Consider the following 72,089-nt stretch of genomic DNA (forward strand, 5'->3'; position numbering starts at 1 on the left):
TTTTGCTCTGGACTGGGAGTCAGGGGACTTGAGTTGTTCATTCACACTGAGTTCATATTGTTGTGTTGAGCTGGGTACCTACACGACGGTGTGAGATGAGTTGTACTGTACTGGTGCACAGTACTCTGCAGTCACATAGACAATGGCAAGAGCTGAGGCCTTTAAAGTTTGCGCATCTGCACACCATGAAGAGCCGCAGCTTTGCTGAGGAGGTTGCTTCGCGTTTCGATATTTGTTGCTGTATTGCCCAGCACAGTGATTAGCACTGCTGCCTCACAGCACCAGAGACTCAAGTTCAATTCTAGCCTTGCCTGTGCGGAGTCTGCACGTCCTCCCCATGTCTGTGTGGGTTTCCTCCAGATGCTCCGGTTTCCTCCCACAGTCCAAAGATGTTCAGGTTAGGTGGATTGGCCATGAAAAATTGTCTCTTTGTGTCCAAAGATGTGTAGTTTAGGTGGGGTTACAGGGATAGGGCGGGGGAGTGGGTCTAGGTAGGGTGCTCTTCCAGAAGGTCAGTGCAGACTTGATGGGCTGATTGGTCTCGTCCTGTACAGTAGAGATTCCATGGATGTTTTTGTATGTCAGTGTTCAGACAAGGATAACACCAAGGTAAACAGGATGTTGTTTGTGATTCAGCCTCTTGCTATTGAAGGAGATGTTGAGTTTCTTTTTGGTGCTGGCGTTGTGGAGGCAGAATATCCTTGAGACTGATTTGTTGCTGCTGATCTGTAGGCACCATATCTCACAGCAGTTGGCCAGCTTTGCAGCATTGTTGTTTAGCGTTGCCTCCAGTTGTCCTAGCCTTATCATCAGCAGGGTTGGAGGAAGATCGTTGACATAGAGATTGAAAAGGGTTGGGGGCTGGAACAGATCCCTGGGGAAGCCCGTTGGACTGTTTCCTCCAAAAGCCTGTGCACCCACGGGCACCCTGAACTGTCTATCTCGGAGAAATAGTTCAATGGCATCAATCACCCAAGGAGGGCGGACTCTGGAAATTTTGACAAGGAAATCAGTGTCCCACACAGTGAGATCAAGAAAGACAGCACCTGTTTTGAGGTGATTTTCCTAGCCATTTTCATTGAAGGTGGTGAGGGCAAGGCCCTCGTTATCTGTGCTTCACCCTCGCCGAAAGCCAGCTTGTTCAGCTTTCAAGATATTCTCCACCTCTGACTTCCCAATGTAAGAGATGTTCGAAGACCTTGTAGCACACAGAGAGCAGAGATATTGGTCGGTAGCTTGAAAGTATGTTTGGGTCTTTGCCTGGTTTTCAGAGGCTGATGACTTTGGACACGTGCCAGAGTTTCTGCAGTCTTTCTTCACAGATGATTCTCATGAGGAATTGAGGCACCTTGACTTGGTAAATGCTCTTGACATGCCAATAGACTGTCTTTCTTGTGAGTTTTCTTGTCTGATCTATGTCCATTTGTTCGTGATGAAGTTGCTGAAGAATTTCAAGTTGCAAAGGTTCCAGAATGATGACCTGCCTGCCTTTAATGTTGAGTCCCCAGGAGATGCCAGCTCATCCTGGGAATGGTCTCATATCTTCATGGACATGCAGAATTGAATTGGGTCATTCTTTAATGATGGTTTCTCACAGCTTCAGTCATCTAGAATCTTCCGCTCTTTCTCCGCTTGGCTGCCAGCCTTTGCGTTATGCCAAAAGTACCAGATCAATTTGGAGAACATCTTCAGGTTCAATGTTAATGAAGTCAACTTGTAGATTCAAGGAGATAACTACTGTTTTTGCTGAGTTAGGCAAGTGTAAGTGTATCAGTGTGAACAGTATGTTGACTGGCTTGTACCTAATCTCACAGTCGTAACCGTGAATCTTTATCAAGAGACATTCCAGTCTGGCGGTGCACTGGTCAATGGTTTTTGCCAAATCATCTCCAGGGGCTTGTGGTCAGTCTCTACCATAAATCTTAATGCAGATAGGTATGAAAAGACATAATTCCACACACTAAAGTTAAGGTACGCAATTTAATGCCCATGTTGCACTTGAGCAAGAGTGCAATGAGACCGTTAGATCAATGGTGATGCTGAAATTGAGAACCGCGCCGGGCACTGATGGGTTTGCGATTTAACCGGCCCGCTCCCGTTGGCGAAATCAGGATCCCGCCGGAGCGTGGCGAGAAACCAATAATCACCATTTAAGGCCAATTTCTATACAATTAATGGGAGCGACCCCCTATCTAACAGCCTCCCGTGATCTAACGGCCTCCCCACAAAGTGGTAACGTGGGCGCCGATTAGTACACCTTTTTAAAAACTGACGGAATGACTGCTGCAGGGATCCGAGAGGTGAGGCGCCATCTTTGCTCCTGGGCAATGAGCCCAGAAGCACTGGGGTTGCTGCCCCGATGCTCGGGAAGGGTGGGAAAGTCCCCATGGGGGGCAGCCTCAGTTGGGGTGGGCCGGCATCGGTGTGGGGGGGTGGGATCTCTGCTGTGCTGGGGGGAGTGTCTCAGCACCCATGGGTCCAACACGTCACCCCCTGGGTCGTGTGTACCCGTTATGGGGGCAACCACATGCCCTGCCTGCCCGACCCACCGATCACCCATAACCCCCACTGGCCGCGGAGGACTGGCCGAAGAATCCAGCCCGCAGTTCGTAAAGGGAATTGCACACAACTACAATTATCCACATATATAACAGACTGCGTTACATGCACTTTGCCAGGATACGTCTGTATCACAGGTGATATTGCTGTTGTGAGAAGAACAGAATAGGAACATGACCATAATCCGCACTTCCAATGCAGGCTACACGCAATGATGGATTGTCTGAATGAAGGAACTAACACAAAGCTACTTTTCGTGGCCAGGAATTGATGCCCAGATTGAAGAAAAAGCAGAACTGTGCCAGTCATGTTCCGGGTAAGGAATGCCCGCCATTGTCCCCATTGCATCCATGGGAGTGGCCGAAAATGCCATGGCAATGTCTGCACATTGTCTTTCCTGGTCCACTCGAGGAGCATATATTCATGTTCATTGTAGACACACATTCAAAGTGGCCTGAGGTGACCTTAATGAAGTTAACCACTGCGGACCGACAAACCATTGAGAAACTCAACATGATATTTCAGAGATTCAGAAAACCAGAGCAGATCGTGAGTGATAATGGGCCACAGTTCAGAGCCCAAGTGTTCAAAGACGACTTAAAAATGTATGGAGTTCAGCATATAAATTCAGCACCTTACCACCCATCCACGAATGGTTTAGCCGAAAGGTTTGTCCGGACATTGAAGCATGCACTGACCAAGGTTCACTTCATCGCTGTGTGAACATGTTTTTCACAACATATCAGAATATCTAAGGTAAAGTCACCATAGTCCCAGATGACCATAGGCTGCTTTGCCCTTCGAGGGGGAGAGCTGACTGTGGTGGATCACCACACCTCAGGTGAGGGGCAAGGCTGAGAATAGCCTCAGCAGGTACAAGAATTGAACTCGTGCTGTTGGCTTTGTTCTGCATCACAAACCAGCTGTCTAGCCAACTGAGCTAAACCGGCCCCCGGCAGCATATCAGAATACGACACATGCCTGTGGATACATGTCTTTTAGAATTTACAGAGGTAGTGTTAATTTTCCGCTGTGTCAATCTTGACCAACAATGACGTTACCAACTTTCTAAGGCAGATAATTAGAATCTTGGCAAACACTTTGGACGATGTGACAGCGTTTATGTTTTCCACAGGACTGACGATGTGTACCATGTGTTCACCATTCTTCATCTCGACCTGAGCATCATTGGCATTTTCTGGTTTCTCAGTCTCCTCACACCAGATGGTCATTCTTATTGTTTGAAGGGTGCCGTTGTGTACGGGCTGTTTGGATCAGGGCATGGCTCTTCGTCGCTGCATCTGCCTTTGTTTCACTGCCACTGCCAGTGGCCCTGTCTGCCACGTGCCTTGTAGAATTGCTGGAATGCTCGGCATTTCCTTGGTTCACATAGAAGACCAAACCTTCCATATGTCTTGCTAGGTTTGGGTATTCTAGTGAGAGCGTAAACAATTGGGGTTGTGTTTAGGACCTGTGAGCTTTGAGGACCTGCGAGGATCGCTTCATACCAACGTCCATCCTTTTAAAAAAAACATTTTTTTAATTAAAGTTTTCACAAAATATCAACACCAAAATGTAAAAGGACCCTAATAGAATTAAATACAAAACAAAACAAAACAACCCCGCGCCCCCCTCCCCCCGATACATAAATAATAAATTAACACCCGCCGAAACACATAGCAAACATAGCAAATATATACACCGCCTCAGATCCCCCAGTATAGACAAATGAAAATAAAATAGAGCCCCCCCCCCCCTCCTCCCCCGGGTTGCTGCTGCTGCTGACCATTGTCTACCGTTCTGCCAGGAAGTCTAAGAGCGGTTGCCACCGCCTGAAAAACTCTTGCGCCGATCCCCTCAAGGCAAATTTCACCCTTTCCAATTTAATGAACCCCGCCATATCGTTGATCCAGGATTCCACGCTTGGGGGCCTCGCATCCTTCCACTGAAGAAGAATCCTTCGCCGGGCTACCAGGGACGCAAAGGCCAGAATACCAGCCTCTTTCACCTCCTGCACTCCCGGCTCCCCTGCAACCCCAAATATTGCAAGCCCCCAGCCTGGTTTGACTCTGGATCCTACCACCCTCTACACCGTCCTCGCTACGCCCTTCCAAAATTCCTCCAGTGCTGGACATGCCCGGAACATATGGGTGTGGTTTGCTGGGCTCCCTGAGCACCTAACACACCTGTCCTCACCCCCCAAAAAACGACTCATCCTTGTCCCGGTCATGTGTGCCTGTGCAGCACCTTAAACTGTATGAGGCTGAGCCTCACGCCCAACGTCCATCCTTGATTAGCTCTTTGATGTTCTACATTGTGAACTTGACGAGTGGATCTTTCTGAAACGCTTCCCTGGGAGTGGATGTCATCACCAACTCAACAATTCTGTCCGTTAGCTCTGTGTTTAAAAACAATCACAGAATGTAATCCTTTTCTCCGTATCTGCTGATGAAGTGGTCAACGGATTAAGTAGGCCGTTGTCGAAATGACCTGAACTCTAGTCGATGAATACGTAAGTTCAACTTGATTCTGAGCCAGACCTCCAATGTGGTGCATATCTTCTGGGGATCCTTCGGCTCTTCTTCTGTTAGTCCTGATGTATTCAGCCTGTGTAGACTTTCATTCCCAAATGTTTCTGGCTTGCTTGTCTGGTTCAGACACACCTGAATCAAGAAACCACAGTTCGGTACGCTGTTTGAACATTTTGGCTGGGGTTTTCCGGCTCTGGTGTGGGGGTCCTACCGCGGCAGATGCAATGGCCCATTGGAACTTCCATTCATTTTGGTGGTGACTGGTGGTAAAATTCAGCCGTTCAATTCACATAGTAGGTCAGCTGCATCCCAATTCAAACTGGGGAATTTTGTGGACATTCTGACAATATCCCTTTGACCATCTTCCTTCTGTAGTACCTAGAATGAGTGTTGCTGTAGCTGTTTTTGTGTTTTTTTCTGAAGTTCACCCCACGAAGATGAGTTGTGGCGGGAACGCACTAAGGAGTAATTGCGTCTTTGCTTTTTATTCAATTTATTGTTCAGCAGCTCCTGAATCTACCTGCGGCAATCACAACCTTCTCTTGTCTGATTTTTAGGACTGCCTTTGTTGTTTGACCCACCCTCACTCATTATCGATCTGACCCACACCCAGATCACTTGCCTTTCCCGACTGAACTAACCTGGTGCTGGTCCTCTTGACGTGCTGTCCACTCTCTGACCTGACAGGCCCCAATCCCACCATGAGGAATCTGTCTGCTTCCCAGCCCTTTCACTTGAGCACCAGCTCAGCGCTCTGTCTCCAAATGCTTTTGTTTTGCAGTCAGGACGCTGCGTTTTCAACATTCTCCAACGCAGCAACTATGTTGTGATCTGCACAAAACATCGAAGGTCTCTTCATGTCAGGTAGCACAATCTAAGGCTGATCACCATGTTGTACCTGTACTAAATCTTGCTGCAACCTGTCTGACCACCACTAATCCTTGTGATGTGTTATTATCATGATATAATACCTTGGGCGTGTTTACTGTACAAGACACAAATCACCAATCACTCATAACAGATTGGGTAAATACATTGTGGGCAGGGATTGGGTAAATACACAGTAGGCAGGGTGGGCCTGCCTGCTGAGAGCCTGCTTCCAGGCAGTTGAACAGAATGGTGGCAAAGTGGCACAGTGGTTAGCGCTGCTGCCTCACAGCGCCAGGGTCCGATTCTGACCTTGAGTGACTGTTTATGTGGAGCATGGCCAATCCACCTAACCTGCATGTCTTTGGACTGTAAGTTCTCCCTGTGTCTGTGTGGGTTTCCTCCAGGTGCTCTGGTTTCCGCCCACAGTCCAAAGATGTGTAGTTTAGGTAAATTGGCCATGACAAATTGCCTCTTAGTGTCCAAAGGTTAGGTGGGTTTATGAAGATAGGGTGCGGAATTGGGCCTCGGTAGAGTGCTCTTTTTAGGGTCAGTGCAGATTTGATGGGCCTACTGGCCACTTTCTGCACTGTAGAGATTCTAGAATTCTATCTACTATCTTCCTTTCCATGTGTCCCCCACACCCACCTCCTCCTGACACATGGGGCAACTGGAAAATCCCAGTCAGTCACTTTTAATTGCCCTTAATAAGGTTCTTAATAGGCTGGAATGGCTGTGTGAGATGATGGCACGATGCTAATGATGCCAGACTAGTAATCCAAAAGTTCAGGCTACCTGAGCAGATGACAATACTTGAATTCAGTTAATAAATCTCAGCACTGGTGGCAATGAAGTTCATCATCGATTTTTGTAAAAAGCAATTTGGTGTGGCAGCATGGTGGCACAGTGGTTAGCACTGCTGCCTCAAAGCGCCAGGGGCCCGGGTTTGATTACGGCCTTGGGTGACCATCTAGGTGGAGTTTGCACTTTCTTTCCATGACTGCGTAGATTTTCTCTGGATGCTCCAAAGTCCAAAGATGTGCAGGTTAGGTGGCTTGGCCATGATCAATGCGTGGGGTTATCGGGCTAGGACGGGGGGATATGGACCTATTTCGAGGGTTGGTGCAAACTCAATGGGTCGAATAGCCTTCTTCTGCACTGTAGGGATTCTATGGCGTGCCTCGAGATGGGGGGTAGCTTGCCCTAAAATGACGTGGAGAACTGGGTTGGGGAATTCGGTGGCCGGCTAATTCTGGTATTTTCAGACACAATGGGCGGGATTTTCCGCCCCCCCGCCGGGCCAGAGAATCGCTGGGGGGGTGGCGTGAATCCCGCCCCCGCTGGCTGCCGAATTCTCTGGCGCTGGGGTTTTGGCGGGGGCAGTAATCATGCCGTGGCAGTCGGCGGCCACTAGCGATTCTCCGGCCTATGATGGGCTGAGTGGCTGCCCGTTTTTTTGCCGGTCCCGCCGTCATAAATTAGAGTAGGTCCTTACCGGCGGGGCCTGGCAGCGCGGGTGGCCTCCGGGGTTCTCGGGGAGGCGCGGGGGAATCTGGCCCCAGCGGGTGCCCCCACGGTGGCCTGGCCCGCGATCGAGGCCCACCGATCCGCAGGCGGGCCTGTGCCGTGGGGGCACTCTATTCTTCCGCACCGGCGGCTGTAGCGGTCCGCCATGGCCGATGCGGAGACAAAGCCCTCTGTGCATGCACTGGGATGACGCCAACATGCGCTGGTGCTCCCGCGCATGCGCCAACTCGCGCCGGCCCTTCGGCGCCGGTTGGCGTGGCGCCAAGCCCCTTCCCTGCCGGCCGACCGGCGCAGCGCAAACCACTCCATGGCCGGCCTAGCCCCTGAAGGTGTGGAATCCTCCTCACCTTTGGGGCGGCCCGACGCCGGAGTGGTTCACGCCACTCCTTCCCGCTGGAGTTGCCCTCCCTGCCGATTACGGCAGAATCCCGCCCAATCTGCTTCTGTTCCCGACTTTGGTGGAGTCTGTGGTGATATGCATCACTGTTCAATAAATGTGTTAAACCTATCTCCAAGTCTGAACCTTCCTTTGTCAGAGCATATATCAAGGAAGCAGCTTATGCTACACGAAGAAGCATAGCACAACATGGTTCCAGGAGTGCCTGTTGAATCTATATAGTTCAACTCAACAGGTCCGTGACTACCAGCAACAGCACCCAGGCAAGATGTTCGAGATTCCGGTTCCTCAGTGGCTCAGGTGCCACGGCAATCTCAGTGCCAACTGGCATGCATTCAGGCAGAGATTTGAGATCTACCTGGCAGCGTCCAACCTAGATGGCGGGGAGGATGCAGGGAAAATAAAGATTCTGCTCACCATTGCAGGTATGTCATCATGATTTGTACATGTCATCACTTATCTACCTATCTTGTTCAATTTTCTTTAACACTACAGAAAATATGTAACACGAAAAAAGGGGGATGTGGTGATATGCATCACTGTAAATACACAAGGGGTTAATGTAAATACACTAAGACTAAGTAAACACTAGAGGGAGCACCACAGACATTATGACATGCAGACATACAGCTAATGAACACATAGAATAGGACACGACCAATGGGCAGTCAAGACACCCAGAGGTGACACTACCACAAGGGGGCAACCCATATAAAAGGACAGGGCACACATGCTCTTTCCCTTTTCCACAAGCGACACTCAGAGAGACAGGGGCAGGTTGGAAGCATCACACCCACGGCATGGCTTAGAGCAGACTGGTTAGTTAGAGTGAGTTACTATAGCAAGATCAGCAGGAGAGTCGAACTCAAGTAGGAGAATTGTTAACTGTTCAACAAATGTGTTAAACCTATCTCCAAGTCTGAACCTTCCTTTGTCAGAGCATACATCAAGGAAGCAGCTTATGCTGCATGAAGAAGCATAACACAACAGAGTCTAAACAATTCTGCCCTCTGTATCTAATAACCTGCCCTGACTATAATACTGAGTAAATGTCACCATCTATAGTATAACACCTGCTGACATCCCTCTTGTGTATAAGTGAATCATCAGAATATTTCTACAATCTCAGGGCATCCCAATGAGTTTCACATTCAATGAGATACTTTTTGAAGTGTAATCATTGTTGTAATGGAAGGAATGTGGCAGCCAATTTTCACATAGCACCTCCCACAAATGGCAATGCTACAATGAGCAGGTAATGTCTTCAGTGTGATGCTGATTGATGGATAAATATTAGCCAGGGGACAGAGGATAACTCTCCTGATTTATTTCAAAACTGTGGCTAACAGGCCCTGTAAATCCCCTCTCCTTTAATGGGTCATTCACTCTCACACTATCTTTGACACAGCATCCCTTTTGGCGAGGTGGAAAAACTGTAAGAAAATCCCTTTCTCGCACACCCCTCCTGTCTAACATCTCCCCTGTTGTAAGACAAGCTGCTTGTGAAATCTCCCTCACAGCAGAGAGACAGGTCTCAGCAAACATCCTTTCTCCATCACCTTTCTACTATACCTTGCATCTACTATAAAAGGCTCATCATCTGATGGATGAACGGTATAATTTGTATTTAAATGCGTATGATTTCCAAAGGCAGGCTTTACAGAAAGGCTATACTGTATATTGTTGAGAGAAAGTACAATTTGTTATCAGGCCCCACGGCTACTGTTGAAGTAGCTTTTCCCACCTTGAAGCTTGGAATAGCACGAAAGATTTTTTTAAAACTTTATGAAAACAGTGGGAAACAGGATATTGGCTCCCACAGCATGGAAGAATTGTAAGGCAGTTAATTAACTGCTAATGCAGCGACATGCATAAATGAATGGGGAACGGGACTCAAAACCCTCAGAGAAGTGAAGGGGTTCGACATGAGGATGGGAACAGGAGGAGCCCCTTCTGGGTGGTCTGTATTGTAACTCCAGCTACCCGACTTGCTTCTAAAGCCCTTGCCCATTATTGAAAAACAAAATACCGTGGATGCTGGAAATCTGAAGTAAAAACAGAAAATGCTAAATAAACTCAGCAGGGCTGGCAGCATCTGTGGAGGGAGAAAGTGAGTTAGCGTTTCGAATTTAAATTATTCTTCTACAGAACTAAAGCAAGTTAGAAATGTAAAGCATTATAGAGTTGGAAAGGGGGCGATGGAGGTGGGGCAGTACAGAAGTCTAGGGACAGGATGGGGAAAAAGAAATGTGGACACGTTTGTCATGGACATAAGACAAAGGGAAGTGTTAATGATCCCATAAAGGACGAAGAGTGCTAACTGTGGCAAAAGGTGAGGTAGCAGAATCTGATAATGGAAGCAACTGAACAACAAGGGACAGGTGGCCATGTGGAGGAGGAGTGATGTTTGTGGTGATATGCATCACTGTAAATACACAAGGGGTTAATGTGAACACACTACACCTAGCTAGACACCAGAAGGAGCACCAGAGACATGAAACGCAGACATTCAACCAATAGGTCAGTAAGATAGGACACGACCAATGGGCAGTCACGACACACCCAGATGTGACACTACCACAGGGGGGCATTACACCAACACATATATAAGGACACAGCACACATGATCTTTCTCTTTCCAGTGGAGACACATAGTGAGTACAGACAGGATTGATTGAAACGCATCACACTCACCGCGTGGATTGTAGCAGACTGGTTAGTCAGTCTGAGTAGCTATAGCAGGATTAACAGGAGAATCGAATCCAAGTAGGAGAATTGTTAATAGTTTAATAAACGTGTTAAAGCTATCTCCAAGTCTGAACCTTCCTTTGTCAGAGTGTACAACAAGGAAGCAGCTTATGCTACGACAAGAGCATAACAAAACAATGTTGATTTGAAGCAAGCCAGGGAGCTGAAAGACAACAAGCTACCAACTACAAGAAGCAAGGGGTTTTAAGATGGAGGGGGACATTTACTGTCTATAGTTGTTGAACTCAATGTTGAGTCCAGAAGGATTGGTTTCTCTGCATCTACCCTGTCAACCCATTTAATCATCTTAAATTCCTCCATTAGATCACCCTGAATCTTCTATACTCGAGGGAATATTGGCCTATGTGCTCTTGACAATAAGCTTAAGAATCAGAAGCCAAAGTGAAACTTTTTTTTCACAAATCGGGAAGACCTGAATGAAGATCCTCAAGCCATGGAGCAGGAAAGCCCCATAGCTGAAAGCAATGGAGAGATGAGGCAAGTATGGAAATTCGTAATCCAGGGACAACGATTGTTGGGTTCCTGAGTTCAGATCGCTGAATGCTGACATATATATTTTGTACAGCCAATGTCTGTTTGACTTCACTTTGCCTTGTGTAAAGTATCATCTATGTTTCTGACAGGCAGCACGGTAGCGCAGTGGGTAGTACTGCAACCTCACCGTGTCGAGGTCCCAGGTTCGATCCCGGCTCTGGGTCACTGTCCGTGTGGAGTTTGCACATTCTCCCGTGTTTGCGTGGTTTTCCCTCCCACAATCCAAAAGATGTGCAGGGTAGGTGGATTTACCACCCCAAATTGTCCCTTAATTGGAAAAATGAATTGGGTACTCGAAATTTTTTTTAAAAAATCTTTGATTTTGACAGATGAACTGATTACAGGTTATGACTTGTATAATTTCCAACTGCAGATTTCATAGAGAGGGACTAACTGTTCAAACTGAGAATGGTTCCGGAAATGCTGGGCAGGATTCTCCACCCCCCCCCCCCCGGGGTCGGAGAATCCCAGGGGGCGGTGTGAATCCTCCCCGCCGCTCCGACGCCGGCTGCCGTATTCTCCAGCGTCGGTTTTCGGGCGGGGGTGGGGATCACGCCACACCGATCGGGGGCCGTTGGCAACGGCCCCTTCCGGCAATTCTCCGGGCCCCGATGGGCCGAGCGGCCGTCGGTTTCTGGCCAGTCCCCCCGGCGTGGATTGGACATGGTCCCACACGGCGGGACCTGGCTGGTAGCCGGCTGGTGGGGTCCTCGGGCGGGCGCGGGGGGGTCCGGCCCTGGGGGTTCCCCCATGGTGGCCTGGCCCGCGATCGGGGCCCACTGATCTGCGGGCGGGCCTGTGCCATGGGGCACTCCTTCCTTCCGCGCCGGCCCCTGTAGGGCTCTGCCATGGCCGGCGCAGAGAAGACACTCCCCTGCGCATGCGCCCAAATACGACGGCCGGTCTGCGCATGCGCAGTCCCTTCAGCGCCGGCTGATGCGGCGCCAACCCCTCCGCCGCCAGCCTAGCTCCCAGAAGTGCGGAGAATTCCGCAATTTCCAGTTGGCCTGATGCCGGAGTGGCCAATTCGCCGATTCGCGGTGAATCCTGCCTGCTGTCTTTCAGGAATATTTCCAAGTCAGGATGGAGAGTGGCTTGGAGTGGAACTTGCAGGTGGTGGTGCTCCCATGTGTCTGTCACCGTATGTGGTAGAGGTTGCAGGTTTAGAAGGTCCTGTAGAAGGCGACTTGCTGCATTGATGCAGAGCATCCTGTAGTGCCGGTGGTGGAGGGAGTGAATATTTCAGGTGGTGGATGAAGTGCCAATCAAGCGGCTGTTTTGCCCTGGATGGTGTCGAGCTTCTTGAGTGTTGTTGCAGCTGCACTCATCCAGGCAAGTGGGGAGTATTCCATTCCACCCCCAGAAAGTAAGGAGACATGGGATAGTGGGAAATTTGGCCAGTTGGATAACGAACTGGCTAACCGATAGAAGTCAGAGAGTGGTGGTGGATGGCAAATATTCAGCCTGGATCCCAGTTACCAGTGGCGTACCGCAGGGATCAGTTCTGGGTCCTCTGCTGTTTGTGATTTTCATTAATGACTTGGATGAGGGAGTTGAAGGGTGGGTCAATAAATTTGCAGACGATACGAAGATTGGTGGAGTTGTGGATAGTAAGGAGGGCTGTTGTCGGCTGCAAAGAGACATAGATAGGATGCAGAGCTGGGCTGAGAAGTGGCAGATGGAGTTTAACCCTGAAAAGTGTGAGGTTGTCCATTTTGGAAGGACAAATATGAATGCGGAATACAGGGTTAACGGTAGAGTTCTTGGCAATGTGGAGGAGCAGAGAGATCTTGGGTCTATGTTCATACATCTTTGAAAGTTGCCACTCAAGTGGATAGAGTTGTGAAGAAGGCCTATGGTGTGCTCGCGTTCATTAACAGAGGGATTGAATTTAAGAGCCGTGAGGTGATGATGCAGCTGTACAAAACTTTGGTAAGGCCACATTTGGAGTACTGTGTACAGTTCTGGTCGCCTCATTTTAGGAAGGATGTGGAAGCTTTGGAATAGGTGCAAAGAAGATTTACCAGGATGTTGCCTGGAATGGAGAGTAGGTCTTACGAGGAAAGGTTGAGGGTGCTAGGCCTTTTCTCATTAGAACGGAGAAGGATGAGGGGCGACTTGATAGAGGTTTATAAGATGATCAGGGGAATAGATAGAGTAGACAGTCAGAGACTTTTTCCCCGGGTGGAACAAACCATTACAAGGGGACATAAATTTAAGGTGAAAGGTGGAAGATATAGGAGGGATAACAGAGGTAGGTTCTTTACCCAGAGAGTAGTGGGGGCATGGAATGCACTGCCTGTGGAAGTAGTTGAGTCGGAAACATTAGGGACCTTCAAGCAGCTATTGGATAGGTACATGGATTACGGTAAAATTATATGGTGTAGATTTATTTGTTCTTAAGGGCAGCACGGTAGCATTGTGGATAGCACAATTGCTTCACAGCTCCAAGGTCCCAGGTTCGATTCCGGCTTGGGTCACTGTCTGTGCGGAGTCTGCACGTCCTCCCCGTGTCTGTGTGGGTTTCCTCCGGGTGCTCCGGTTTCCTCCCACAGTCCAAAGATGTGCGGGTTAGGTGAATTGGCCAATGATAAATTGCCCTTAATGTCCAAATTGCCCTTGGTGTTGGGTGGAGGTGTTGAGTTTGGGTAGGGTGCTCTTTCCAAGAGCCGGTGCAGACTCAAAGGGCCGAATGGCTTCCTTCTGCACTGTAAATTCAATGATAATCTATGATTAATCTAGGACAAAGGTTTGGCACAACATCGTGGGCCGATGGGCCTGTTCTGTGCTGTATTTTCTATGTTCTATGTTCTATGTTGACTTGTTCTTTGTCGGTGGTGGACAGGCTTTGGGGAGTCAGAAGGTGAGTTACTTGCTGCAAACTTCCCCGCCACTTGCCATTACAGAGTTCAAATGATTCATCCAGTTCAGTTCTTTTTATAAAAATTTAGAGTACCCAATTAATTTTTTCCAATTAAGGGGCAATTTAGTGTGGCCAATCTACCTAGCCTGCACATCTTTGGGTTGTGGGGTCAAAACCCACGCAAACACGGGGAGAATGTGCAAACTCCACATGGACAGTGTCCCAGAGCCGGGATCGAACCTGGGACCTCGGCCCAGTTCCGTTTCTGGTCAATGGTAACCCCCAGGATGTTGACAGTGAGGGATTCGGCAATGATAATGCCATTGAACGTCAAGGGGAGATGGCTAGATTTTCTCCTGTTGGGGATCGTCATTACCTGGCACTTCTGTGGCACGCATATTACTAATTATCATTGGCTGTGAAACACTCTGGGCTGTCCTGAGATTGTTTAAATTGAAAAAAAGCAAGACTTTCTTTTCATTTTTCTTTTTGTATGGCACAGTTATTATAATGATAACATTTTCCTGGTTGGGGCTGTGTAGGTTTGGAGGGTTGGACCTGGGAGTGGTTGGACCCTGGCTTGCAAAAGTGAAAGATTAGTATTTACAGACATCTTCAAAACCGCAGGGCATCCCAAAGCATTTTACACCCCATAAAATACTTCCTGAAGTGTAATCACTGTCGGGATGGAGGAAGCACACAGCCATTCTGCACACAGCAAGATCCCATGTACAACAACATGAGAACAACTCGATAATCTGTTTGTTTGCTGTGGGATAAATATTGGCCAGGCCAATAGGTGGAAATGCCCAGCTCTTCTTCAAAATAGTGTCCTTGGATTGCCTCCTTCCCCTGTGAAGATGGACAGGGCCTTAGTATGACATCTCCCCTGAAATACTTGCTCAGTACATAGAACATAGCAAAATACAGCACAGAACAGGCCCTTCGGCCCACGATGTTGTGCCGAACTTTTGTCCTAGATTAAGAACTAATTAATCTACACCCCATCATTCTACTGTAATCCATGTACCTATCCAATAGCCGCTTGAAGGTCCCTAATGTTTCCAACTCAACTACTTCCACAGGCAGTGCATTCCATGCCCCCACTACTCTCTGGGTAAAGAACCTACCTCTGACATCCCCCCTATATCTTCCACCATTCACCTTAAATATATGTCCCCTTGTAATGGTTTGTTCCACCTGGGGAAAAAGTCTCTGTTTCCCTGACCATCTTATAAACCTCTATCAGTTGCCCCTCATCCTTCTCCATTCTAATGAGAAAAGGCCTAGCACTCTCAACCTTTCCTCGTAAGACCTACTCTCCATTCCAGGCAACATCCTGACAAATCTCCTTTGCACCTTTTCCAAAGCTTCCACATCCTTCCTAAAATGAGTCGACCAGAACTGCACACAGTACTCCAAATGTGGCCTTACCAAGGTTTTGTACAGCTGCATCACCACCTCACGACTCTTAAATTCAATCCCTCTGCTAATGAACGCTAGCACACCATAGGCCTCCTTCACAGCTCTATCCACTTGAGTGGCAACTTTCAAAGATCTATGAACATCGACCCAAGATCTTTCTTCTCCTCCACATTGCCAAGAACCTTACCGTTAACCCTGTATTCCGCATTCATATTTGTCCTTCCAAAATGGACAACCTCATACTTGTCAGGGTTAAACTCCATCTGCCACTTCTCAGCCCAGCTCTGCATCCTATCTATGTCTCTTTGCAACCGACAACAGCCCCCCTCACTATCCACAACTCCACCAATCTTCGTGTCGTCTGCAAATTTACTGACCCACCCTTCAACTCCCTCATCCAAGTCATTAATGAAAATCACAAACAGCAGAGGACCCAGAACTGATCCCTGTGGTATGCCACTGGTAACTGAGCTCCAGACTGAATATTTGCCATCCACCACCACTTTCTGACTTCTATCGGTTAGCCAGTTCGTTATCCAACTGGCCAAATTTCCCACTATCCCATGTCTCCTTACTTTCTGCATAAGCGTACCTTGGGGAACCTTATCAAATGCCTTACTAAAATCCATGTACACTACATCCACTGCTTTACCTTCATCCACGTGCTTGGTCACCTCCTCAAAGAATTCAATAAGACTTGTAAGGCAAGACCTACCCCTCACAAATCCGTGCTGACTATCCCTAATCAAGCAGTGTCTTTCCAGATGCTCTGAAATCCTATCTCTCAGTACCCTTTCCATTACTTTGCCTACCACTGAAGTAAGACTAACTGGCCTGTAATTCCCAGGGTTATCCCTATTCCCTTTTTAGAGCATGTGCTCAGATTTGGACTTCTCATTCAGATGTGCTCCCCAGTGAACCACCAGTGAATACACATCAGAGAGACTGAGCGAGAGAGACTGAAAGGGAGAGACTGAGAAAGAGAGAGAGACAGAGTGTGAGAGTGTGTGGGAGAGAGAGAGAGAGAGAGAGTGTGTGAGAGAGAGCATGAGAGAGAGTGTGAGGAAGAGAGAGTGAGAGAGGAGAGTGTGTGAGAAAGAATGCGTGAGAGAGAACGTGAGTGAGAGAGAAGGATGGAGGGAGAGAGAGTGAGAGATGGAGGGAGAGAGACAGTGAGTGAGGGATGGAGGGAGAGAGTGAGTGAGGGGGTGGAGGGATGGAAGAAAAGAGTGAGGGATGAAGGGGGAGAGAGAAAGAGAGACTGAAGGGCGGAGGGGGAGCAAGGGAGAGAAACAGAGAGAGACTTGAAGAGTCTTTTAGCTTTGGAGAAACTGAAGCTTCCACTATCACCCGGATAGATACTCACCCGATGATATTGAATAGAAACACTATACAATAGCATGGATCAGCTCTGTGTCATGACAACAATCTAGATAAAGTCCTCTTGAGCTTTCCTCTCCACTTGCTGAACACACCCCCACTTTAAGTGATAATTAGGGCATCTATGACAGTCCAGAATTCCAGTATGCTTTGTGTCATTGTATCTTGGCAGCCGGGGTGGGGGGGGGGGGGGGCTGGTATGTTAAACCAATGCAATCAGACTGCCTTGTTACCAAGAGCCTGGAGCCCCGGGGCGAGTGAGCTGGCTTCTCTTATTTCGGTCCGGCTGTCAACAAGCATCTTCATTCAGTCAGCTCCCATCCAGAGCAGCGAGATCTGGGCTTCTGCCAACTCAGCACCTGAAACCGGACACCTGGACAGGACAACGCGGCCATTGTGTCGGGGACCCTGTTATTAAGGAGCAGAACCTGTCTGATGTGGGCAATCAGCCAGCACGCTAACCTGCACTGCCGTGGCCGTGGCTGGTGGGGGCAAGTGAGGTGGGATCAGGTTCGGCTTAATCTGAGTTCATCTGACACGCTCTGTGCTTGGCAGCTGACAGGTTTACTGGGATTTTTTAGGATCTTTTCTGAGAGACTGTCAACGACTGTAGCATTGTGAAGTGACCAGTCTGATGAAAACTCAATGATTCTACTGTTCCCCCAGTGCATACACACAAACACACAGACTGATATGTCTTGATGAAGCCTTTTGAAAGCATCAGCTGTGGTTTGGTTGGCAGCAGTCCTGCCTCTGAGGCAGGGGTTCAGGAGTTCAAGTCTCTCACCAGCACTAATGAGCGAGTCTTTGGGCTGGATATCAGCTGTGACTCAGATGGTAGCGCACTTGCCCCTGAGTCACAAGGTTTTGGATTCAAGTCTTACCCCAGGGCTTGAGCAAAAACATCAAGGCTGACACTCCCTATGCAGTTCAGGGGGAGGGCTACACTGTCAGTGGTCCTGTCTTTCAGATGCAGTATAAAACCATGGCCCTATCTGCCTCTTGGGATGAAGATCAAAGATCTCATGTCACTATTTTGAAGAAGAGCCTTGGTTAAAATGTATCCCTCAACCAACATCCCTAAAGCCAGATTATCAGGATGCTATCTCATCATCTGCTCATTTCACTCTGAAATAATAACTTCCCAAATTCATCTGTTCATTGGGAGAGAGGGGAGATGGCAGTGGACTCTGTTGTTTTTGTCCTGGGTCTTAGATACGGTTGTCATGTATCTGGACTTACAGACAAACCTGTTGGTAAACTCTATCTTTTATTGAACTTCATACTAACTATGTACAATACAAACTCAGCACGAGGTTCTATATAGAACTATCTCTCTCCATGCTCTGTTGTCTTATGATCGTATCTCACTGATAATGTTGGCTATATATTTACATATTGAACATTAACCTTTTATCTTACAATATTACTGGACTAGTAATCCAGAGGGCCAGGCTGATGCTCCTGGGAGGTGAGTTCAAATCCCACCACGGCAGCTCGTGGAAGTTAAGTTTGATTAATAAATCTGGAATTAAGAGCTTGTCCCAGTAATGGTGACCATGATAACTACCATTGACCCCACATAAATCTCTCATCCATTTGACAGCGGATGAAAGAACTGCCCTGGTTGACTCACATGACCCTGGTGAGACCACATTTGGAGTATTGTGTACAGTTCTGCTCACCTCACTATAGGAAGGATGTGGAAGCAGTGGAAAGGGTGCAAAGGAGATTTACCAGGATGCTGCCTGGTTTGGAGGATAGGTCTTATGAGGAAAGATTGAGGGAGCTAGGGCTTTTCTCTTTGGAGTGGTGACTTAATAGAGGTTTATAAGATGACGAAGGGGATAGATAGAGTGGACGTTCAGAGACTATTTCCTCGGGTGGATGTAGCTATTACAAGGGGGCATAACTATAAGGTTCAGGGTTGACCGAGGTAGGTTCTTCACTCAGAGAGTGGTTAGGGTGTGGAATGGACTGCCTGCTGTGATAGTGGAGTCGGACACTTTAGGAACTTTCAAGCGGTTATTGGATAGGCACATGGAGCATACCAGAATGACAGGGAGTGGGATAGCTTGATCTTGGTTTCGAACAAGGCTCGGCACAACATCGAGGGCCGAAGGGCCTATTCTGTGCTGTACTGTTCTATGTTCTATAGTACGCTCTGAAGTGGCCTGGAAAACATACTTTCTGCATGGAAATCTGAGCTTCACTCCTGACTCCCTCTTTCTAATCTAACAGCTCCTCCAATTCTTTTGCAAATCTCTTTATCCTGCTCACCGCCACCTTCTCAAGGGCAATTAGGGATGGGCAACAAAGCCTGGCCTATCCAGCGACGCCCTGTGAAAAAATAACAAAAAGTTCATTTCTGCTTATCTGCTACGGGTTGTTGAATGAGCAGTCGTAACTTCGGGACAATGGTGGGGTTAAGAGAGGTGGTGGTGAGGTGGGGCTGGGTGAATGCGACAGCTGAGATGTTTTTAGATGATGGCAAAGAGGTGCAGCATGTAGATTAGAAATAGAACAGGACAAAGGATAGATCTGTGTGAGAATAGGAAGAGACGTCATTGATGGTAATTGTCTGGTTACGATTCGATAGATAAGAATGGAAATAGTTGAGAGCAGTCACACCCAGCTAGATATCAGTGGAGAGGTGTTGGAGGAGGATGGTGTGGTCACCGTGTCAAAGGCAGCAGACAGTTCGAGAATCATAGAAGTGCAGAAGGAGGCCATTTGGCCCATTGATCTGCATGGACTCTCTGAAAGAGCACCAGACCTAGGCCCACTCCCCCACTCTATCCCTGTAACCTAACCTGTACATCCCTAGACACCAAGGGGCAATTTAGCAGGGCGATTCCACCTAACCTGCACATCTTTGGACTATGGAAGGAAACCGGAGCACCCAGCGAATGAGGAGGGAAAGCTTCCCTTTGTCACAGTCATACAGGATGTTTATTCATGATTTTTAAAGGAAGGCACCCCTCCAAATGGGTTGCCATCACCTTAGCCATCACCTTTGCAACAGCATTCAACAGAGAGATGGGCCGATATGACCCACACTCCAAGGGGTCTTTGTCAAGATCAAGGAAACCAATGCCTGCACCAGTGTGACCGCCAATACCCCTCAGGACAGAGAATCATTAAACATGTCCAACAGGTGTGGCCCCATCACAGTCACAAACTGTGATCCATCCGGTCCCGGGCCTTTGCCAACTGCATTGAACGAATACAGTTCATAATGTCCTTCTGTCTGAGTGGTGCCTCCAGCTCCTGCCTTCTTTCCCTTTCCACTTCTGGGAAAACCAACCCATCCAGAAATTGTACCATAGTCGAGTCTTCCTCCGGAGGCTCAGACTTATATAGCCCCCAGTAAAAGGTCTCAAACACTTCACTGACCTTCTCTGGAGCAGAAACCAACCCTCCCCCTGAGTCCTTAACCTGAGCTTTCTCTCAAGAGACTACCTGCTGTCTCAACAGGTGAGCCAATGATTGGCTGACCTTCTCCCCGTACTCATAAAACGATCCTCTTAAACAACTAAGTCGGTTCACCGCCTTCCTCGTTGACACCCTCCCCAGGGAAAAAAAATCAAAGTTATAACACAATGGATCAGCAAAGAGCCTCCTACCCATCTTTAATATCAAACATTCTAGAAACGAAAAACATATACCCACAACCAATTCCTTTTCCCCAAACATCTCCAATAAAAGAACCAAAACCACGGAAAAAAAGAAATAGCAAAAACATTAAAAAGCCAACATTCAGGTGGAATCAACACCATCATTAAATTCTCCCCCAGCCCATGCTTCTTTACAAAGTAATTCGCCTCCTCCGGCCTGTCAAAATAATAGTCCTGATCTTCGAACGCGCCCCGAAGGTGAGCTGGGTATACCACTCCAAAACGCACCTTGCTCTTGTAAAGAACCGTCTTGGCCTTGTTAAACCTGCATGCCTTTTTGCCAGTTCCCCAATGTTCTGAAGGGTGGACCTCCCAACTAGACTCTCAAATGTCCTTCGCCTACCTTGGGATCCGCTCCTTATCCAAGTATCTGTAGATCCGGATATAATCGTCTATGGTGTCTCCCCAACCTTGGCTTCTGTCTCAATGGTCGATAGGCCCGGTCCACTTTGGGAGAGTTCGCGAAGACCCCATCCCCCACCAGCTTCCCAAACATCTTCACCACATACTGCATGGTACTCATACATTCTCTGCCCTCCAGATGCCCGACGATCCTCAAATTCTGGAGTCTAGAATGATTTTCCAGATCATTGGCCTTGGCCTTCAATATCTTTTGCCTCTCTGACAACATCGTCACCTCTGCCTCCAAAGAGGCAATCTGATCACTATGCTCCGTGACCGTCTCCCCCACCTCCTGAATTGTCGAGCCCTGTACCTCCAACCATTGTTCCACCCTGTCCAAAGTTACATGAATGGTGCCACCGCCACCTCAATTGTCTTCACCAGGTCATCAGGAGATGGGTTGACAGCTTCAAATTCCTAGGGGTGTACATCTCCAACAATCTGTCCTGGTCCACCCACGTCGACACTACGATCAAGAAAGCACAATGGCGCCTATACTTCCTCAGGAAACTAAGGTAATTCGGCATGTCTACACTGACTTTTACAGATGCACCACAGAAAGCATCCTATCTGGCTGCTTCACAGCCTGGTATGGCAACTGCTGGCCCAAGACTGTAAGAACCTTCAGAGAGTCATGAACACCGCCCAGTCCATCACACGAACCTGCCTCTCATCCATTGACTCCATCTATTGACCTCCACCTAACGTTCCGCGAGAAAGTCTAGGAACGGTTGCCACCGCCTGGAGAACCCTTGCACAGACCCTCGCAAGGCAAACTTTATCCTTTCCAGCTTGATGAACCCTGCCATATCGTTGATCCAAGCTTCCACGCTTGGGGGCTTCGCATCCCTCCACATTAGTCGGATCCTCTGCCGGGGTACCAGGGATGCAAAGGCCAGAACAGCGGCCTCTTTCAGCTCCTGCACTCCCGGCTCGACCGCTACCCCAAATAATGCTATCCCCCAGCTCGGCTTGACCCGGGTGTTCACCACTTTGGACATAGTCCTCGCAAAGCCCCTCCAGAACCTCACCAGCGCCGGATACGTCCAGAACATATGGGCGTGATTTGCTGGGCTCCCCGAGCACCTAACACACCTGTCCTCCACCCCAAAAAACCTACTCATCCTCGCCCCTGTCATATGCGCCCTATGGACAACTTTGAACTGTATTAGGCTGAGCCTGGTGCAAGAGGAGGATATCAGGGCATCAGCCCACAGATCTTCATCCAGCTCCTCCCCCAGCTCCTCCTCCCACTTACCCTTTAACTCCTCCACCGAGGCCTCCGAGGCCTCCTGCAGTTCCTGATAGATCGCCGAGACCTTGCCATCTCCAACTCATACACCCAAAATCACCCTGTCCTGAATAATTCATGCTGGGAGCAGTGGAAATTCCCTCACCTGCCATCTCACAAACGCCCTCACTTGCATGTACCTAAAAGCATTCCCGGGAGGTAACCCAAATTTCTCCTCCAGCGCCCCTAAGCTCGCAAAAGTCCCATCATTAAATAGGTCACCGATGCTTTTAATCCCAGCCCGATGCCAGCTCAGAAACCCCCTATCCATCCTAGCCGGAACGAACCTGAGGTTCTCTCGTATCGGGGACCAGACTGAGGCCCCCACCTTGCCCCTATGTCGCCTCCGCTGCCCCCAAATCTTCAGAGTCGCCGCCACCACCGGACCCGTGGTGTACCTTGTCGGCGGAAGCGGCAACAGTGCCGTCACCAGCGCCCCCAGACTCGTACCCACACAAGACGCCACCTCTAGCTTCTTCCACACCGTCCCCTCTCCCTTCATTAACTACTTACGGATCATCACCACATTAGCTGCCCAATAATAGCCACATAGACTTGGCAGCGCCAGGCCCCCCCCCCCCCTGTCCCTGCTACGCTCCAAAACACCCACTTCACCCTCAGGGTCTTATTTGCCCATACGAATCCCATAATACTCCTGCTTACCCGTTTAAAAAAAGCCTTGGGGATTAGGATGGGCAGGCACTGGAACACAAACAGGAACCTCGGGAGGACCGTCATCTTGACCGACTGCACCCTACCCGCCAGGGAGAGTGGCAGCATATCCCATCTCCATCTGTTCCACCAACCGTGTCAAATTGAGCTTGTGCAGGGCCCCTCAGCTCCTAGCTACCTGGATCCCCAGGTATCGGAAGCTCCTCTCTGCCCTCTTCAGCGGTAGCTCATCTATCCCCCTTCCCTGGTGCCCCCCATGCACCACAAAGAGTTCGCTCTTCCCCACGTTGAGCTTATAGCCCGAGAAGTCTCCAAACTTTCTAAGGATCCGCATAATCTCCACCATCCCCTCCACTGGGTCTGCAACGTATATCAACTGGTCATCAGCATATAACGACACCCGGTGTCCCCCCCCCCCCCCCCCCCCCCCGCCCCCCCCCCCCCCCCCGGACCAATTCCTTCCAGTTCCTAGACTCCCTCAGTGCCATGGCCAGCGGCTCAATTGCCAGTGCAAACAACAAGGGGGATAAGGGACACCTCTGCCTCGTCCCGCCGTACAACCTAAAGTACTCGGACCTCCGTCGGTTCGTAGCCACACTCGCCACTGGGACCCTATATAACAGCCTTACCCATCTTATGAACCCTTCCCCAAACCCAAACCTCCCAAGCACTTCCCAGAGATACTCCCACTCCACCCAATCAAAGGCCTTCTCCGCGTCCATAGCCGCCACTATCTCCGCTTCCCCCTCCACCGAGGGCACCATGATCACATTTAAGAGCCTCCGCACATTTGGTTTAACTGCCTGCCCCTCACAAACCCCGCCTGGTCCTCATGGATCACCCCCGGGACAACGTCCTCAATCCTCGTAGCCAGAACCTTCGCCAACAACTTAGCGTCTACATTGAAGAGCGAAATCGGCCTGTACGATCCACATTGCAATGGATCCTTGTCCCGCTTCAAAATCAACAAGATCAGCGCCCGGGACATTGTCGAGGACAGGATCCCCTCCTCCCTTGCCTCATTAAAAGTTATCACCAGCAGCAGGCCCAGCAGGTCCACATACTTTCTGGAAAATTCAACCGGGAACCCGTCCGGTCCCGGGGCCTTCCCCGCCTGCATGCTCCCCAATCCTTTAACCAGCTCCTCCAGCCCAATTGGTGCCCCCAAACCAGCCACCTGCTCCTCCCCCACCCTCGGGAACCTCAGTTGGTCCAAGAATCGCCACATTCCCCCCCCCCCGGGGGGGCTCAGACCCGCATAGAAGTCCCTAAATACCTTGTTTAGGCTCACCGCACTCCACACCATATTCCCCCCTCTATCTCTAATTCCACCAATCTCCCTAGCTGGCTCCCTCTTATGAAGCTGATGTGCCAGCATCCGGCTCGCCTTCTCCCCATACTCATATACCGCCCCCTGCATTTCCCTCCACTGCGCCTCTGCTTTGCCCGTGGTCAATAGATCAAATTCCATTTGGAGGTATTTTGCCCCCTCTTGTGAGATGAGGGCCTTCCAAGTCAGACGGGGACCCCTCATTTGACTTGTTACTTGTTTTATAACCTCCAGACATCACACGCCAGAGGAGGAACCCACACTTTCAAATTACACCACTTGTCTTCCCAAACAACACCTGTTAAATCGGTAAAAAGAGTCAAAAACTGAATCCCCAAGCGGGAGCAACCTTATATATGACCGTTCACCTCATGGCCACCACCAGAAGTCCATCATTTGTGATTTTGATAAGAGCCAATTTGTTGCCATGGCAATAACCTGATTGGAGAGATTCAAGCATGGGACTGAATTACAGGGACTTGGATTGTTTTGGCTACCCACCAATGTGGCTGGTTTAGCACACTGGGCTAAATCGCTGGCTTTTAAAACAGACCAAGGCAGGCCAGCAGCATGGTTTGATTCCTGTACCAGCCTCCCCGAACAGGTGCTGGAATGTGGCGACTAGGGGCTTTTCACAGTAACTTAATTTGAAGCTTACTTGTAACAATAAGTGATTTTCATTTCATTTCATTTCATTTCAATGAGTGGTTAAATTTGGCATCATGATGTCAGATTGGGATGCTGATCTTTAGGATCCAGGACATATGGGTGACGAGAGCCTTGGAGCACTGTAGACAGTGGTCAGCGTGGATCCTCTGGGGGATGCTGGCAGTTTCTGCTACCTGATCTGCAGAACAAAGCAGAATGTTAGTCAAAGAATCTGGAATATTCACCATCAGCACAAATTGACACATTCCCCCAAACCCTTTCCAGAATTTTACACCGAATAATATCCTCCCATCCATCCCTCTCCTCACAGTTCAATCTTAAAACTCAATTATCTCTCACACGGTCATCCTTTCTCTCACTACCAACATCCCGTCTCTCCATACTCCACAGTTATGGGAGGCAATAGCATAGTCACTGGACTAGTAATTCGGAGACCCAGGGTAATGCTCTGGGGACCCGGGTTCGAATCCCACCTTGGCAGATGGTGAAATTGAATTGAATTGTCAAAAGAACCCATCTGGTTCACTACTGGCCTTCAAGGAAGGAAATCTGCCATCCATACCTGGTCTGGTCTACATGTGATTCCACACCCACAGCAACGTGGTTGACTCGTCAAACGCAATTAGGGATGGGCAATAAATGCTCACCTAGCCAGCGACAGCGACACCCACATTCATGGGTGACTGGATTGCAATGTTGGGCACACCATTACCTGGCCTCATCGTCTCCCTGGCATGCTGCTCCTGGACGAAAGCAAGCAACATAATTAAAATCCTTCCAAAAAGGAACATTTCCCTCATGTTGGAAGACAAGTAATGCATTTTCTCAGTAGCGAGAAAGGCACAGAATGCCAGGTCAAAACCTTCAGCTCGGGTCTGGAATCCACCACTTCCCCTGGGCGCTCTCAGGTGGTCATTAGCTACAGGTCAAACAGTACGGGGGGAGGGGAGGTAGCAGCAGCGGTGACTCTCTACGGTGGATTGGCATTCTCGCCAGGCATGTAATGGGGCCGGAAATAGTTCCATGTGTGGGAGCGTGCGGGTGGCCTTCTTCCGCATCCAGTGGCAACAGCCCGCCTTCCGCTATGAATTTAGCCAATGAAGATCCTGGAAAGAGGGGCAAAAATTTGGGAGGCAACAAGGCGTTCAAGGGTTTTGGTGTGGAAAGGGAGGCTGGATGTGGACCAATAGTTTGCAAGGACTGAGGTGCAGAGAGGGGTGATGGCAGCACATTATGAAGGAGAGAGAGGGACAACACCTGTGGTGTTAGCTAATATGAGAGCCAGGAAGGGAGGCTGGGCATTCAGCAGTTTAGTGGGAAGAGGATGGGGAGAGCCGAAGGTCGGTCTCATGGATAAGATGGAGTGGGCATGAGGACAGATAGGAGGGAAACTAGAGGAGGATGTGAATTTAGTGCTCAGGCAGGTGCTCCCAGAGTTGCAAACACAATTACTTACCTTTCTCATCAAAGATTCTTCCATAACCACGCTTTTAACTTTTTCCCAACTCGGCTCCAGGAAGCGAAGTGCAACCCACACGCCTGTCAGCATCAATGGTGCCAAAGTGGAGATGGTTGTCAGCTTCAAATTCCTAGGTGTGCACATCATCAACATCTATCCTGGTCGACCCGTGTCGATGCTACGACCAAGAAAGCATATCAGCCCCTATACGTCCACAGGAAATTAAGGAAATTCGGCATGTCCACATTGACTCTTACCAATTTCTACAGATGCACCATAGAAAGCATCCTATCGGGCTGCATCACAGCCTGGTATGGCAACTGCTCGGCCCAAGACCGTAAGAAACTACAGAGAGTCGTGAGCACAGCCCAGTCCATCACACAAACCCGGCTCCCATCCATTGACTCAGTCAACACCTCTCGCTGCCTTGGGAAAGTGAGCAGCACAATCAAAGACCCCTCCCACCCAGGTTATTCTCTCTTCCAACCTGTTCAATCAGGCAGGAGACACAAAAGTCTGAGAACACACACTAACAGGTTCAAAAACAGCTTCTGCCCCGCTGTTACCAGACTTCTGAATGACACTCATATGAACTGATCTGATTTCTTCACACATCTTCTCTACTGAGTAGTACTACACTCCGTATGCTTCACCCGATATCTGTGATTATGTATTTACATTGTGTATTTATGCATGTCCTATGTTTTTTCATGTGAGGGAATGAGGATGATGCGCAGCGGGGCAATGTGGGCTTTGAAAAGGCGTTTGACTTGTTTGAATGGGAGTGGGGACTGACCTATTGGACTGATGTCACGCTACCATTCGTCAAGTCCTGAGCCATTTGTAGGACAAGAGCTGGTGAAGCCCGCATTTGTGAAATGGTGCCACCCCCCCCACCACTGTGCTACCGTGCCACCCTTCTGATGGGCACATTTTTATGATGACCATTCCCAGTGTCACTGTCATGAATATGAGCCCATTGGGCAACATTCAGATCCAGGCATTTCCCACACCTTGATACTCAACAGCTTCTGTTCCTCTCAATCACTAACCCTCACTTCCTGCAAAGTGTTGATCTCCTTAACCATTTATAAAATAAATTTAGAGTACCCAATTCCTTTTTTTTCCAATTAAGGGGCAATTTAGGGTGGCCAATCCACCTACCCTGCACATCTTTGGATTGTGGGTAGGGGGAACACGGGGAGAATGTGCAAACTCCACACGGACAGTGACCCGGGGCCAGGATCAAACACGGGTCCGCAGCACCATGAGGCAGCAGTGCCAACCACTGTGCCGCGCTATGACCTCCATAACCTGCAGCCTGAGTAAGTCTGCTCCTTACATTTGTGGTCATCCTTCACAATCTCCTTCCCACCTCGAATGCCCCATTTCATAAATGCGGGCTTCACCAGCTCTTGTCCTACGAATTGCTCAGGACTTGACGAATGGTAGCGTGACATCAGTCCGATAGGTCAGTCCCCACTCCCATTCAAACAAGTCGGGCGCCTTTTCAAAGCCCACATTGCCCTGCTGTGCGTCATCCTCGTTCCCTCACATTTTGCATAAGTTTACTTACTTTCGCACTGCTTAACGCTCTGTCAAATTCCAGGGTTGTAGCTGACCTTTCCCTGATTTAGTCAGCCGAAACCATGCAATTAACGCCTCACAGTCTGGCACTCAGTCAAAGATTTCAGTTGTCTAGTCATGGATATGTGCCTGGATCCCTAATGAACTGAAAGTGTGGCTTAATAAATACAGTTCTTGACAATGTTCCAGCATTTATATACTCCAATCTCTATATATTCCAGAGGCAATATATTCCAGCATTCATATATGCCAGTGTCTTCATATTCCAGCATCTGTAGGTGAAGTGGAGGGGGAGGGAATTCTGTAGATTTTCAGGCCTATGCAGCTGAAGGTAAGGCCACCAATGCTGCAGCAATAAGCATTACAGACCATAGAAGGTTGGTGCAGAGAACGAGTTAAATTAGATTACGTCTCGGAAAGAAGGAGAGGGCTGAGGTACAAAGGGGGAAAATTGATCATTCCACGTTGCCTATCAAAAGATACAAAACATTAATCTGCGCACACCAAATTGTAACAGGCCCTGCAGGACTGAGCTTGCTTCTTATGATCTGTTCTACAATGTAACTGGAAATACATCCAGCCAGTGGGAAAAAAAAAGAGTTTTAAAGATAACCAAAATCAGAAAAGAAAATTAGATGCACTCTTCTTGTGGAACTGATGATTCCCGTCCATCCCATCCCCACCACTTCATTCAGTTCAGCATCCCAGCTCCCTCATTGTACCCATCAGTAATATAGTACGGTCCCCCACCTCCGATATGCAATGTGCTACTTTACCTCAGGGCCCGATTCTTGCTTCTGAGCCAGAGGGTTGTAGGTTCCAAGTTCCTGCTCGCAAGTGCAGTTCCCTTGGCAAACATAGCCCAGATGGGAAATGGGTGCAGGTCTGGGGCCTGACGAGGAGCAGTAATGTAGGCGAAAGCAAACAACTGCAGCAAAGAAATCATCGGATAACTTGGCGAACAGAACTATTTGCCATGGCTACCAATCCTGCATAGCTGAGTGGGCCTATTAGGCATTGCTCTTTTTATTTCAACAGGGTTATTCTGCCTCGACAAGCTAGTCAGGCCTTGTGCCTGTATTTTGGGGCCACTGGGGCAATTAGCATCATTACCCAATTAATGTTGGGTATTATAAATGTTTCCTCCCCCCAGCCCCCAATCATCACATGCTGCTTTCAACAGACCTTCCAACCCCTTTAATCCCTCTATCAGATGAGCATCATTAGTGTAGGCCACCTCACCCTGGTGCCTTATCCATTGCCACATTATACCCTGCATTTTTAGGTTTATTTAACAGTGTTTATTGAGAGATCTTTTAAAGTTGCTCATGCTAACCCTGGTCCAATGCTCTTGCTTTTGAGTAAGAGCTTTATTCGTCCAAGTTCCACTCCAATGGCTCATTGCCTTGAATACGAGGCTGACACTCTAATGTGAAACTAAGGGAATGCTGCACTGTCAGAGCTGCTATCACATAGATAAGGACTTACCTGCCTCGCAGAATCACATAAAAAATTCCATGTTCGCTATTCGAAGAGGAGCAGGAGAGTTCACTCGAACGTCCTGGCCAATAGTTGTTGCTCAACCATCATTACAAAAAGGTTATCCAGTGATTATCACATTGCTGTTTGTGGGATCTTGCTGTTCACACATTGTCTGCTGAGTTTCCTACATTGCAATCATGGTTACACTGTGTAGCCATCTGGGATGGCCACTTCCACAATACAAAATGGATGTTTACAAAGACTGTAGGGAACTATGGACAATGCTCTGAAAGCAGGCAGGCACAGAGCCTGTATGCATATTGGAACCGCAGCTCCCAGACGAGACTGAAACTGTAGGTCTATTAGCATATGGATGACCCATCTCCGGGAACAAAGAAAAGACACTCAAGCAACTGATCAAGCTCCAGACCTCATGGCGCCAGTTCCCCAAACCGAAAGCATAAACAAAGCAAGGCCAACGGCCCCAAGGACATGCCCAGCCAACAGGGCACCCACCCCTTTATTGGTCAAGTTCAATACGAATGATCGAGATACGGCCCAATTAATTGGGGCCAAGTTCAAGGCCCGCCCAAAAGCGCGCAAAGCCCCTTAGGGTATAAGAAGAAGGCCCCGAGAGAGAATCGCTCTCTTGGAATCGGCTCTCAAAGTGGAGAGACCCATCCACCAGCTATACCAGAAGCAAGTAAGTCCAAGGTCAACGCTCACTACCAGACGGATGACCTTAGCTGTTCCCCTCTACCACTTCGACCCCAGCAGCCTCAGATCCGAACAACGGCCATTGTTCCTCTGCCTGAGTGGGCACCCGAAGCTAAGTATAGGCGTTAGCATTGGAGATAGTTTCGTTTGTCGTATTTTGTGCATGAGTAGATATTACTGTGTGTGTAAATGAATAGTATTGACTTTGAACTAACTAACTGGTGTATTGGCTCTTTGATCAGTATTCGGGTTTGAACCTTGTGGCGGTATCGAGAGATACCTGGCGACTCTAAAGCAAATGTAATTAGGATTAAGAAAGGCAACCTTATTAACCGCCATACTTAGAACCAAATAAACAGAGCAACAACTGCCACACTGCATAGCCTGTAAATAAGTGCATTTGGACATCCTAAAGACCATGAAAGGTTCAATATAAATAGAAGACTTCCCTTCGTCTTCACTGGAGAATGAACGGGTGATGAATCTGTGGAATTGATTGCTGCAAAAGGCTGTGGAGGCCAAATTACTGATTGTTTTAAGACAAAGATAGATAGGTTCTTGACTAATAAGATGATCAGGGGTTATGGAAAGAAGGCAGGAGAATGGGGATGAGAAACATATCAACCATGACCAAATGGTGGAGCAGACTCGATGGGCTGAATAGCCTAATTCTACTCCTATATCTTATGGTCTTCTGGTGTCACAGGGATGATACCGTTATCCACTCAAGTGCTCAGTGACTTCAAGGTTTCCACACTAAAAACCAAATCTTGCACTTAATGTTAACTTCACAGCATGAGGGGCAGCATGGTGGCGCAGTGGTTAGCACTGCTGCCTCACAGCGCCGAGGTCCCAGGTTCGATCCCTGCTCTGGGTCACTGTCCCTGTGGAGTTTGCACATTCTCCCCGTGTCTGCGTGGGTTTCACCCCCACAACCCAAAGATGTGCAGGGTAGGTGGATTGGTCATGTTAAATTGCCCCTTAATTGGAAAAAATGAATTGGTTACTCTAAATTTATTAATTAAAAAAAACTTCACAGCGTGTTCTTTGTCGATGACAGTTGCTGAGACTTTGAAAAGTCTCCTTTACTGATGAGGCCTGTGGATTATTCTAGAAAGGGAGAGTGAGGCTTGAGGTTTCATGTTGGAGAAGGTCCCTTAATGGATGTTGGAAAGTGAACCACCCTTACACAGAGATTACAGAATTCCTGGCACATGAGAATGCTAAAGCAATGAGGGGTTGACAATTTCGGTCTGAGGTGAAGAGAAAGTTCTTCACTCAAAGGATTGCGAATCTTTGTTAATCTCTACCTCAGAGATCTGTTGGTTCTCAGTGTAGTCAAGACAGAGGCCAATAGATTTTTGGATACTGAGAGATTGAAGGGAAATGGAGATAGTATGGGAAGGTGGGAATTGAAGTTGAAGATCGTTTTGAATGGCGAAGCATGCTCGAGGAGCTGATTGGCCTACTCCTACTCCTATTTTCTATCTTCACTGGATGATCATATGTATCTTAATACACAGAAAAGAAACAATCACAAAGACTTCACAGGCAGAATTGATGTGATTGGGCGAAGGTTCCTTCCCCTGTGACCTGTGTGGTTTGGATGTCTTGGGACCCGGAGTGCAAGGGACCTGACATTTCTCTCAGTAGATCGGATAGAATCCCTTCCAGGTGTGACTAAATGACTGGCCAATATATCGACTGCACCAGAAAATCTATAACCCACAGGAATAGCTCTGACAGTGGTTAGAATTCAGCCTTCCTTGCGTGCACAAGGTGCAGGACTCTTTATTCACTCTGCAGTTATTGATCATATTGCTGTCTGCGTGATTTTGCTGTGCAGGAACCCATTTTCTACGTTACATCAGTGACTGCCCTAGAGAAAGTACTTTATTGGCTGCAAAATGTTTTGTGGCATCTGGAAACTTTGTGAGCTGCTATATAAATGCAAGTTCTCTCTTCCCTTGACCGAGGGCGAGGCTGCTCGATGTGACTAATCTGGGCAGATCTCTGCAGCACAGAGTGAAGGCTGAGTACAAGGCAAAGGGGATATTGTACAAATGCCTGTCAAAGACAGAAAAAAAAGCAGCGTGAGATGAGCGAGAGACAGAGGTGACTGCCTTCTCTTGAATTTGAAATCAGCATGGGGATAGAAAAAGCATTTAAATAAACGAGAAAGCTGGAGGTTCCATTGTCCAAAATCCGCCTGCTTTAATAAAGAGGGAATGTGCAAGGCCACATCAGGGCCAGAGACTGGGAGTGCACAGAGAAGCAATAAAAAGCATGGCTTTGAGGAATGACAGATTGACATTTCAGCTAAACCTAGTACATACATAAACCCCTCTCAGCGCACATTATGGCATCTTAATAAGGTGGCTCGCCTGACAGACAGTAACTTGTGCTTTTCAGTTGGTGAGGAGGGGTGGAGGGAGGTCTCAGATACCTCAAGGGGGATCGAGTGCGATTATTAAGTCTCTGATTATACAAATTTAGGCCTTTATTAGCCCTCTGTGGCTACTCTCTTGAAGTTTGCCAGATAATGTCACCTCATTTGTGCCCCTTTGAAGCTCAGGACAACTGTCTCCCTAATTAAGGATAAATTGATGCAAGCTGCTTTCAAATTGGATGCCTTAACAAGTCAGCACCAGTGAAGGCAGGCTTCAGGCCTATTCCACCAGGGACTCAGCGAGGAGAGGAGGAGGAGGGGAACAGGGTTGCCCAGAAAGCCTGACATAATTAAAATTGCCCTTTCTCTTTTTATTTCCTTAAGGAGAGTTTTGGTAGCCATTAGAAACAAAAAAACAAATAAAAAGCAATCAACATGGAGAAGAGATGTAATTCTGGCTGGTTGTGAGCACAGGACCCCACCCCCCTGGTGTGAGGGCACAACCTGGTTGACTGCAAGAGACCCATCTTGCAAAGATCATTCTGACAGGTTCATTGCTTCTCGCACAATTTCATCATCAAAGGCTGCACTTTTCAGAGTGAATCTGATATGGACACTGCTTTCCACCTTAACTTCCCCTGGTCTCATTTTCAACCCTTGAAGAGGCTCCAGTTAGTCTTTTTCTCTCTTGGACGTGGGAGTTGTGGGGGGGGGGGGCTTGTTGGTGGTACAGATGAATGTCAGCCATGGTTCAGTGGGTCCTATAGTCCCATATGGGTTCAAATCCCATTTTGTTTACTTCAAGCACAAAGCCTAGGCTGACATTGCAGTATTGAAAGAGTGCTACACTGCCAGATGTGCCAGCTTTCAGTTGAGGCATTAAGTCAAAGCCTTCCATTCCTCCCAGCTAGGCTGTTGCACTGTTTGGATGAAGGGCAGAAGAGTTCACCTCATGGCCTGTGTGGAAGTCACCACTGTTGTATTATATTGTATATATGGGTATTACGGTAAGGCCCCTGTACTACAGGTACGGGAGTAGATCCCTGCCTGCTGGCTCTGCCCAGTAGGCGGAGTATAAATGTGTGTGCTCTCCGAACAGCAGTCATTTCGTCAGCTGCTGCAGGAGGCCACACTTCTCTGTGTAATAAAGCCTCGATTACTCTCTACTCTCGTCTCGTCGTAATTGATAGTGCATCAATTTATTGCACAGATTTTTCAGAGATGGACCTCCTCATCAAGCCGGATCGCCTGCAGCTGCACCCTAAAGCAGACAACACCAAAAAGGACTTCCAACATTGGCTAGCCTGCTTTGAAGCATACATCGGGTTTGCGCCAGACCCAATCTCAGAAGCTCCAGATTCTGTACACGCGGCTGAACTCCAACGTTTTTCCCCTCGTCCAGGATGCGCCTACCTACGCAGAGGCCATGGCGCTACTGAAGGAGAATTACGCTCAGCAGACCAACAAGATCTACACCAGGCACCTCCTATCCACGTGGCACCAACTTCCCGGTGAGTCTGTGGAAGATTTCTGGCGTGCCCTGCTCGCCCTGGTGAGAGACTGTGACTGCCAGGCCATTTCGGCCACTAAACATTCGACCTGCTAATGAGAGATGCGTTCGTTACGGGCATAGGGTCTGACTACATCCGCCAGCGCCTCTTAGAAGGGGACACGCTTGACCTCGCGGCGACCAAGAAACTAGCGCTCTTGCTCACGGTCGCCACGCAACGTACAGGCTTATGCCCCCGACCGCATGGCCCACCCCCCTGTGTATCGTGGACCCCACCAGCGGCCACCCCATCATGGACCCCATCAGCGACCGCCCCCAGCAAACCCCACGCCTGCGCCGCGCGGCAGCCAACCAACCCCGGGGGACCCAAGTGCTACTTCTGCGGACAGACAAAACACCCCCGGCAGCGCTGCCCGGCGCAGAGCGCGCTCTGCAAGGCCTGTGGCAAGAAGGGACATTTTGCTGCAGTGTGCCAGGCCCGCTCAATCGCCGCTATTGTCCCGGCACCCCCCACGTGCGGCCAGTGGGCGCCGCCATCTTCCTCGCCTCAAACCACGTGCAGCCCGTGGGCGCTGCCATCTTGCTCCACTCACAACACGTGCGGCCCGTGGGTGCCGCCATCTTGCTTCACTCACAACACGTGCGGCCTGTGGGCGCCGCCACCTTGCCTGCCCCAGGACACTTGTGGCCCGTGGGCGCCACCATCTTACCTGCCTCAGGACCCCTGCCCGTCGGGCACCTCATCGTGCCGCTCATCACCTGCAACCGCCGATGACCAGCCGCGTCTCGCCTCGGTCATGATCGACCAGTCTCAACCGCACAACCTCGCGACCGCTTCGACAAAGGTGAAGGTCGACGAGTACGGGATATCCTGCATTCTGGACTCCGGCAGCACTGGGAGCTTCATCCACCCCGATACGGTAAGCCGCTGCTCCCTAGCGGTACATCCCGCTAACCAAAGAATCTCCCTGGCCTCCAGATCCCACTCCGTGGCAATCCGTGTTTGCTGCATCGCCACTCTCACTGTCCAGGGCATGGAGTTCAGCGGCTTCCGGCTCTACGTCCTCCCCAACCTCTGCGCTGCCTTGCTACTCGGCCTGGACTTCCAGTGCAACCTCCAGAGCCTAACCCTGAAATTTGGCAGGCACTTACCACTCCTTACCGTTTGCGGCCTCGCAACCCTTCAGGTCAACCCGCCTTCCCTTTTTGCAAACCTAACCCCGGATTGCAAACCCGCCGCCACCAGGAGCAGACGGTACAGCGCCCAGGACAGGACCTTCATTAGGTCTGAGGTCCAGCGGCTGCTGCGGGAAGGCATCATCGAGGCCAGCAACAGCCCCTGGAGAGCCCAAATGGTAGTGGTGAAAACCAGGGAGGAAAACAGGATGGTCGTTGACTATAGTCAGACCATCAATCTGCACACGCAGCTCGACGCGTACCCCTTCTCACGCATACCTGATATGGTCAATCAGATTGCACAGTACCGGGTCTTCTCCACAGTGGACCTGAAATCTGCCTACCACCAGCTCCCCATTCGCAAGGCGGACCGCCCATACACTGCGTTTGAAGCAGACGACCGCCTTTACCATTTCCTTAGGATTCCCTTCGGCGTCACCAATGGGGTCTTGGTCTTCCAACGGGAGACGGACCGAATGGTTGACCGGTACGGGCTGCATGCCACTTTCCCGTACCTGGACAACGTCACCATCTGCGGCCACGACCAGCAGGACCACGACGTTAACCTTTCCAAATTTTTTGACACCGCCGCACTCCTCAACCTAACTTACAACAAGGAGAAGTGTGTGTTCAGCACGAAACGATTAGCCATCCTCGGCTATGTGGTTCAGAACGGAGTTCTAGGGCCTGACTCCGATCGCATGGAACTCCCCCTCCCCCACTGCCACAAGGCCCTGAAACGATGCCTGGGGTTCTTTTCATATTACGCCCAGTGGGTCCCCAACTATGCCGACAAGGACCGCCCACTCATTCAATCCACCGCTTTCCCCCTGACGGCCGAGGCTCACCAGGCCTTCAACCGTATCAAGGCCGACATCGCCAAGGCCGCGATACACGCGGACGACGAGACGCTCCCCTTCCAATTCGAGAGCGATGCATCAGACGTCGCTGGTCGCCACCCTCAACCAGGCAGGCAGGCCCGTGGCATTCTTTTGCCGCACCCTCCATGCCTCCGACATTCGGCACTCCTCCGTCGAAAAGGAGGCCCAAGCGATCGTTGCAGCTGTGCGACATTGGAGGCATTACTTGGCCGGCAGGAGATTCACTCTCCTCACTGACCAACGGTCGGTTGCCTTCATGGTTGACAACACACAGCGGGGTAAGATCAAAAATGATAATATCTTGAGGTGGAAGATCGAGCTCTCCACCTACAATTACGAGATTTTGTATCGCCCCGGTAAGCTCAACGAGCCCCCCGATGCCCTGTCCCGAGGTACATGTGCCAGCGTACAAGTGGACCGACTCCGGACCCTGCACGACGATCTCTGTCACCCGGGAGTCACCCGCTTTTATCACTTCATTAAGGCCCGCAATCTGCCCTACTCCATCGAGGAAGTCAGGGCTGTCACCAGAGACTGCCAGGTCTGCGCGGAGTGTAAACAGCACTTCTACCGGCCAGACCGTGCGCGCCTGGTGAAGGCCTCCCGCCCCTTTGAATGCCTCAGCGTGGACTTCAAAGGGCCCCTCCCCTCCACCGACGGCAACACGTACTTTCTTAATGTGGTCGACGAGTATTCCCGATTCCCCTTCGCCGTCCTGTGCCCCGATATGACATCTGCTACCGTCATCAAAGCCCTCAACACCATCTTCGCTCTGTTCGGTTTCCCCGCCTACATCCACAGCGACCGGCGATCCTCATTTATGAGCGATGAGCTGCACCATTACCTGCTCAACAGGGGCATTGCCTCGAACAGGACGACCAGCTACAACCCCAGGGGAAACGGGCAGGTGGAGTGGGAGAATGGGACGGTCTGGAGAGCCGTCCAGCTGTCCCTACGGTCCAGAAATCTCCCGGCCTCCCGCTGGCAGGAGGTCCTCCCTGACACACTTCACTCCATTCGGTCGCTCCTGTGCACAGCAACTAACGAAACCCCCCATGAACGTCTCTTTGCCTTCCCCAGGAAGTCCACCTCCGATGTTTCGCTCCCAACGTGGCTGGCAGCTCCAGGACCAGTTCTCCTCTGCAAGCACGTGCGGCTCCACAAGGAGGACCCATTGGTTGAGAGAGTACAGCTACTCCACGCAAACCTGCAGTACGCCTACGTAGCATACCCCGACGGCCGCCAAGACACAGTCTCCCTTAGGGATCTGGTCCCCACACTCCCCCCCCCCCCCCCCCTCTGCCCCGGCACCACCTTCCCCTCCCCCGGCGCACCCCATCGCAGCCCCCGCTCCAGGATAATCCGTCCTCCCCTTGCTCCCACTCGGGGATGAAGAGAATTTCAACACGCTCCCGGAGTCACCAAAGACCAAGCCGCCGCCTGAGTCGCCACCAGCACTGCGGCGCTCTCGACGACAGATCAAGGCGCCCGACCGTCTAAATTTGTAACCTTCTCTGTAATTTTAAAACCAATCTGTATGTATATAGTTTTCCACCACCCCCGCTGGACTCATTTTTAACAGGGGGTGAATGTGGTAGTCACCACTGATGTATTATATTGTATATATGGGTATTACGGTAAGGCCCCTGAACTACAGGTACGGGGGTAGATCCATGCCTGCTGGCTCCGCCCAGAAGGCGGAGTATAAATGTGTGTGCTCTCCGAACAGCAGCCATTTCGTCAGCTGCTGTAGGAGGCCACACATCTCTGTGTAATAAAGACTCGATTACATTCTACTCTCGTCTCGTCATAATTAATAGTGCATCAGCCTGACCAATTTTAGTCCCTCAACCAACACTGCAAAATCAGTCATATTGCTTTACTCTGTGCAGGAACATACTGTGCGCAAATTGCCTGCCGCATTCTAAATTACAACAGTGTCCATGCCTTATTGACTGCTAAGTGTTTTGGGGCATCCTGCGATTGTAAAAGGCATTAGACAAATACAAGATTCTCCTTCTGAGGGCAGGCACAGCAGGCTGCACTGGGCGGGAGAGATTCATAGAACCGTCAAGACTGATTGGCATCTGACTTCCATAGCTCTAACAATATTTTAATAGCTTCCTCAGATTGGCGATCTCCAGCGGATTGCCTAAAGGGACAATTGGAAGGTAAGTGGTTTAGGCAATGGTGGGGGGGAGGGTGCTCGAGCAATGGAGGGAGGGGGGCTCAGGTCAGAGGATGGGGAGGTCAGGGGTCAGGTCGGGCTGGAGGGTGGTGTCGGATCAGTAGTGGTGGGAGTCAGGTCGGGGCTGGGTGTGGTGTGGTGGGTCCCCTTGGGGGTCGTGTGTATGCAGGGTGTCTTGTGCGAGGCTGGGTCTGGTTTTTTAAAATAATTACTCTGGAGTTGGAAGTGATTATTTTCCTTCTTACTCTTTCAGAGTAACTATCAGACCACAAAACTGGCAGAACAATCCGGAGTTAGTGATTTAAATTGCTTCAATCGCATGGTTCTCAACCCAATGCAATTGTAGGAAGAAGTTAACACTTCTCGGCAATTGCTGGGTAAACCCTTACGTGGGAACTTCCTCGAGGGATTCCAGCGCATCAATGGGATATTCCCTCAATGTAGGGCTGGGGAACTAGGAGGTTATGGGAATATTTCTGATGTGTTTCATTGGGCATGATACTGCCATTGATCTCTCACAGAGCATTGTGCAATGACTTATTGTGGTAGGCTATATTAGGGGTATCGCGGTACCTAGGTGGGATGTACCTTATACTGTAGTTTGAGTGGTGGAACCTGCCTGCTGGTTCCGCCCAGCAGGCGGAGCATAAGAGTCTGTGTTTCACCCACAGCAGTCATTCTGTACCAGAGCTGCTGGAGTAACTACTTGTTCATTAAAGTCTTCAATTGGACTACAATCTCGCTTGAGTAGTGATTGATCGTGCATCAATTTAATGAACAAGAATTGAAGAATGGCTGCTCTCCACATCAAGCCAGAGTGTCTACAAATCAACCCCCTCGCGGCAAATGCATCAGCAACTTTTAAACATTGGCTGGCATGTTTCAACGGGTATATCAGGACGGCCCCGACTACCTCCACAGAGGAACACAAAATGCAAGTCCTCCAATCAAGGGTGAACCCAGAAATCTACACGCTTATCGAAGACGCGGACGGTTTCGAGGACGCAATGACTTTGTTAAAAGAGCACTACGTCCCCACTGTGAATGAGGTATACGCTCGGCATCTTTTAGCTACCAGACGGCAGATCCCAGGGGAATCACTGGACGATTTTTACCGCGAATTGTTAGTGTTAGGTAGAAACTGTAATTGTCCACAAGTCTCAGCCAATGACCACACCGAACTCTTAATACGGGATGCTTTTGTTGGGAGCATGCTGTCCTCTAAAATCTGCCAGCGACTGCTGGAAAACGACACACTAGGGTTTAAAGAGGCACGGAAACTTGCGCACTCCCTAGATGTAGCCTCCTGCAACGCCCAGACCTACGTTCCCGACCGCGCGGTACCCGCATGGACAGGGTGGACCCCACCCGCGGCCGATCCCAAAGCACCCCTAAATTCCCCACAAGCTTGTGCAGTGCGGCAGTCAGGAAACCCCGGGGGGGCGGGGGGGCAATGCTATTTTTGTGGGCAAACAAACACCCCTGACAACGCTGCCTGGCCCGATCCGCAATCTGCAAGGGCTGCGGGAAGAAGAGGCACCTCGTGGCAGGCCCGGTCGGCAGGCCGCTGTCTCCACAGGCGAACCGGGCCCGCTGCCATTCCTCTCCTCACAGGCCATGTGCAATTCATGGGGGCAGCCATCTTGGATGACTTCTCAGGACCCCGACTCGGCTGGCCATGTACCGCCTGATGAGATCTCCAGCCAGCCATGTGCGATTCATGGGGACAGCCATCTTGGATGTGGCCTCAGGACCCCGACTCGGGTGGCCGTGTATCGCCCGACGAGATCTCTCAGTTTCTGCCGCAACTTGCCTCAGTGACACTGGACCAGTCTCGGCCCCGAACGCTTTCAACTGCTACGTCGTCGGTACTCATCAACGTGCACAAGACATCCTGCTTGATCGACTCTGGGAGCGTGGATAGCTTCATCCATCCCAATACGGTAATGCACTGTTCCCTCGCTGTACACCCGATTAAACAAAAGATCTCCCTGGCCTCTGGGTCCCACTCTGTGGGGATCCGGGTGTACTGCATAGCCAACCTCACGGCCCAGGGCATGGAGTTCAATAACTTCCAACTCTACGTCCTCCCCCATCTCTGCGCTGCCACACTCCTGGGACTGGATTTCCAGTGTAACCTGCAAAGTTTAACGTTCAAATTCGGCGGCCCCGTACCCCCTCTCACTGTCTGCAGCCTCGCTACCCTCAAGGTCGACCCGCCTTCCCTGTTTGCAAACCTTACCCTCGATTGCAAACCCATCGCCACCAGGAGCAGACGGTACAGTGCCCAGGACCGGACCTTCATTAGGTCGGAAGTCCAAGTTACTAAAGGAAGGCATTATCGAGGCCAGCAGCAGCCCCTGGAGAGCTCTAGTGGTGGTTGTAAAGACCGGGGAGAAACAAAGGATGGTCACAGGCTACAGTCAGACCATCAACAGGTATACTCAGCTCGACGCGTACCCACTCTCCCGCATACCTGAAATGGTGACCCAGATAGTGCAATACAAGGTTTTCTCCACAGTAGACCTTAAATCAGCCTACCACCAGCTCCCCATTCGCCCGGACGACCGCAAGTACACTGCATTCGAAGCAGATGGGCAGCTCTACCACTTTCTAAGGGTTCCCTTTGGTGTCACAAATGGGGTCTCGGTCTTCCAACGGGAGATGGACTGAATGGTTGACTGGTACGGTCTGCGGGCCACGTTCCCGTACCTCGACAATGTCACCATCTGCGGCAACGACCAGCAGGACCACGACACCAACCTCCGCAAATTCCTCCATACCGCAAAAATCCTTAACTTAATCTATAACAAGGACAGACGCGTGTTTAGCACCGATCGCCTAGCCATCCTCGGCTACGTAGTGCATGATGGAGTCATAGGCCCAGATCCCGAACGCATGCACCCCCTCATGGAGTTTCCCCTCCCCCACTGCCCCATGCCCTAAAACGTTACCTGGGCTTCTTTTCTTATTACTCCCCGTGGGTCCCCAATTATGCGGACAAGGCCCGCCCACTAATCCAGAGCACGGTTTTTCCCCTATCAGCAAAGGCCCGCCAGGCTTTCAGTCGCATCAAAGCAGACATCGCCAGGGCGACGATGCATGCAATCGATGAGTCCCGCCCCTTCCAGGGGTGACGCATCAGACGTAGCTCTGGCTGCCACCCTCAACCAAGCGGGCAGACCCGTGGTCTTCTTTTCACGCACCCTCCACGCCTCAGAAATCCGCCATTCCTCCATCGAGAAGGAAGCCCAAGCCATCGTCGAAGCTGTGCGGCATTGGAGGCATTACCTGGCCGGCAGGAGATTCACTCTCCTCACTGACCAACGGTCGGTAGCCTTCATGTTTGACAATGCACAGCGGGGCAAAATTAAGAATAAGATCTTACGGTGGAGGATCGAGCTCTCCACCTATAATTACGAGATCTTGTATCGCCCCGGGAAGCTCAACAAGCCTCCTGATGCCCTGTCCTGCGGCACATATGCCAGTGTACAAGTAGACCGACTCCGGACCCTCCACGACAACCTCTGCCACCCGGGGGTCACCTGGCTCTTCCACTTTGTTAAAACTCGCAATCTGCCCTACTCCATCGAGGAGGTCAGGGCCGTAACCAGAAACTGCCAAATCTGCGTGGAGTGCAAACCGCACTTCTGCAGGCCAGAGAAAGCGCACGTGGTGAAGGCTTCCCGCCCCTTTGAATGCCTCAGCGTGGATTTCAAAGGGCCCCTTCCCTCCACCGACCACAACACGTATTTCTTAAACGTGATTGATGAGTACTCCCGGTTCCCGTTCGCTATCCCCTGTCCCGACATGATGGCTGCCACCCTCATTAAAGCCCTCCACAGCATCTTTACCCTGTTCGGTTTCCACGCCTACATCCATAGCGATAGGGGGCCCTCCTTCATGAGTGATGAGCTGATGCAATCCCTGCTCAGCAAGGGCATTGCCTCCAGAGGACGACCAGTTACAACCCCCGGGGAAACGGGCAGGTAGAGAGGGAGAATGGGACTGTCTGGAAGGCCGTCCTACTGGCCCTACGGTCCAAGAATCTCCCAGTGTCCCGATGGCAGGAGGTCCTCCCAGATGCACTTCACTCCACCCGATCACTACTGTGCACTGCTACTAATGAAGCACTTCATGAACATCTCCTTGCCTTCCCTAGGAAGTCCTCCTCGGGGGCCTCGCTCCCAACATGGCTGGCAGCCTCCGGACCCGTCCTACTCCGCAAACACGTATGGGCCAACAAGTCGGACCCACTGGTCGAAAGGGTACATCTCCTCCATGCTAACCCCCAGTACGCCTATGTGGCGCACCCCGACGGCTGACAAGACACGGTCTCCCTCAGGGATCTGGCCGCCGCTGGACCCCCCCCCCCCCGCCCACCAACCCCAACCATTTTTTCACCGGCGCACACCACCGCAGCCCCCTTCCCAGGAGGATCCGTCCTCCCACTAGCCCCATCTGGATGCGATGAAGCTGAAGATGACACGCTCCCAGAGCCACGGATGCTCGAGCCGATGCCAGCATCACCGCCGGGACTGCAACGATCGCAGAGGACAACCAGGGCCCCCGACCGGCTGATAGTTTCACTGTAAAATGAACTTGTCAATAATTGTCTGTAAATATGTGTATTGCATGTAAAGGCACCGAAGGGTACCGCTATAACCTCTACCATTGTAAAAGCAAGGCCACCACCCCTGCCGGACTCTTTTTTAAACAGGGGGTGAATGTGGTAGGCTATTTTAGGGGTATCGCGGTACCTAGGTGGGATGTACCTTATACTGTAGTATGAGTGGTGAAACCTGCCTGCTGGTTCCACCCAGCAGGCGGTGCATAAGAGTCTGTGTTTCACCCACAGCAGTCATTCTGTACCGGACCTGCTGGGGTAACTACTTGTTCATTAAAGCCTTCAATTGGACTATAATCTTGCTTCAGTAGTGATTGATCGTGCATCACTTATTTACTGCAATTTCTCTGAAGATTATTCACAGAATCTTTACAGTGCTATTCGGTCCATCGAGTCTGCGCTGGCTCTCTGAAAGAGCATTCCAACTGATCCCACTCCCCTGTCCTATCCCCTTGACCTTGCACATTGCTTATTTTCAGATAGCAATCCAATTATCTTTTAAATATCTCAGTCAAACCTGCCTCCACCCTCCTCTCAGGGAGTTTCTTCCAGACACCAGACACCCTCTGGGTGAAAGGTTTTTCCTCACATCACTTTTATTCCTTTTCCCATTATTTTGAATCTGCGGCCTCTAATTCTTCTTGTTCTCGAGTGGGCGGCACAGTAGCACAGTGGTTAGTACTGTTGCTTCACAGCTCCAGGGTTCCTTTCAATTATGGCTTGGGTGACCCGAACAGGCATCGGAATGTGGCGACTCGGGGCCTTTCACAGTAACTTCATTGCAGTGTTAATTAAGAATTATGAACATGCACACCGAGATACCTTTGTTCCTGCAACTCCTTTGAAAAAATAAATTTTTAAAAACAAAAAATTATAATCTTTATTGTCACAAGTAGGCTTACATTAACACCTCAGTGAAGTTACTGTGAAAATCCCCTAGTGGCCACAGTCCAGCACCTGTTCGGGTACATAAGAACATAATAACTAGGAGCAGGAGTAGGCCATCTGGCCCCTCGAGCCTGCTCCGCCTTTCAATGAGGTCATGGCTGATCTTTTGTGGACTCAGGTCCACTTTATGGCCCAAATACCATAACCCTTAATCTTTTTATTCTTCAAAAACTATCTATCTTTATCTTAAAAACATTTAATGAAGGAGCCTCAACTGCTTCACTGGGCAAGGAATTCCATAGATTCACAATCCTTTGGGTGAAGAAGTTCCTCCTAAACTCAGTCCTAAATCTACTTCCCCTTATTTTGAGGCTATGCCCCCTAGTTCTGCTTTCAACCACCAGTGGAAACAACCTGCCCGCATCTCTCCTATCTATTCCCTTCATAATTTTATATGTTTCTATAAGATCCCCCCTCATCCTTCTAAATTCCAACGAGTACAGTCCCAGCCTACTCAACCTCTCCTCGTAATCCAACCCTTTCAGCTCTGAGATTAACCTAGTGAACCTCCTCTGCACACCCTCCAGCGCCAGTACATCCTTTCTCTGGTAAGGAGACCCAAAACTGAACCCAATACTCCAGGTATGGCCTCACTAACACCTTATACATTTGCAGCATAACATCCCTCTAGCAATGAAGGACAAAATTCCATTCGCCTTCTTAATCACCTGTTGCACCTGTAAACCAACTTTTTGCGACTCATGCACTAGCACACCCAGGTCTCGCTGCACAGCAGCATGTTTTAATATTTTATCATTGGAATAATAATCCCTTTTGCTGTTATTTCCACCAAAATGGATAACCTCACATTTGTCAACATTGTATTCCATCTGCCAGACACTAGCCCATTCACTTAACCTATCCAAATCCCTCTGCAGACTTCCGGTATCCTCTGCACGTTTTGCTTTACCACTCATCTTAGTGTCGTCTGCAAATTTGGACTCATTGCCCTTGGTCCCCAACTCCAAATCATCTATGTAAATTGTGAACAATTGTGGGCCCAACACTGATCCCTGAGGGACACCACTAGCTACTGATTGCCAACCAGAGAAACACCCATTCATCCCCACTCTTTGCTTTCTATTAATTAACCAATCCTCTATCCATGCTACTACTTTACCCTTAATGCCATGCATCTTTATCTTATGCAGCAACCTTTTGTGTGGCACCTTGTCAAAGGCTTTCTGGAAATCCAAATATACCACATCCATTGGCTCCCTGTTATATACCGCACTGGTAATGTCCTCAAAAAATTCCACTAAATTAGTTAGGCACGACCTGCCCTTTATGAACCCATGCTGCGTCTGCCCAATGGGACAATTTCCATCCAGATGCCTCGCTATTTCTTCCTTGATGATAGATTCCAGTATCTTCCCTACTACCGAAGTTAAGATCACTGGCCTATAATTACCCGCTTTCTGCCTACCTCCTTTTTAAACAGTGGTGTCACGTTTGCTACTTTCCAATCCGCCGAGACCACCCCAGAGTCTAGTGAATTTTGATAGATTATCACTAGTGCATTTGCAATTTCCCTAGCCTACACTGAGGGAGAATTCAGAATGTCCAAATTACGCACATCTTTCAGGACTTGTGGGAGGAAACCAGAGCACCCGGAACAAACACACGCAGACTTTTAAACTGTCTCTCCACATTCTTCAAGCTAAAATGAATCACTTCACACTTCTCTGCATTGAACTTCATCTGCCACTTCTCTACCCAATCCACCAAAATGTTTATGTCCTTTTGAAGTTCAAGACAATTCCCATCACAACTGGCAATGTTTCCAACTTTGTATCATCTGCAAATTTTGAAGTCATGCCCTGAAGACCACAGTCTCTGTCATTAATATACATCACTAAAGAGCAAGGGTTCCACCACTGAACCCTGGGAAACTCCACTACTAACTTCTGCCAATCTGAAAAACACCATTTATCACTACTCTCTGTTTCCTATCATTCAGCCAATTTCTTAGCGAAGCACCTATTTTCCCTTTTATTCCATGAGCTAGAATTTTTCTCAAAAGTCTGTTGTGTGGCACTGTATCAAATGCCTTTAAAAAATGTATCTGTACCACATCAACAGTGTTGCACTTATCAACCTTCTCTGTTACCTCCTCAAAAAACTCCAGTAAGTTACTTAGACATGATTTCCCCTCAACTAATCCATGCAGGCTTTCCTTAATTACCCTGAATTGTCTAAGTGACTATTGATTCTGTTGCAAACTATAGTTTTCAGAAGTTTCCCTACCACTGAAGTCAGACTGACTGGTCTGCAGTTTCTGGCTTTATTCTTGCACCCTTTTGAACAAGGTTGTAACATTCACAATTCTCCAGTCCTCTGGCACCATCCCTGTGTCTAAGGAAGAATGGGAGATTATCACCAGTGTCTCTGCAATTTCCAGTTTCGCCTCCCTCAGTACCCTTGGATGCATCACATCTGATCCTGGTATCTTATCCCTTTTTTTGTAAAGATAGCCTAACACCTCCTCCTTCCCAAATGTATATTCTTCTACTGATACCTCCTCTCTCACCTCGGTAGGATCTTCTTCTAGTTTAACCTGAAGTAATAATGCTTTTCCCCACTGGAATCCCAAGACAATTGTTTCCAAAATTAAGCAATATTTAGCTTGTTGGTTAAATAAGTAAGATGATCATTGAATAATAAATCTCTTACATGGACATTCCAAAACCTCTCCAAGTCAGCAAGCTTCTGTTACCTCCATTGACTATTCCTGTGTTGTCTGGCTTGCTACCCTTCACCCTGTGTAAACTTCAACTCATCCAAAATACTGCTGACCATTTTCTAATGTTTACTGCATCTCATTTACCTGTCACCAACCTCAGCTCACAGTCCAGCAACGCCTCAGGTATAAAATTGTTCTTGTTTGCAAATCTCTCCAAGGCATCACCCCTCAATTTCTGTGTAGCCTCCTCCAGACCCTCCCAGATATCTGTGCACCTCTAATTCTGGCCTCTTGTGCATCTCCGATTTTAATCGTTCCTCTGATGATGGCTGTGCCTTCATCAGCTGCCTTACCTCTGGAATTCCAACGTTCTCTCTCTCTCTCCCGCCTCCCCCAAACAAACACTTTGGGTATTGTAAAACATGAAAGAAGGCTATATATAAATGCAACTTAATCTAAGCACAGCGCAATTCTAGACTTACTATAGGGAGGATTCGAGGTGACCTGGGCCTACCTCAGGCTGGGGAAAGTTAAATTGCACAGACTTGGTGAAATCTTCCTGGTGCTGTAGAGGAGTGTTTAACAAGGAAGATCAGGATGTCAAATTGGTGGGTTAATGCATTCCCACGTCGGGTTGACCTTGCTGGAAGAGGGTGAACAACAGAAGTGGCTACCTAATTTGCAGTGGCGAGAAGCCAATAAATAGTACTTAGAATAATAATGGAGGGATGGGAAGGATTCTGCTGGGATGTTCCCAGCATCGGATGGCTTTGTGATGTGTGCTAAGACTGGCACCTCCATGGAGGTGGTTTCCCATCTGCAGGTCAGGTGGCCATCGGAGCCCTCGGCTCCAAATAACCGGCCTACAAACAGGACAGGCTGGCTTTTCCCATTTTGAGGGGCCTACCAACTTTGGTCCCCTCATCAGTCTTGAAATTGTTGCAAAGCTGCCTTCACTTTGATGTGCCCTCATGTTTTCCTGACTGTTTGAGAAATGCCCACCTCACCTGGTGGGGCTGCAAACCGTACAAAGCTACAGGCTGTCTCATTGGGCCTTCAGCTTCAGGAACTTGTCTACCCTCCTGAATTGGACAGGGACCCCAGAGTTGGCAATTAGCAAGTGGCTTGGGGTCAAAGATCATCGGGGTCAGGACCCCATATTGGTCCCCGATGGTAAGATCTTTTCACAGGTGGTAAGATTTTGTCTGGGGGTCAGACAGTTTGTAGCACGTACGTCTGTTTGACAATGGCAGATGTTGTGGATGAATGGACGCTAACCACCATCTGATTTGCAAGTGTGCCATCCAAATGCCATTTCTCCACAGAGACAAGTGTCAGGGCAATATAGATTGACTCTTGAAAATGAAATGAAAATCGCTTATTGTCACAAGTAGGCTTCAAATGAAGTTACTGTGAAAAGCCCCTAGTCGCCACATTCCGGCACCTGTTCGGGGAGGCTGTTACGGGAATTGAACCGTGCTGCTGGCCTGCCTTGGCCTGCTTTCAAAGCCAGCGATTTAGCCCGGTGCTAAACAGCCCCTCTTGCCCAGTCTGGTCAGTAACATGGTGCCGTGTGAGGTAAGGAATGTTTGCTTTCAGCTGTCAACACCTCAAGGACCTCTCTCCCTTCTTTATTTTCCGTGACAAATAAAACTCCTTCAAGCAGCAGTGATTATGGAGCTGTAGACAGAAATTAGGATAATTGATGTTAATATTGTTCTCAATAATTGCACAAAATATTTTGAAGTACTGATTGTTTTTTTGTATCTATGAGATGTATGGTGCAGTTAATGAGAAGAGAATGCGGGTGGGTTGGAGTCTTTTAACAGACAATAATCAGTCCATGAATCCAATTATCTTCATGATCTTTGCTCAAATGGGTAACATTAAAATCATTTATCCATAATAATATATAAATAGATTAGTACACAATGTGCACCTTTCTCTTCCATACTAACTTACTATTTTTAAGAACATATGAATTAGAAGCAGGAGTAGGCCATTCATCCCCTTGAACCTATTCTACTATTCAATCAGTTCATACCTAATCTTTTCACTCAACTCCACTTTCCTGGAATCCATGTATCCCTTAATCCCTTTGGTCCCAATGGGAGCTACCCAACCCCACTCCCAATTGTGTCTCTTATTCAAGCTTGTGTTTTTGCAACAAGGGTTTGTGAAATGTCTTTAGGAGTAACCAAAGCCACAGGGCCCATTTGCCACTCTTATTCCTGGCTCTGAGACTCTTTCTTGTTTTCTCAGTTTCCATGTTTTCTCATTTGTTCATGGTTCTGGGGATCGTTAGCAAGGTCAATACTTATTGCCCATCCCTAATTGCCCTTGAGAAGGTGGTGGTGAGCTGCCTTCTTGAACCACTGCAGTCCATAAGGTGTAGGTACATCTACAGTGCCGTTAGGGAGGGAGTTCCAGGATTTTGACTCAGCGACAGTGAAGGAGCGGCCAATATATTTCCAGGTCAGGATGGTGAGTGACTGGGAGGGGAACTTTCAGGTAGTGGTGTTCCCATGTGTCTACTGTCCTTGTCCTTCTAGGTGATAAAGGACATGCATTTGAAAGGTGCTGTTGAAGGAGCCTTGGTGAGTTCCTGCAGTGCATCTTGTACATGGCACACACCGCTGCCACTGTGCTGCTGCCACTGTGCATTGGTGGTGAAGGGAGTGAATGCTTAAGGTGGTGTTAGATGGCGTGCCAATCAAATTAGCTGCTTTGTCCTGGTTGTTGTTGAGCTCCTTGAATATTGTTGGAGCTGCATTCATCCGGACAAGTGGAGAGCATTCCATCACACGCCTGATTTGTTCCTTGTAGATGGTGGACAGGCTTTGGGGAGTCAGAAGGTAAGTTACTTGCCAAAGAATTCCCAGCCTTTGATCTATTCTTCAAACCACAGTATTTATATGGCTGGTCCAAATCAGTTTCTGATCAATGGTAACCCCCAGGATGTTGATTGTGGGGGTTCAGTAATGGTAATGCCATTGATTATCAAGGGGTGATGGCTAGATTTCCTTTTTTTGGAGATGGTCATTGCCTGATACTTGTACGATGCAAACGTTACTTGTTCATTATCAGCCCAACCCTAATATTGCCCAGGTCTTGCTGCATTTGGGTACAGACGCCTTCAGTATATGGGGAGTTACAAATTATGCTGAACATTGCAAAACCATCAGCGAACATCCCTACTTCTGACCTTATGATGGAGGGAAGGTCATTGTTGAAGCAGGGTGGCAAGGTGACACAGTGGTTAGCACTGCTGCCTCACAGTTCTATGGTCCCTGAATTCTCCCTCTGTGTACCCGAACAGGCGCCGGAGTGTGGCGACTAGGGGATTTTCACAGTAACTTCATTGCAGTGTTAATGTAAGCCTACTTGCGACAATAATAAAGATTACTATTCTTATTATCAATTCTGGCCTCAGGTGACTGCCTGTGTGGAGTTTGCACTTTCTCCCCATGTCTGCGTGGGTTTCCTCTGGGTTCTCCGGTTTCCTCCCACAGTCCAAAGTTGTGCAGGTCAGGTGGATTGACCATGCTAAATTGCCAAAAGGTTAGGTTGGGTTACGGGGATAGGATGGAAGCCTGGGATTAAGTAGGGTGCTCTTTCCAAGGACCGGTGCAGACTTGATGGGCCAAATGGCTTCCTTCTGCACTGTAGATTCTCTGATTCTATGATTCTAGCTCAAGATTATTGGGTATAGGACACTACCCTGAGGAACTCCTGAAGTGATGCCCTGGGACTGAGACAATTGACCTCCAACCACCACAACCATCTTCTTTCGTGTCAGGTATGACGCCAACCAATGGAGAATTTTCCCCCAATTCCCTTTGACTTCAGTTTTGCTGGGGCACCTTGATGCCATACTTTGTTAAATGCTGCCTTGATGTCAAGGGCAGTCACTCTCACCCTACCTCTGACATTCAGCTCTTTTGTCCATGTTTGAATCAAGGCTGTAATGAGGTCAGGAACTGAGTGACCCTGGCGGAACCCAAACTGAGCATCAGTGAACAGGTTACTTCTGAGTAAGTGCCACTTGATAACACTGTTGATGACCCCTTCCATCACTTTGCTGATGATCGAGAGTAGGATGATGGGGCGGTGATTGCCTGGGTTGGATTTGTCCTGATTGGCAGGCAGTCTTTTCCTCATTGGTAGGCAGTGACTAGTGGAGTACTGCAGAGATCTGAACTAGGGCACCAACTGTTTACATTATATATTAGTGATTTGGACGGGGGAACTAAATGCGTTATCTTCAAATTTGCAGATGATACAAAGTTGGGTGGGAGGGTGAGCTGTGAGGAGGATGCAGAGATGCTTCAGCGGGATTTGGACAGGCTGAGTGAGTGGGCATATGCATGGCAGATGCAGTATCATGTGGATACATGTGAGGTTATCCACTTTGGCAGCAAAAACTGGAAGGCAGATTATTATTTGACTGGGTGTAAATTCAGAGAGGTGGATACTCAGCGAGACCTTGGTGTCCTTGTGCATCAGTCGTTGAAAGTAAGCACACAGGTACAGCAGACAGTAAAGAAGGAAAATGGCCTTCATAGTGAGAGGTTTTGAGGATAGGAATAGAGATGTTTTACTGCAATTGTATAGGGAATTGGTGAGGCCACACCTGGAGTATTGTGTGCAGTTTTGGTGTTCTTATCTGAGGAAGGATGTTCTCTTGCTATGGAAGGAATACAGCGAATACAGGGAATACAGCGAAGGTTCATAGATAGATTCATAGAATTTACAGTGCAGAAGGAGGCCATTCGGCCCATCGAGTCTGCACCGGCTCTTGGAAAGAGCACCCTACCCAAGGTCAACACCGCCACCCTATCCCCATAACCCAGTAACCCCATACAACACTAAGGGCAATTTTGGACACTAAGGGCAATTTATCATGGCCAATCCACCTAACCTGCACATCTTTGGACTGTGGGAGGAAACCGGAGCACCCGGAGAAAACCCACGCACACACGGGGAGGATGTGCAGACTCCGCACAGACAGTGACCCAAGCCAGAATCGAACCTAGGACCCTGGAGCTGTGAAGCAATTGTGCTATCCACAAGGCTACCGTGCTGCCCTGGTTTACCAGGCTGATTCCTGGGATGGCAGGACTGTAATGTGAGGAGAGATTAAATCGGTTAGGATTATATTCATTGGAGTTTAGAAGAGCGAGAGGGGAATCTCATAGAAACTTAGAAAATTCTAACAGAATTAGGCAGGGTAGATTCAGAAAGAATGTTCCTGATGGTGGGGTGGTCCAGGACTAAAGGCCATAGTTTGAGGATAAGGAGTAAACCATTTAGGACTGAGGTGAAGAGAAATTTCTTCACCCAGAGAGTGGTAAATCTGTGGAATTGGCTACCACAGGAAGTAGTTGAGGCTAAAAATTTGTGTAATTTCAAGAGGGAATTAGATACAGCTCTTGGGGCTAAAGGGATCAAGGGATATGGGGGGAAGTGGGAACAGTGTGGACTTGGTGACCAGCCATAATCATAATGAATGATGGAGCAGGCTCAAAAGGCCAAAAGCCTCCTCCTGCTTCTATTTTCTATATTTCTATATCACATGGGGTGAATCAAATTCGCTGAAGACTAAAATCTGTGATGCTGGGGACCTCCGGAGGAGGCTCAGATGGATCATCCGCTTGGCAAATCTGGCTGACGTTAGTTGAAAACACGTAAGCCTTGCCTTTCGCTCTGATGTTCTGGGCTCGTTCATCATTAAGGGCAGGGATATTTGTGGAGCCTCCTCTTTTGGTTACTTGTTTAATTGCTCACCATCATTCACGCCTGTGGAGTTTTGATCTGATTCATTCATTGTGGGATGGCTTAGCTCTGTCTATTGCATGCAGCTGCCACTGTTTAGCATGGAGTTCTGTGACTTAGCTTTGACAGCTTGACAGCTCATTTCTCAGTATGCCTGGTGCTGCTCCTGACGTTCCTTCCTGCCCAACTATGGTGCTCAACAGCCCAACAAATCAGGATGATCCCAGATCCAGCACTCAATTTCTGCCTGGAGTAGCCACTGTCAGCTCCAACTGTCCTGAGTGTCTGCCGAACAATGAAAGGTGAACTGAGTGAGGAAATCTGCTCCAATGCTGATTCCTACTGGCTTAGTCACGGCAGCTCTTATGGTCCACTAGCCAGCTCACACTTACAGGCTGATGTTAACACAATCCTGACCATTCTGCAACCTCCCACTTGCTGTAAACATGGGCAACTTTACTGTCATTGTCCGAACACCAAGTCCCATTCACCCACCATCCCTTGCTAACCAACATTAACTCCTGTTCCGGTAACATTCAATTTTCAAATTACTTCCTGGCCTCGCCCGTCCCTACATCTTGGTAACCTCTTCCACTGCTACAAATCTCTGAGAACAAATAGACAGGCCTGTTTTTTCCATGTCAGGCGCACTTGTTGATAGATGAAGAATGAGGTAGCCAGCCCCCATAGATTGGTAAGCCATTGGCAGAACGGATGGAGTTGCCATTAAGACGGAATAGAATGATGTACCGCTTGAAACCCACCCTCCCACCACACTCCTGATTGTATTTTGAAGTCAGTGGGCCGCAATCTTGTCTCTGGTGAGGAGGATATGGGTTCAAATCCCATCCCAATGAGTGGACAGGTAATCAAAGGAATTGACCCCTGTTTGGTGATGTGTGTCTCAGGTTCAGCAGCTGTACACATACAGTAGATAGTGGGTAAAAGGTAGCAACTCATTTAGGAATATCTTTGTGTCTGCTCTTGTACACGTACTGCTTATTGATGGCATGCAGTTAGCCATCATTTCATGCTCAGCGCTCACACAGCCACAAATACAGAACCAGGAGTGTGGATCCACCTTGATCCTGCCGTTACTCATTCCACACTGAGGACGCTTGTCAGTCACACACATGCTTTGTTTTCACGGAAGAGGTTGCCAACGAGATGTTGCTGAGGGGCACCAAGCTCAGCTGACTGGAATAACACCCCCCACTTGCCATATTGGAAGGATTTACATGTTGATAATCACCCTGTTTGGCCACATTACGAACGCACCTTCCGTGGCCATCAAGTCCTGAAGTGGGACTCGAACCTGGCTCAAAGGTAGCTCAAGGGCCTCTCCTACTAAGAGGTCAGTGAAATTTCTCAATAACTGCAGCAGACAGGCTGAGGGTGTGTTACCTGTAAGATGGAAACGCACCTTTTAAATGCTGGATGAACACAAAGTTCTGAGGAACCACAGAGGACCTTGGGCAGCTTGTCGTTACTTGGACCCTCATGATTCTTTCCAAAAGTCTTGTGAAACTTTAATCGCCTTTGCTCATGAAGCCTTTTTATAGGGATTCCTGTTTAATGTAACCAGGCCTTAAATAGCAGGCCCTCGAGCCGCACTGAACATCTACCACTGGAGCAGCAAGGATTTGTACATTGATACAGAAATAAAAGGGAGCTGTTCATTAGCAAGTGCTGGTTTGGCTGAAATTGAAGATTGTGCCTATTTCCCTTTGACACACTGGCTAATTCTATTTTCATTCCCCACTCCGAGCGCTGTCATGTACCACTTCTCCAAAGAGTCATTCTGAGAGAAATGCCACAACTTTGTTCTGGTTCTGACACCCAGGTGCAGACTCTGCAAAGAGAATCGGGGACAAGTGTGTGCACTCAGTGCAGGACTGGGTTTAATGGGAACAGCTGGGCTATTCCACAGGGAAGGCATCTCGAGTTAAACATCTGGATGATGAGGACCCGAGAGTGCCAATCACGTTGGCATGCTGGAGCGTGCTTAATTGCCGAGGTAACAGGAGACCCCCCCCCCCCCCCACCCCAAGTGGGCCTGAATCTTGTTTCCCTCACAGCACAAAAAGAGGACGTCGAGCCTGATCTGTGTTCACTTGGGTTATTGCTGATATGTATTTTAGCTCCAGCCTGATTCTGTGGCTTTCCCCAACAACACTTTTCTGTTCTTCACACTTTCAATCGACCCCAACTTTCCTATGGGGTAGTGGGTTCTAGAGTTCTAGATTTTCACTGACCATTGTGTGAAGAAGAGTTTCCTGACATCACTTTTCCATGGCCTGTCTTGACTCTTCTAGGCTCCCAAAAGCATAGGAAATCATCTCTCTCTCTTTCTCTCATTATCCACCATTTGATCTCTTTATTTAACTTAAAGTGGCATGGTGGACCTAGGTTCGATTCTGGCCTCGGGTGTCTGTCTTTGTGGAGTTTGCACATTTTCCACATGTTTGCGTGGGTTTCCTCCGGGTGCTCTGGTTTCCTTCCAAGCCCAAAGATGTGCAGGTTAGGTGGATTGGCCATTCCAAATGCTCCTCAGTGTCCAAAGATGTGCAGGTAAGGTGGCATTAGGGAGAGTGGGCCTAGGTGGGGCCCTCTTTTAGAGGGATTTGATGGGTTGAATGGCCTTCTCTGGCACCAATCCTGCCTCTCCCGGATGTGGTGTGGTTGGGTGAGGGTAGAACAAGGTGGTTTGGGTGGCACGGGGTGAAGTAGGTGTTAATATGTAGCAATGGGTAGTAAAATCAACCCAGCCAGCTGATAATCCATTTGGCCTTTCTATATACTTGTAAAACAGAGCCGGAAACACCCATCGTTTTGTCTTTCTCAGCTGTGGGAAGTTTTATCAGAGGCTCAATACTGGAGATGATGTCAATTAAGCCTTGGCAAAATATAAAGTTTGGAATTCTCCAATGACAGTCTGAAGCATCAGTTTCAGAATGACCTCCCAGTACCCTGAATATGACACTGCGAGGAAACGGGAGGTGGGAACAGCGAACGCCTCATGCTCAATGTGGAGTGATAACGCAGTGTCAAACCTGGTGCTAATCAGCAAGCTGTCAGATTTACTGTAAGGCCGAGAATCTTCCCACCTTCAGATCCCATTAACACTGCACAGGAAATGAATCTTGAGGGGGATTGGGACAGGGACAGGGTTCAAATAAACATTCCCGAAAACTTCAGACGCTGCAGGAAATTGGTCTGAACTTTTACCCTCGACTTCCTTAGAATCCTGGGGGATTTGTGACAAAGCAGCACCACAAATATTGGCTGTGTTTTTCTCTCTTTCTCTCTCTGTTTTCTTATGACATTGTATTAGGGGCCAGTCCAGCTCACAGAAGCTTTTGATAACAGTTCTCTGTCTACACTCTGAAAACAGCTTTGGGTCACCAGGAATCCAGATTATTTGATTGTGAGAATGTCTGTGTCTGTGAGATAATGATCTGTGTGTGTGTCCCTGTATGTGTGTGTGTGAGGGTAACGTATGTATGAGAGAGTGGCCTGTGTGTGTCTGTATGTGTGCGTGAGTGAAATGTGTGTGAGAGTGGTCTGTGTGTGTCTGTGTGAGTATAATTTATGTGAGAGAGTGATCTGTATCTGTGTGTGTCTGTATGTTTGTCTGTATGAATGTAATGTGTGTTTGAGAGAGTGGTCTCTGTGTGTCCCTGTATGTGTGTGCGTATACTGTGTTGTGAGAGAGTGGTCTGTATGTATGCGTCCATACCTCTGTGAGTGTGAGTGTAATGTATGTGTGAGAGAGTGGTTTGTATGTGTGTGTCTGTATGTGTGTCAGTCTGTATGTGTGTGTAAATGTAATTTGTTAGTCAGAGTGGACTTTGTGTGTGGGAGTGTGGACTGCGGGTGTGAGAGAGTGAGGACTGTGTGTGAGGGAGAGGGTGATCTGTGTGTGAGAGAAAGTGTTCTGAGTGTGTGTGAGAGAGAGAGAGAGATCTATGTGTGTGTGTGAGAGAGTGGTCTGTGTCTGTGTGAGACAGAGAGTGATCTATGTGTGTGTGAGAGAGTGGTCTGTGTGTGTGAAAGTGGTCTGTGTGTGTGAGAGACAGGGAGGGATCTCTGTGTGTGAGAGAGAAAGTGGTCTGTGTGTGCGGGAAAGAGTGTGATCTGTGTGTGTGTGAGAGAACGGTTGGTGTATGTGTGTGAGAGAGTGAGGGTTGCAACGTAACAGAAGAAAATGAGTTCGGTTCTGTGCGGGATTAGCGGGGTCATTCCGGTGCTTGTAATGCCGGGAATGACACTGTTATTTTTTCAGGCCTCAGCGGGAAATTCCACAATTGGGTTTCCTGTACTGAGGAGCCCCACTTGTCAGCGCGGGAAGAGAGTGGGGCGCCATTTTTAAATGGTGCTCCGATCTCTCCACCCCCCCCCCCCCCCCCAATGCCCCGACAACCTGAGACCTCCGCACCCTACCTCATATGGCCAGGGCACCCCTGGGCCTGATCCCCGGTGTGGGCAAAATGCCACCTGGGCACCTTGACACTACCAGACTGGCACCCTGGGTGGTACTGCGAGGGTGCCAGGTGGGCAGTGCCATGGTTCCAGGGTGGCATCAGCAGTGCCAGAGTACCACCCTGCTCAGAGACCAACCACCTGGGGGCCTCCAATCGCTTGGGAGATCACCTCAAGTGCTGTCCCACCTGGTCCCCGTTTGTGGGGACAGTGCTAAGCGGCGCTAAGTGGCGTCCGGCTGGGGTCTCCTCAGCAAGGCTGATAGATCCTAGGAGCCAGTTAGATGTGGCGTAGACATAGTTCAGTGAGAAGTTAAGCTTACTTAACTATACAAGTCTCATTAGATCTCACGGGGTGTAACAACCGTAGGGAATCCCGGAAGATGCCTTTAGCGGATCTACCATTCCGATTCTGGCATGACGTGCCAGGTACATTGCACCCTGTGTGTGTGAGAGAGAGTATGAGACAGTGGTCTGTGTGTGTGTGTGAGAGAGAGTGTGTGATCTGTGTGTGTATGATGGAATGTGTGTATATGTGCGAGGAGTGGTGTATGAGTGGGAGTGGTGCGAGTTAGAGTGTTAGGGTGAGTGAGTGTGAGTTGGAGTTGTGTGAGTTGGTGTGCTAGGGTGAGTGTGAGTGGTGTGAATAGGTGTTTGGTGTGATTCTGTGAGTGAGTGGGAATGGGTGATGTGCGTGTGTGTGAGTGAGTGGGAATGGGTGTTGTATGTGTATGTGAGAGTGGGAATTGATGGTGTGTGTGAGTGAGAATGGGAATGGGTGTTTGTGTGTGTGAGTGGGAATGGGTGTTGTATGTGTATGTGAGAGTGGGAATTGATGGTGTGTGTGAGTGAGAATGTGAATGGGTGTTTGTGTGTGTGAGTGGGAATGGGTGTTTGTGTGTGTGTGTGAGTGGGAATGGGTGGTGTGTGTGTGTGTGTGAGTGGGAATGGGTGTTGTGTGTGTGTGAGTGGGAATGGGTGTTTGTGTGTGTGTGTGTGAATGGGTGCTGTGTGTGTGTGAGTGGGAATGGGTGTGTGTGCGTGAATGGGAATGGGTGTTTGTGTGTGTGTGTGAGTGGAAGTAATTGGAGTGGGAGCGGTGAGTGTGAGTTGTGTGAATATGAGTGAGTGGCAGTGGTATGAGTTAGAAGGTTAGGATGAGTGGGAGTGGTGTGAATAATGTGTGTGTGAGTGGGAATGGGTGTTTGTGAGTGGGAATGGGTGTTGTGTTGTGTGTGAGTGAGTGGGAATGGGTGCTGTGTGGTGTGTGAGTGAGTGGGAATGGGTGATGTGTGTGTGTGAGAGAGTGGGAATGGGTGTTGTGTGTGTGTATGTGAGAGTGGGAATGGGTGATGTGTGTGTGAGTGGGAATGGGTGGTGTGTGTGTGTGTGAATGGGTATGGGTGTTGTGTGTGTATGTGAGAGTGGGAATGGGTGATGTGTGTGTGTGTGAGTGGGAATGGGTGTTCTGTGTGTGTGTGTGAGTGGGAATGGGTGTTGTGTGAGTATGTGAGAGTGGGAATGGGTGTTGTGTGTGTATGTGAGAGTGGGAATGGGTGTTCTGTGTGTGTGTGAGTGGGAATGGGTGTTGTGTGTGTGTATGTGAGAGTGGGAATGGGTGGTGTGTGTGTGAGTGGGAATGGGTGGTGTGTGTGTGTGTGTGTGTGTGAGTGGGAATGGGTGTTTGTGTGTGTGTGTACGTGGGAATGGGTGTTTGTGTGTGTGTGAGTGGGAATGGGTGTTCTGTGTGTGTGTGAGTGGGAATGGGTGTTGTGTGTGTATGTGAGAGTGGGAATGGGTGGTGTGTGTGTGAGTGGGAATGGGTGGTGTGTGTGTGTGTGTGTGAGTGGAAATGGGTGTTTGTGTGTGTGTGTAAGTGGGAATGGGTGTTTGTGTGTGTGTGTAAGTGGGAATGGGTGTTTGTGTGTGTGTGAGTGGGAATGGGTGTTTGTGTGTGTGTGTAAGTGGGAATGGGTGTTTGTGTGTGTGTGAGTGGGAATGGGTGTTCTGTGTGTGTGCGAGGGGGAATGGGTGTTGTGTGTGTGTGTGTGAGTGGGAGCGGTGGGAGTGAGTGGGAGTGGGTTCATCTGTTAATTGATCATAGAATGTACAGTGCAGAAGGAGGCCATTCGGCCCATCGAGTCTGCACCGGCTCTTGGAAAGAGCACCCTACCCAAGGTCAACACCTCCACCCTATCCCCACAACCCAGTAACCCCACCCAACACTAAGGGCAATTTTGGACACTAAGGGCAATTTATCATGGCCAATCCACCTAACCTGCACATCTTTGGACCGTGGGAGGAAACCGGAGCACCCGGAGGAAACCCACGCACACACGGGGAAGATATGCAGACTCCACACAGACAGTGACCCAAGCCGGAGTCGAACCTGGGACCCTGGAGCTGTGAAGCAATTGTGCTATCCACAATGCTACCGTGCTGCCCTTTAATTGTGGAGAAGCCTGGGGATTGGGTACTGTACAGAAACATTAGCAGGCTCTGAGTCACATACAGGTCCTACTGTAGCAGACAGGAGTGAATAATTGCCTATGAATGTACAGAGGCTTGTCCTGAGACACACACACACAGACTGCACAGTACCAGACAGACATTCCTGGGCTGACCCTTTCTCCCCCCATGAACCCGACACGTTGGTGTCTCCTTGTTTCAGCTGAAACCATTTCAATATAAACCAGGTTTTGAAGTCCCGGTCTGTCGTTTCTCACAGGGAGTGCCTTTATTAAATAGGAGAGCTTTGAACTGCCCCAGGCTGATGGTATCATTGCTGGGGTTATGTTAATGATCCCTGGCAGTAGAGTTATTCAGGATGGTTTGGAGGAGTAGCATATCCACTGAAATCCTGACCTACTGGTTGTGAGGAATGTATCTGTCTATGTTTCCCTGAGCAGCCTGGAATAGGATATCAGAGCATTTTATAGAAACAGGGTGTGTAACAAGTGGCTCGCCCTCCTGAATGTTAGACTATGACCTACTGGTCATATTTGCCCTGAGATGAGTTTCTGACCTCTGATTTGTGCCATCACTAAGGCCACCTATTTCCAACTTTGTAATATTGCCTGACTTCATCCCAGCTCAGCTGATCCACTGCTGAAACCCTCACCCGTGCCTTCATTACCTCTGTGGTCGGCTATTCCAACACACTCCACATTTTACTCTCCTTGGACTTGAGGTCATCCAAAACTCTGCTGCCTGTGACCTAATTCACATGAAGTCCCCTTCCCCCATCATCCCTCTGCTCACTGACCTACACTGGCTCCTGTTCAAGCAATGTCATGCTTTTAAAATCCTCATCCTTGTTTTCAAATTCCTCTATTTCTGCAATCCCCTCCAGCCCTACAACCTTCCTCTAATTCTGTCCTCTTGTGCATCCCTCATCTTAGTCACTCCACCATTAATGGCTGTGCCTTCAGCTTCCCCGCGTTCTGGATTTCCCTACTGACTCGATCTTACTTTCCTCATTTAAAGACGCTGCTTAAAACCTGCCTCTTGAATCGAGCTTTTGATCATCAGGCCTAATATTTCCTGTGATGTTTTACAATGCTCCTGTCCTGCAACAGAGGACATTTGATCAGGTTCAGGGTCAACGTTAACCAGCTCATTAGGCCAATCCCACTGCTCTTCTTCAAATGAGCACAATGGAGTCTTTTACACCCACCTGAGGGAGTGGATTCAGCTTTAATATTGCACCTCAGACAGTGCAGCACTCCCTCAGCAGTGCACTGGAGTGTCACTCCAGGTCTCTGGGATGGGACTCGAATCTGTGACCTTGTGACGCAGAAATAGGAGCGCTACGGCACCAAACCACAACTTAATGTTTCGGCAGTTGTGACTGCGGGGCAGGGCTGGCGGATAGGTTGGTCTTCTCTGTCATTTGTTAGTTCTTTATGTTAATGCGGACTACCAAGGCTTTCTTCTTTCGTTGCCACGTTGATACAACTCCAATTGCATCACTGAAATGTGGAGTCCAGCAAATAATGCCTGGCTCTTCAACCCTCCGTTTAAAGCTTCTTTCTGTGTCCGGTGTTGCCTCAGACAAGAATGATGGGCCCCTTTAAGAAAAGCATTTGGAAATGTGGGGGTGGGGTGGGGGTGGGGGTTGCGGGAGAAAGGAAATGACTGTTTCCAATTGAGTGAGATGCTATTTCAGTCAGAAGAATGGGCAGTAAGCGGTTTCACCTCTCTGTAATGGGTTGTACCTCAGTGAGGTTTTCTTCCATTGTGACTGACACACACACACAGGTGATTGGACAGCTGCCAGCATTAATGATTGATTCAGCAGTAACAAAGGGAGGCCTCTCCATCAGGCGTGTTTGCTTAAGCTGAATCCGTTTGTGTATTAACCCCAAACTGACGTTGGTAGAAGAGATTAAGGATTGAGCCAGGAGTTGGGATGTGTCCCTTCAGATCAGTTGTTGGGCCTGTTTTTTGGCATTGATGCTGCCTGTTGATCAGGTGGGCAGAGTTGCATATCTACCGAGCAGCAAATCCATTTGTCTTGTTGCACCCTATCTCAATTTAGGCTCTCGCATCCAGGTGCAGACAGAGAAGATCGCCTTTTCACAAAAAATATCTGCGGAGATGCGAATCCGGAAGTCCCATCCCTGAACTCAGCACCCACCGTTTTTTTGCAATGTTGGCGGGGGGGGGGGGGGGGGGGGGGGGCTGCAGGCGGGGTGCAAAGAGGGTGGGTTCTAAATTGCACTTCTGTGGTTTAGGGTGGAAACTGCACATGTTGCAGTTCAGCTGCCTCAGTCTGTTCTGATTTTCACTATCGGGAATGTTCAAAACATGACTTGTGTACTTTAGCTTTGATAGGAGACGTTCTACTCTAAACTCACCAGAGTTCTTTGGAGAAGATGGGCACCATTTTGGTTATAGTCCCTGGGCTCCTTTGTGAGGTGACATGTACCCTTCGGGAGAGGTAAAAATTTCCTTTGGAAGAAGTCAAGTGCCCATTGGGATTGTTAAAGTTAGATGTGAATGTGCATAAAAAGTGCATAAATTCATTAGAACTGTCAAAATCATTGGAACTGTCAGGAGAGCCGTCAAGCGAATTGTTAAAAAGAGCTCTTAAAGGCACCTGTCAAGCTATTAAGGTTTTTAATCTCCTGCCCTTTAAATATTTGAAAAAATTGTCTCCAAACTTTTTTTTAAATGCCACATCACTCTGTCTGTTGACATAAACGTGAGGGTTGCCAGTATAGGATTACTGCTGCATGGGTGGTTTCACAACCTATTGATATCACAGTGGGGTTCTTGTAAGGTTCACAGTTTGATTGACAGTTCAAGTGTTTACAAAGTGGGACTGTGAATACAAATGGCTGTTTTTATAAGGGATTAAGGGAGGTTGAATGTGGCAAATATTTTTTTAAAATCAAAGACAATGTTATCTTTGAAATAAGAAATCCATCACTAGACACTTAAGAACTTTATTTAATCTCAGTGTGAGATCTGAAGTCTGCCCATGGTAGAAACTGGGTGAGTTGGTGACAGGTTGTAGGGGCAAAGAGTGGTGGGTGTGGGGGATGGAGCATGGGTTGACATGAGTTGGACAAAGTTGACTTCGGGTCTCTAAAGGGTTATGAGGATGAATGGGTGTGCATGGGTTGGCATGGAAGGTATAAAGGGTTAAGCGGATGGGTGGGGGGCATGATGTGGCAGAGCTTGGTGTGAACCGGGCATAAGGAGCATGTCGCGATGTGGCGATGTGAAGAGTGAGGGCTCGAGGGCTGTTTTATCTTTGTGTTATTCCTTTTCTTCTTATCCCCAAAAATGTGCTGGAGTACCGAGGTTGGTCTTCTCCCCTGCCTGCTTCCACACCAAGTTCTTTCTGGAGGCCTCAGCCATCACTTCCATTTTCAGCTGCCCCCTCCCTCTCGGAAACGAAAATCCAAACTTCTGGACGCTTTCTCATAGGTCAGGTGTGCATAGCCAGGAATTTCCCCAACCCTGCACTCTTGGCCTGGGAGAGAAAACTGAGGCCTCAGGCATCAATCCCTAACAATAGCAATTTAGAGTGCCATTAACAAATCAAAACACCCCAAAGCCCTTTACAGGAGTGTTATCTGACAAAATCTGAAATCATGCCGTATTAGACAGGTCACCAAAAGTTGGGACTAAGTGGTAGGCTCTAAGCAAAGTCTTGAAAAGTAGAGAGAGCTGGAGAGGGAGAGAAGGCACCCAATGCTTCGGGCCAAGCCAGTTAAAGGCATGGTCACTAACAGTCGATCAATGAAAATTGAGGACTTGCAAGGGGTCAGAATTGGTGGAGTGCAGAGTTCTTGGAGACCAGTAAGGCTGGAGGAGAATACAGAGATACGGAGAGGTAAGGCCATGGGGAGATTTGAAATCTAGGAGATGTTTCCAGGCTGGGAACCAATGTAGGTTAATAGACACAGGGGAATGGAGCTTGGTGTTGAGTTCGGATACAGAGTTTTGGATGGGCTTAGGTTTATGGAGGGTGGCAGATGGGAGACTAGCTAGCAGAGCACAGTCAGGTTTAGAGGCAACAACTGCGTGGGTGAGTGTTTCAGCAGCAGATGTGCTGAGGCAGGGGTGGAGTTGGGCCACGCAAATGGAAATAGGTAATGGCATGGCTATATGGTCAGACGCTGAGCTCTAACCTGTAAGGGTACAAGTGTTTTTCTGCAGATAAATCTATCCGGCCCGCCTTTCACTTTCCATTCCCACCACTACCTTTACACCAGGATAGACCCCCTCCTTTGCAGAATATACACCTCCTATCTAAGAATAATGGGCTGGGGTACAGGACATTAATGGGTTAGCTCAACAGGTTTGAGTTCATAATCCCACCATAGAAGTTTGAGAAAATGGGTGGGATTTTCCAGTCCCGCCAAGTCGGTCCTGACCATGGTTTCCCGGCGACCGGACAAGCAAGCCATTCAAGTTGCCATTGACTTCGACAGGACCAGAAGATAGCTCTGGTAGCCAATAACAAGCCACCTTCGCCACGGGAATCCATGATGTGGGGAGGGGGGTGGGTAGAATGGGTGCGTGGTGCAGTCTGGAATTCCACGGCCATAGGCATGTCAACTATGACTGTCGTTAAAACCCAGTTTATGTCCATCATTGAGGAGGCTGCCAACCTGGCTCCCACTACATGCTTCAATTAATGCTCTCAGGGCAACCAAATATAGAGAGTAAGTCCAACCTTGCTAACGTCACCCGTGTGTGAGGTCTGCACGCTCTCTCCGTGTCTGCATAGGTTTTCCCCGGGTGCTCCGGTTTCCTCCCACAGTCCAAAGAGGTGCCGGTTAGGTGGATTGGCCATGCTAAATTGCCCTTAGTGTCCAAAGATGTGCATGCTAGGTAGGGTTATGGGATTATGGGAATAGAGCGGGGTTGTGGGTCTAGGTAGAGTGCTCTTTCAGAGGATTGGTGCAGACTCAATGGGCTGAATGACCTCCTTCTGCACTGGAAGGATTCTATGGATTCTATGGATCTCAAGTACAAACATTTAAAATGAAGGTTAAAACTCATTCCCAGCGGGCCGGATGCTTCTGGAGCTTATCCCAATAAAGTGGCACAGATTCATTCAAGCACAGAAAGAGACCATTCAGCCCATTCAGCCCATGATGACAGTCGAAGGTGCTGTTTTGGTATCGGGCCATCTAAACTTTCTAAGATTCAGATCGATCTGCTGGGACCTAGCTCAACCATAGGGAGTGCCTTCCATAATGAAGAGCTGTGAAACCAATGCTTGTGACAGGTTAGCACGGAATAATGTCAGTGCATTGTGTCTTTCTGTTTGAATCATACACATAACATCCAGGTGGTAGCAATTGGCAATGAATGCTCATGTGACATATGTCCCCTCACATTCACTTTTCCCCTCACTCCTCCCATTGTCCAGTGCACATCAACCTGTGACAGAATGCAACACGCTTGTAGGCTTTGGTTTCAACATAAACTGACAGCTTCATTCGCAGAAACTGTGCCAGATCTTTTAACATTGGTGCTGGGAAGTGGAGAACTCAAAACCTGGGGCTAAATTTTCAGAGAAAATTGCATGGAATGGGCTTGTGTTCCTTCAAGGACACAGCATAGAAAATCAAGCAGTGATCAAATTGAGGTGTTTAAGTATTTTGGATAGAAACAATTTCCTTTGGTTGGGTGAGGTGGTGGTGCGCACCTCCTGCCCACCCCCCCCCCCCCCCCCCCCCCCCCACACACACACACAACCCCCCACCCAACCACAGGGGCAGAACCTTAAAATGTGAACTTGGTTATTTTTTCTGGGGTGGTGGCAGGAAACACAAGCTGGATATTAAAGCTCCCACAGCACTGTTCTAAACAAAAAACGAGTTTTTCTGATGTTTTGCTTAGCATTGAATCCTCAACCAACATTAAAAAAAATCCCTCTGATAATTCGGGGGATCTTGTTGTGTGATTTGTTGCTGTCGCTCTGTGCATTATAACAGTAACTGCGATTGATTGGATGCAAAAGCCCTTGGTGGACATTCCCAGGGACGTGAAAGTTGCCATCCGGATATCCGTTCCGTATTCATGCTCCAAACACATGTCCCGATATGTATACACCCCTGAACTAAGCCTTTAACTTTAAAATAAAACATTTTATTAAGGTATTTGTAATTTTATAACAATAACAATAACAACAACAGAAAAGAAAGCAAATCCAAATATAAACGTAGTACATACATCATTTCCATCCCTAACAAGTCCCTCCTAGCCTAACTTCCCAGCCTTGAACTTTTTAACATGTCAGAATTTATTTTTAGTCATGGATTGATTCCATCCTGGTTGTACAATGACTGCTATTTCCCATCGGAAAAACACTGAATGCTTGTCTGTCTAACTCACACGAATATAAAGGTCTCGGATCAACCTCTGTTATTAAACAGGAATATTATCTCTTTATTTCCACTCTGTCTCCTTGTGGCCTTGCTCCGTCTCTTCTCTGCTCCCACACACACAGGCAGTCAGACACAAGACTGCTCATAATAGATGACTTCATAAGATGTCTTTTAAGGAAGAGGCCGAGGTCAAGGGTCAGAGGTCAAGGTCACAGCATGAAGAGAGTCCAACACTATCTCCTGAGCAAAGGGGGGTGTTTTTTTATATGCTCAGGTCGGTCAATTTTATGTGACATCTCTAAACCTCAACCCCTGGAGATTCCTTTAATATTTCACCTGTGGGGTTAGAAAATTGAGTTTGTCAGAAATGCCCAAAATGTGAACCCATGGGGCACAGGATGTCCTGTGAAGAGTGGAAATGATTTTCTCTGGTTTTGTACTTGACTGACTATATAAAAATTCCTTCGCCTGACTACATCCTGATAAGTTCCTCAGTCTCGGCAGCCTGGTGAGTATGGCTGTGGAAGCCTCAGTGAGCTCTTGAGGTTCCATGTTAGGCTGCGGGTCCAAGCTGGTGAACTGACCTCATCAGATGTATGGTAAGGGTATGACAATTAGCCTCAGTGCCCCCCACCCCCCGAGTTACGGAATGGGGACTAACTGGCATCAATCTCTTTTCTGATCACTCCTCAGCTGCTGTATATATGTGGACAGGATTAGAAATAGGATCACATCTGAATAAATACAACATCCGCACAGGCCATTCAGTCCCGACAGTCACTCAAGCCTCTTCCCATCTTTCCTCATCTAAATTTATGACCGTAACCCTTGATATATCAGTAAAATCTCAGATACTTCGACCAGTGTATTATTAATCAAATGTTTTACTCAGATGTCTTTATTAGCGAGGAGAATAAAGGAGAACACAAGTATAAAGACAAACCAATTTTATTCAACATCAGCAATATTTACCCTTAAATTAACCCAAAATCATATATTAAAGATTCCCAAGATTCATTATACTACTCGTATTGATGAGCTCGGTGTAGCTGCGGGTCTGATTCTCTGAGTATCTCATGTCCGTCGTCATGAAGGTGAGTCTCGCTGGTTGCTTCCTTCCGACTCTGGTCAGTCTTCCGGATGGTCAAGGTTACCTCCACATCGAGTCTTCACTGGGGAGTGTCTTGGGTGTCTCCCTTTATCCCCCGTTCACTTTGTGCCTTTCCAGAAACTTCTCTGGCTTTCAGCCAGTGAGGCCTTGGGAGGGAATCCCAACACCCAATAGATTCATAGACATAGGGTGGGATTCTCTGATCCTGAGGCTAAGTGTTGCCGCCGGAGGAAACACCGTCACGTTTCTCGACGGCGTCAACACGGCCCCAGGATCACCAATTCTGGCCCTTACAGAGGGACAGCAGGACTCTGGAGCAGTTCACGCCGCTCCAGCTGCTGATCTGGCCGTGGAATGGGCGCCGGAGGATGCGCGCATGTGCAGTGGGTACGGCGCGACCCTGCCCATGCGCGGTGTCTCCCTTGTCCACGCCGGCCCCGACCCAACATGGCGCAGGAGTACAGGCACCGGCGCGGATGAAAGGAGGCCGGGAGACAGAGAGGCCGGCCCACTGATCGGTGGGTCCCAATCACGGACCAGGTCACATCGGAGACCCCCACCCAGGGTTGGATCCCCCCCCCCCCCTCTCCCCACAGGCCACCCACGGACCCTTCAACGCCGTGGTCCCGCCAGCTGAGAGCAGGTTAGAACGGCGCCGGCAGGCCGGCGGGACTTGTTTTTTTTGTTAAGGCTACACGGTCCATCCGGGCCGGAGAATCGCAGGGGGGCCGCTCTATGCGCCTCGCCGACCACGCTGGCCCCAATGGTGGCGATTCTCCGCTGGCAGCGTGGCGCGATTCGCGCGGCCCCCCGGGGTCGGAGAATCCCGCCCATAGATTTTACAATGCAGAAGGAGGCCATTCGGCCCATCGAGTCCACACCGGCCCTTGGAAAGAGCACCCTACCTAAGCCCACACGTCCACCTTATCCCTGTAACCCTGTAAGTCCACCTGACCTTTTTGGACACTAAGAGCAATTTATCATGGCCAATCCACCTAACCTGCACATCTTTGGACTGTGGGGGGAAACCGGAGCTCCCGGAGGAAACCCACGGACACACAGGGAGAACGTGCAGACTCCACACAGACAGTGACCCAAGCCGGGAATCGAACATGGGACCTTGGAACTGTGAAGAAACTGTGCTAACCACAAGGCAGGTCCAGGCGTGTCCTTGCAGTTTGACTGTGTGTTGTGCATTTAACTTTGGTCAAGTCTGAATTCCCGTCAGCCTGCTTGAGGTTGACTGCAGTCTGATTTAATGTGCCCATTTCTTAATTTACAATTTTGCATTTTATCAGGCCTAAAATCCAGGCCCTGCCAGGTTTACCACATCCTCCACCCCTTCTCCTTCATTGCCTCGCATCCCCTTAAATACATTTCTACCATTCACTTCAACCACCCCTTTGGGAGCGTGTTACACATTCTCACCATTCTCTTTTATATTGCGACTTCTACTTATGGTCTTCCAACAAGCGGAAACATTCTCTCTGTAGCCGCACTATCGAAACCTATCATTGTTTAAAAACCTCTATTAGGTCACCCCTCAGCCCTATTTCTTCAAGACAAGACACCCAGCCTATCAATCCTTTTCCTGAGATCTAAACCAATTGCTGCAACTCCTCTTGTCTAACAGCTGTTCTCACACATAGGGTGGCATTTACATGGGTTGTAATGTAAAACATAACAAACCATTTCTTTCCTTCTTTCTCTTTTTCTTGCTTTCTCTCTCTCGTCACCTTCTCAAATCAGCATTGTGCTGCATCTGGAAATCTCCCACAGGCTTTAGCTAGTCTTTGCTTCCCTCCCACACAAACAGTGGGTATCTAAAAGCACACGGTTGGGGAGAGGGAAGGAAAGGTTGGGGCCTGGTCACACCACCTACAACTTGTACAACACACCAGATTGTGCGATGGTTCACAGTGGATTTTAGAAGGTGCCTGAGGGATGTACCATCTTCCGGAGTAGCTTCAGCAATGTCTCTTCTCACAGCCTCAGTCATAATGTTGAGTACCAGCTCCTCTGAGGGGCTGCGGAAATGCAACCAAGCTTTGGTTCAGAGGTGAAGTATCTGAATCCAGAAAAGGTTCATGAGATTGATCTCGGGTATGGAAGGATTTTCTTATGAGGGTCGGTTGGGCCTGTACTCATTGGAGTTTAGAAGAATGAGACACAATCTTATTGAGACATAGAGGATTCTCAGCGGGTTTGACAGGGTAGATGCTGAGAGGATGTTTCCTCTTGTGGGAGAGTCTGGGACCAGAGAGCATAATCTCAGAGTGAGGAATCACCATTTAGGGCAGCACGGTAGCATAGAGGTTAGCACAATTGCTTCACAGCTCCAGGGTCCCAGGTTCGATTCCGGCTTGGGTCACTGTCTGTGCGAAGTCTGCACATCCTCCCCGTGTGTGCGTGGGTTTCCTCCGGGTGCTCCGGTTTCCTCCCACAGTCCAAAGATATGCAGGTTAGGTGGAGTGGCCTTGCTAAATTGCCCTTAGTGTCCAAAATTGTCCTTGGTGTTGGGTGGGGTTGCTGGGTTCTGGGGATAGGGTGGAGGTGTTGACCTTGGGTGGGGTGCTCTTTCCAAGAGCCGGTGCAGACTCGATGGGCCGAATGGCCTCCTTCTGCACTGTATATTCTATGATAATTCTATGAAGACAGAGATGAAGAGGAATTTCTTTTCCCAGGGAGGAGTGAATCTGTGGATTTTTTTTTACAACAGAGGGCTGCAGAGGCTGGGTCATTAAGTATGTTCAAGTCTGAGATAGACAGGTTTTTAATCAGTGATGGAATCAAGAGTTATGGGGATAAGCTGAGAGAGCAGCTTTGGGGATGATCATATCAGATCAGTCATGACCTCATTGAATTGAGCAGCAGACTCGTTGAGCTAAGTGGCCTACTTCTGCTTTTATGTCATATGGTCTTCTTTGACTAGTGACATGGGATCTTTTACATCCACCTGAGAGAGGAGAGATGGCCTCCATTTGCGGTCTCATGCAAAAAACAACACCATTCACTCTGAGTTGTCCATCATGGTCGATAATGCAGCAGTACTGCACTGGGAGTGTCAGCCTCGATTATGGGATCCATTCTGTGAAGTTGGCTATAAACTCAGGAGATACGAGGGCTGTACATTTGAGCCATGAAGTTCACTGGAAAGTGGCTCCCTCCATGCAACCAAATACACCTTGGCAAGTCTGGCATGGCTCTCACTCTTTGGGCAGAATATTCCAGAACGGCCAATAGAAACAAGCCTGGTGGGCCACCCACCTACCCTGCACATCTTTGGGTTGTGTGGATGAGACCCACCCAGACACGGGGAGAATGTGCAAACCCCACCCGGACAGTGAAACGGGGCCGAGATCGAACCCAGGAACTAATTGAGAATCATGCTCAGTTGTGTTCTCCTCGCTATGGCGAATCCCACACTGCAGCAGGTTTTCTTCTTGACTCATGGGTATCATAAGATCAAGATCCCGGCAAGGTGTAGAGATGCATTCACAATTTGCCATTGAAGTCAAAGACAGGGATGAAGGGAGGGTGGGGGGCTACATGCCTCCAAGAGGCACACAAATGGTGGATGGTAGCCAACTTGTGACTCCAAACCTCCATGCATGGTCATGGCATACACGGGCTCATATGGTTAATCTTTCTACACAGCCAAGGCAATGGTCTCTCTATAAAATCTTGCGGGTAATAGAGGCAAGTGGAATAGTGTCAGAGTGAGGATCCTTACACATAACTCTCATCATCCTGGTCAAAGAGCAATGACTTCATGTGTGGTCATGTATGAACAGGAGGAACATCCAGCTCTCATCCTATACGATGTTTTTAGCTTGAAAGGATGGGTTGACCACAAGGACTTGGAGGCACTACCAATGCTGCTGGCATTAAAGGACATCACCGCCTTGAACTTCTTTGCCAATGGCTCATTCCAGGACTCCACTGGAGACCTGTGTGGCATGTCCCAGTCAGTGACACACATTTGCACTGGGAGGTGGCAGATGCCCTGTTGAGGAGGATGCATCAATTGTGCACTTGTCCATATCCCGAAGGATCCTGAAAGTCAGGCTGCCAGAGAAATGGATTTTGTAGCGATTGCAGGGGCTAGTGACTGCACACATGTGGCCTTGAGAGTTCCCTGGCACAGCCAGTCACATTTGTCCATAGGAAATGTTTCCGCTCTTTGAACGTGCAGCTAATATGTGATCACAGAAGGAAACTTCTACATGCTGTGCTCAGATCCCAGGGAGGTCTCAAGACAATTATATTCTGAACCATGCACAGGACCTCGGCGATTGCAGGGCTGGCTCCTTAGGGACAGGAGATACCCCCAGAATACCTGGCTTCGACTTGAGAACAAAACACTCCCTCAACCACCAAGGGCAAGATAACCTGAACTTGACTCACCCTCTCATGGTTGATTGCAGAGATTCACTCACTTTTTGTAAATGCATTCTGTGTAGAGGAAGCCTGAAAGTTGCTCTCTGAGGTTCCACGCTCCTCCAGAAGCTGTGCAAAGCAGTATCTCAGGGCAGAGTTTTCTCGTCCGCAGACCAGGTACAGTGGCAGGAGGGTTTGGCGACGTGTTTCCTGTTGGGCGGCGTGGTGGGACACCATGTACGTCTTCATGCTCGCAATTATATTAGTTATGCATCGGTGCATAGCTCTCCTAATCACTTGGGTGGGGCAGGCACTGATGCGCCGCTCCACCATTACCTTATGGGGTTGAAGGCCTGGGCGCCATATTTTAAGTACCACCCAAAACATACATTACTCTCAGCATGCTGGATGTGTGCAGGAAACGTCTTGGAATGGCTCCAACAAAGAAAAAAAAGTTGCTCCCAGTTTCCAGAATGTCTCCTGTGGGGCCCTCATCCTCGGAGCCCGCCATCACCAGGATGTCCTCTACCTGAGGGATGGCTCCAAGAGGCCCACCTACCTCACCTCGCCAGCCTCAGAGATGGTTGCAAGGGAGATCAGCAAGTGGCACAGGGACACAGCGGTTAGCACTGCTGCGTCACAATGTCAGGGACCCGGGTTCGATTCCAGCCTTGGGTGACTGGAGTTTGCATTTTCTTCCCCTGCCCGCGTGAGTTTTCTCCAGGTGGACCGGTTTCTTCCCACAGTTCAAAGATGTGCAGGCGAAGTGGATTGGCCATGCTAAATTGCCCCTTAGTGCCCAAAGATGTGTTGGTTAGATGGGGTTGTGGGGATAGAGCGGGAGAGTAGGCCGAGGTAGTGTGCTCTTTCGGAGGGTTGGTGCAGGATCGATGGACTGAATGGCCTCCTTCTGCACTATAGGAATTCCATGTTTCACCTGAGAAATG

The sequence above is a fragment of the Scyliorhinus torazame genome, chromosome 7 (genome assembly GCF_047496885.1).
Source record: "Scyliorhinus torazame isolate Kashiwa2021f chromosome 7, sScyTor2.1, whole genome shotgun sequence".
Lineage (NCBI taxonomy): Eukaryota > Metazoa > Chordata > Chondrichthyes > Carcharhiniformes > Scyliorhinidae > Scyliorhinus > Scyliorhinus torazame.